Source organism: Chelonoidis abingdonii, chromosome 3 (genome assembly GCF_003597395.2).
Source record: "Chelonoidis abingdonii isolate Lonesome George chromosome 3, CheloAbing_2.0, whole genome shotgun sequence".
NCBI classification, from domain to species: domain Eukaryota; kingdom Metazoa; phylum Chordata; order Testudines; family Testudinidae; genus Chelonoidis; species Chelonoidis abingdonii.
In genome coordinates, this window is record NC_133771.1 from 146,752,700 (window position 1) to 146,824,788 (window position 72,089).

The 72,089-nt window shown below is 45.4% G+C and overlaps 1 protein-coding gene across 1 annotated transcript; it reads left to right on the forward strand.

Annotated features, from left to right (window-relative positions):
• Positions 1-8,129: 8,129 nt before the first annotated feature.
• On the forward strand, positions 8,130-32,331 carry DESI2 (desumoylating isopeptidase 2). Its single transcript, XM_032801074.2, has 5 exons — positions 8,130-8,381; positions 23,903-23,975; positions 25,216-25,309; positions 26,222-26,363; positions 28,445-32,331. Exons 1-5 carry the CDS (start codon positions 8,217-8,219, stop codon positions 28,673-28,675), a joined length of 705 nt encoding a protein of 234 aa, XP_032656965.2. The 5' UTR covers positions 8,130-8,216; the 3' UTR covers positions 28,676-32,331.
• The last annotated feature ends 39,758 nt before the right edge of the window (positions 32,332-72,089 follow it).

Here is a 72,089-nt window from a genome sequence, read left to right on the forward strand (position 1 = left end):
CAGAGAGAAAGGAGGGTCAGGGCAAAACTGGGAGGCAAGATCAAACGAGTATCTTAGATGCCTATATACAAATGCGAGAAGTATGGGTAATAAGCAGGAAGAACTGGAAGTGCTAATAAATAAATACAACTATGACATTGTTGGCATCACTGAAACTTGGTGGGATAATACACATGATTGGAATGTTGGTGTGGATGGGTATAGTTTGCTCAGGAAGGATAGACAGGGGAAAAAGGGAGGAGGTGTTGCCTTATATATTAAAAATGTACACACTTGGACTGAGGTGGAGATGGACATAGGAGACGGAAGTGTTGAGAGTCTCTGGGTTAGGATAAAAGGGGTAAAAAACAAGGGTGATGTCGTGCTAGGAGTCTACTACAGGCCACCTAACCAGGTGGAAGAGGTGGATGAGGCTTTTTAAACAACTAACAAAATCATCCAAAGCCCAAGATTTGGTGGTGATGGGGGACTTCAACTATCCAGATATATGTTGGGAAAATAACACCGCGGGCACAGACTATCCAATAAGTTCCTGGACTGCATTGCAGACAACTTTTTATTTCAGAAGTTGAAAAAGCTACTAGGGGGGAAGCTGTTCTAGACTTGATTTTAACAAATAGGGAGGAACTTGTTGAGAATTTGAAAGTAGAAGGAAGCTTGGGTGAAAGTGATCATGAAATCAGAGTTTGCAATTCTAAGGAAGGGTAGAAGGAGTACAGCAAAATAGAGACAATGGATTTCAGGAAGGCGGATTTTGGTAAGCTCAGAGAGCTGATAGGTAAGGTCCCATGGGAATCAAGACTGAGGGGAAAAACAACTGAGGAGAGTTGGCAGTTTTTCAAAGGGACACTATTAAGGGCCCAAAAGCAAGCTATTCCGATGGGTAGGAAAGATAGAAAATGTGTGCAAAAGACCACCTTGGCTTAACCACGAGATCTTGCATGACCTACAAAATAAAAAGGAGTCATATAAAAAATGGAAACTAGGTCAGATTACAAAGGATGAATATAGGCAAATAACACAGGAATGCAGGGGCAAGATTAGAAAGGCAAAGGCACAAAATGAGCTCAAACTAGCTATGGGAATAAAGGGAAACAAGAAGACTTTTTATCAATACATTAGAAGCAAGAGGAAGACCAAGGACAGGGTAGGCCCACTGCTCAGTGAGGAGGGAGAAACAGTAACAGGAAACTTGGAAATGGCAGAGATGCTTAATGACTTCTTTGTTTCGGTCTTCACTGAGAAGTCTGAAGGAATGTCTAACATAGTGAATGCTTATGGGAAGGGGGTAGGTTTAGAAGATAAAATAAAAAAAGAGCAAGTTAAAAATCACTTAGAAAAGTTAGATGCCTGCAAGTCACCAGGGCCTGATGAAATGCATCCTAGAATACTCAAGGAGTTAATAGAGGAGGTATCTGAGCCTCTAGCTATTATCTTGAAAGTCATGGGAGACGGGGAGATTCCAGAAGACTGGAAAAGGGCAAATATAGTGCCCATCTATAAAAAGGGAAATAAAAACAACCCAGGAAACTACAGACCAGTTAGTTTAACTTCTGTGCCAGGGAAGATAATGGAGCAAGTAATTAAAGAAATCATCTGCAAACACTTGGAAGGTGGTAAGGTGATAGGGAATAGCCAGCATGGATTTGTAAAGAACAAATCGTGTCAAACCAATCTGATAGCTTTTTGATAGGATAACGAGTCTTGTGGATAAGGGAGAAGCGGTGGATGTGGTATACCTAGACTTTAGTAAGGCATTTGATACGGTCTCGCATGATATCCTTATCGATAAACTAGGCAAATACAATTTAGATGGGGCTACTATAAGGTGGGTGCATAACTGGCTGGATAACTGTACTCAGAGAGTAGTTATTAATGGCTCCCAATCCTGCTGGAAAGGTATAACAAGTGGGGTTCCGCAGGGGTCTGTTTTGGGACCGCTCTGTTCAATATCTTCATCAACGACTTAGATGTGGCATAGAAAGTACGCTTATTAAGTTTGCAGACGATACCAAACTGGGAGGGATTGCAACTGCTTTGGAGGACAGGGTCAAAATTCAAAATGATCTGGACAAATTGGAGAAATGGTCTGAGGTAAACCGGATGAAGTTCAATAAAGACAAATGCAAAGTGCTCCACTTAGGAAGGAACAATCAGTTTCACACATACAGAATGGGAAGAGACTGTCTAGGAAGGAGTATGGCAGAAAGAGATCTAGGGGTCATAGTGGACCACAAGCTAAATATGAGTCAACAGTGTGATACTGTTGCAAAAAAAAGCAAACGTGATTCTGGGATGCATTAACAGGTGTGTTGTAAACAAGACACGAGAAGTCATTCTTCCGCTCTACTCTGCGCTGGTTAGGCCTCAACTGGAGTATGTGTCCAGTTCTGGGCACCGCATTTCAAGAAAGATGTGGAGAAATTGGAGAGGGTCCAGAGAAGAGCAACAAGAATGATTAAAGGTCTTGAGAACATGACCTATGAAGGAAGGCTGAAAGAATTGGGTTTATTTAGTTTGGAAAAGAGAAGACTGAGAGGGGACATGATAGCAGTTTTCAGGTATCTAAAAGGGTGTCATCAGGAGGAGGGAGAAAACTTGTTCACCTTAGCCTCTAATGATAGAACAAGAAGCAATGGGCTTAAACTGCAGCAAGGGAGATTTAGGTTGGACATTAGGAAAAAGTTCCTAACTGTCAGGGTGGTTGGACACTGGAATAAATTGCCTAGGGAGGTTGTGGAATCTCCATCTCTGGAGATATTTAAGAGTAGGTTAGATAAATGTCTATCAGGGATGGTCAAGACAGTATTCGGTCCTGCCATGAGGGCAGAGGACTGGACTCGATGACCTCTCAAGGTCCCTTCCAGTCCTAGAGTCTATGAATCTATGAAAACCCGCCCCCTTGGTTGACTCTCATTCCCTGCAAGCCAACCGCCCTCCCCTTCGATGACAGCTTGGAAATAAAGTCACTATCATTTAAAAACCATGTATTCTTTATTAATTTATTATAAAAATAGGGAGATAACTCACAAGGTAGCCCGAGTGGGGTGTGGGAGGAGGGAAGGAAAAGGCCACTTCAATACTTGTTGAATGACAGGCTTTTGTCCACTGAGGTGGAGTGGTTGGGTGCCTCCCCCCCGCCACATTCTTGGGCATCTGGGTGAGGAGGCGGCTATGGAACTTGGGGAGGAGGGAGGGCAGTTAAACAGGGGCTGCAGTGGCAGTCTCTCCAGCTGACATTTCTGTACCTCCACCAGACACCGGATCGTGTCCGTTTGTTCCCGCAGTAGTCCCAGCATTGCATCCTGCCTCCTCTGATCTTCCTGCCGCCACCTCTCCTCACGTTCACTGGCTGCTTTCCTGTCCTGTGCTATTGTGTCCTTCCACACTTTCTGCTGAGCTCTTTCAGTGCGGGACACCTGCATAAGCTCAGAGAACATTTCATTGCACATGCATTTTTTTCGCCACCTTATCTGAGATAGCCTTTGGGATGGAGGGGGAGGCCTGAAACATTTGCGGCTGTGGGAGGAAAAAATGAAGAGAAATATTTGAAAAGATACATTTTATAGAACAATGGGTATACTCTTTCACGGTGAACAACACTATTTACATTACATAGCACATGTGATTTCAGTACAAGGTCATTTTTTGCATCTTATATTGAGAGCTGCGGCTTTGGTTTTAGAAATCAAACACTCTGGGCAACAGAATTCGGCTTGCAGGTGGCCATGGTAAGCCATAGTCTTTCGGCTTCTGCAACCTTCATAATAACAGTGCTCTCCTTTCCCATACCAAGCAAAGCCCATTGAGTTGTCCATTTAGGGCTGCGATTTTCGTGTTAACATGCAGCAGCAGAAACCAAACTATCCCCCCATCCTTTTCTCTGCGATGATCGCTTTAACCCTTCCCCAACCTCATGGCTGGTATCAGGGAAGATTCCTCCTAGCCAAATGCAAACAGCTCAGCACCAATGGGCCCCTCCTCCCCCACCGCTTGGCTAACTGCAGAGAGGATTTCTTTTCAGCTACAGGCAAATAGCCCAGTAGGAACGGCCACCTATGAATGTCCCCTTAATTAAATTCTCATATTTCAACCAGGTTACCATGAATGATATCACTCTCCTGAGGAGATAAAGAATGGATGTTCCTTGAATGCCGGCAAACACCGGGACCGTACACTGCCAGGCTTTGTCATGCAGTGATACCAGATTACTTGCTACTAGCATGGCGTGGTCAAGTGTCCTACCATGGAGGACGGAATAAGGCTGCTCTCCCCAGAAACCTTCTACCTCCAGGAGAGCTTCATGGAGATGTCCCTGGAGGATTTCCGCTCTATCCCCAGACATGTTAACAGACTTTTCCAGTAGCTGCACTGGCCACGAATGCATACCAAGTCCTCAGGGCAAATTAATAATTAAAAAATCCTTGCTTTTAAACCATGTTTTATATTTACAAAGGTACACTCACCAGAGGTCCCTTCTACGGCTTCATGGTCCGGGATACTGCCTTGGAAGGGTTGAGAGGATATTTCAGTCAGGGTGAGAAAAAGATCCTGGCTGTTGGGGAGAACGGTGTGCTGTGTGCTCTCCTCAATCTCGTCCTTCTCCTCATCTTCCCCGTCTGCAAAATCCTCAGGCATGACGACTGAGAGTACCCCATCATCGGAGTCCACAGACAGGGGTGGGGTAGCGGTAGCGGCCCCCCTTCTAGAATTGCATGCAGCTCAGCGTAGAAGCGGCATGTCTGCAGCTCTGTCCCAGAGCATCCATTTGATTCTTTGGCTTTCCGGTACACTTGTCTCAGCTCCTTAAGTTTCACGCAGCACTGTGTTGAGTCCCTATAGTGGCCTCTGTCCATCATGGCCTTGGAGATTTTTTTTCAAATGTTTTGGCATTCCGTCTTCTGGTACTGAGTTCTGATAGCGCAGATTTGTCTCCCCATACAGTTTTCAGATCCAGTATCTCCCGTACGGTCCATGTTGGGGCTCTTTTTCGATTCTGGGACTGCATGGTTACCTGTGCTGATCAGCTCTCCACACTGGGCAAACAGGAAATGAAATTCAAAAAGTTTGTGGGGCTTTTCCTGTCTACCTGGCCAGTGCATCTGACTCCAGATTGCTGTCCAGAGCGGTCACAATGGTGCACTGTGGGATAGCTCCCGGACGCCAATACAATCAAATTGCGTCCACACAAACTCTATTTCAAACCAGCAATGTCGATTTCAGTGCTACTCCCCTCGTCAGGGAGGAGTACATAAATCGATTTTAAGAGCCCTTTATGTCAACAAAAATGGCTTCGTTGTGTGGATAGGTGCAGGGTTAATTCAATTTAACGCTGCTAAATTCAACCTAAACCCATAGTGTAGACCAGGCCTAAGAGGAAGCTCAGTATCATCTCACCAGAGTGCTGTTCCTGGACTCTGTTGAGGACTGCATCTCTCATAACATATGGGAAGAAGAAATAGATGTCCGATTACATTTGAATCGACACCACAGATTAGTGGCAGGAAGAGAAAAGGGTCTTTGTCTGTTCTCCACTGCAAAGCCTTGTGCCTATGTAACTTCATATATAATCTTCCCTTACCTCAGAGTTACCTCCGAAGGGAAGATCACTGCTATTCTAACTGTCCTGCAACCTATCTGCTGTTAGTGTTTGTGTAGGGAGAAGAAAAGGTTTTTGCTACTCTATTCTTGCCCCAGCCTCTATTTTATAGATCCTTCGCTCTTGTGAATAGTTCCAGTACCTGCCTCTGGTTTTTCTTCCTAGCTTCCCCAAGCAGCAATAACATTGTCAACAATCATATGAGTTTTACAGCTGCTCACTGGAATAACAACTGTGCAATTAACCATTTTTATTGATTGCATTCTGCTCCTGCTTGCCAAAGCTATGAGCTGCAACAGAGGCCCTGAAGCTGTTTGCACTCTTAGAAAAAGTGCTGCATCCATTTATACTCATTTCCCATGTAGGTCAATAGCAGAACGCTTAGGATTAAAACTTAAATTTTATTTTTATAATGAATGTTATGAAAATTATGCAGAAAGTGATGGGTTAATCTCTTCCCATTCATTCAATAGAGAAAGCAAGTGGATTCTTCCTGCCTCATGTATTGATGTGAAGTGCCCCCTGGGTATATTCCATAGGTGAGTTGAAGGCAAATCTCTCTACATTTGAATATTGAAAAGCTTGAAGGTTGTTGTTTTTTTGATGTGCCACATTTCACTTCTTCCAAAATTTGCTTAGTCGCAAAACACTAGACAATTTTTCCAGCAGTGGAGTTAAAGGAACAAATGTTAATCAAAATTTCAACATATTCGTGTGTTTTGTAGGTAATTGGGATGTGGGCAAGGCACTAATACTTCACATCCTTCCTCATGGGTGCAGGGATCTGCCTGTGCAAAGCAAATTTAAAGATAGGAGCTTCAGTGCTTAGTTTGCAGGCTATAGTAATGAATTTTTAACATAGTTTTAAAGTATTGAAAACAAGAACCAGTATTTGTAAAAGCAAGTTGTATAGTTTATTGTGCAGGGTAGTCAGGATAGTACCTAGGGATTATGATTCAAGAATGCACAGAAAACTTTATTTTGTAAATGTATTAGGGGAGGGATGACATGCGTATATAGCTGTATTTGGCACTGCCCTACCATAGGCAGCGGGTTATATACATTTGCGGTGTTCAGGCTCCAGCAATATTCAGGGCCGGGTGCCCTGCTCCAGCAATATTTGGAGCTGGGTCTCTCCCCCAGTCCTGCCTGGATCGGGCCCCGGCTCCCGCAGGTCTCCCCCTCCCCCGCCACGTCCCTGCCTGGAGCAGTCCCAGCCCACTTCACCCTCCCCCTGCTGTCCGTCCCCCATCCCCCCACCACCTCGCCACATCCCAGCCTGACAAAAAGCAGCTTGCGCTTCTCCCCTGCCTGCTTGTGCTCCCGGCAGAACTGCTGTCTGCCGCCCCAGGGTCTTAGTGCCTGCTCCCCACTAATGGCAAGGCAGGCTGCCCTTACCCTGCCCTAGCCCTGAGCCTCTCCAACACCCCAAACCCTCATCCCCAGCCAGAGCCCTCATCTGCCTGCACCCTAATCCTCAGCTCCAGCCCTGAGCCCCCCCACAGCATGAACCCCTCATCCTCAGCCCCAACCCTCATCCCTCTGCACCCTGATCCTCTGCTCCAGCCCTGAGCCCCCCCTCAGCATGAACCCCTCATCCTCAGCCCTCACCCCAACCCTCTGCCCTAGCCCTGAGCCCCCTCCTGCATCATGAACCCCTCATCCTCAGCCCTCACCCCACACCCAAACTCTCTGCCCTGAGCCCCCTCCTACATCATGAACTCAGCACCAGCCAGAGCCCTCATCCCCCCGCACCCTAATCCTCAGCCCTGAGCCCTCTCCTGCATCATGAATCCCTCATCCTTAGCCCCACAGCCCTCACCCCTGCACTCCCTCCTATCCCCAAACTCCCTCCCAGCAGGTGCACCCCCCCTTCTCACATACCCCTTCCCACCCCCAAACTGCCTCCCACAGCCTGCACCTCTCACCCCTTCCTATGCCCCCACCCCCAGCCCAGAGCCTGCACCCAAACTCCATCCCAAAGCCTGCACCCTAATCCCCAGCCCAGGATCTGCACCCCAGACCTCCCCCCCCCGCAAACCCCCTCCCAGAGCCTTAGGTAGGCGGGGGCGGAGTTTGGGGGGACGGAGTTGGGGGCAGGTTCTGGGCACCACCAAAATTCCTACAAACTTGCCACCTATGTGCCCTACAGAGCTTAAAATAAAACTTTGGCTAGCAGCCCCTGCTAACTGCAGCTCAGGTATATCTGCCTCTCCTGCTGTGACCACCCCCAGGGCGTCGCCTCTGGGCAGCGACCAGGGCTGGGTTCGAACCCGACTAGGGCCCCGCGCGCGCGCGCTGTGTGGCATGCTGGGACCTGTAGTTTCCCTGTCGCGCTGCATGCCGGGACGTGGCCTCTAGGCTCGGCTGAGGCTGAGGGCGGACTCGAGCGGCTCCATTTTGTCCCCGCTGGAGGCACGCCCAGGCCGCGCGGGGGCGGATCTCCGCGCCGCCCTGCCCCTGCCTAAGAAGCCGGGGTGGGGCCTGAGCGGGAGGTGGTGACGTAGCTGAGCCCCGCCCCGGTCGCAGCCCTGAGTCCCGGCTTCTCCCATCTGCCTGCCGAGGGGCGAGCGTCTCTCCCGGGGGCGAGGCCCCGTCCCCCCGCGGCAGCGGCTCCATGGTGCCTGCAGCAACAGGCAGGACGCGGAGGAGGCGCCCCCCGGGGGTCCCGCCCGCCGAAGCTCCGGGCGCCCCGTCGGCCGCCGGCCTGACAGGCCCCAGCGCGCGGCGCGGCGGCGGGAGGATGGCGAACCAGCTGGTGATCCTCAACGTGTACGACATGGTGAGTGCGGGCCGGCCGCGTCGTGCCCCGGGCGGCGTCCCCAGCCCCGGGATCCCGCTGCTCGTGTCCCCGGGACTCGGCTCCCAGCAAGCGCAGCGGGGCTGGAGCAGCGCCACTCAGCGGTCGGGTCCCCACGTTAGCCGGGCTGGGCGGAGGGTGCGTCCCTGCTAGCAGGGCGCTGGGGCCGCGCTGGTGTGTTGGGGGCTTAACTGTGCGGGGCAGGAGGGGCTCGCCGGGGCATCAACAGGTGAGAGAGAGTCGGGCGGAGGGCGATAGGCTTCGCTGTTGGCTGAATGCAGGAGCCTTAGGAGAGAGGACACCATCTGTTAGCAGTAACAAGGGCGGCTTGTGGTCATATCTGACGTAAAACTTTGCCCTCCTAGCGATGTAGTGAAGAACATAGTATTAATTTGGGATTTAGACTCCCCTTGATTTACCAAAAGAACAAACGAGGAGAAATGATTAAAATGAAAAGGATGGGGAAAAGAAACAAAATGATCAAAGACAGAAATTGAAAAGTGAGAACGACTTCAGAGCAAAGCAGACAAATCTGTACTTTATAATTATGTGGCTTTGAAACCTGATGAAATGATGAGACTCTAATGAGTCTAGTTCTGGATAAGGTGAGAGAGAACTTTTGACTAAACATCAGAGGAGCTCCACGTGATGAGGGACAGTGGAAGCTTTCTGAAGGCTTGACCATACTACCACATGGGGTTGGTCTAGGATATGCAGCTTCAGCTATGTGAATAGTGTAGCTTAAGTTGACATACTTAGGGCTTGGCTACATTGGCACTTTACAGCGCTGCAACTTTCACGCTCAGGGGTGTGAAAAAACACCCCCCTGAGCGCTGCAAGATGCAGCGCTGTAAAGCATCAGTGTATCAGGGCGGCAGCGCTGGGAGCACAGCTCCCAGCGCTGCACGCTACACCCGTAAAGGATGTGGTTTACGTGCAGCACTGGGAGAGTTCTCTCCCAGCACTGCCGCTCTGACCACACTCACACTTCAAAGCGCTGCCACAGCAGCGCTCCCGCAGCGCTGTCCCGGCAGCACTTTGAAATTTCTAGTGTAGCCAAGGCCTTAAATCTACTTACCATGGTGTCTTCACTGCAGTAAGTCGACCACTAAGCGCTCTCCCATCAACTCTGCTTGCTCTCCTTGTTCTGGTGGAGTACTAGAGTCAACGGGAGAGCGCTCAGCGGTCGATTTATCACATCTATACGAGATCCTTGCTGGATTGATTACTGCGTGTCAATCCAGCGGGTAGTGTAGATAACCCCTTAGAGTGAAAGCTGAGCTTTCAGTTAGTTGAAAGCTTGCATCAAGTTTAAATTTCTTTATATAGGGCTCTAACCAGGAGAAAACCACAGTTTTGTTGCTGCTGATCCACAGAAAGTAGTCTTGATATTTGGGAAAACAATGAACATCTGAACTAACAGCATCTGAAGAATTGTTTTTTTACCCACAAAAGCTTATGCCCAAATACATCTGTTAATCTTTAAGATGTGTCTCACTGTTTTTTGTGGATACAGACTAACGTGACTACTCCTCTGATATTTGATGTTTGTGGCCGCTCTTAGTACACTGGATGTTCTTGTTTTGTTTTACCCAGGAGAGTAAGCCTGTCTTTCCCAAATAAAGATTGGCCTGGTAAAGAGTCAGTTGCCACATTTTCTGAAGTATGCATTTGGGATCATTGGACTAGATAAGGCTTAATGTTCTAACTTTTAGGGTGACTTAAACCTCTGAAGCTGTCTGACTTTGATTCATTCTTTTGCCCTGCATCTCTTTTGATTTCTTTATTTAGAGCAGGGATAGGCAACCTATGGCACGTGTGCTGAAGGCGGCACGCAAGCTGATTTTCAGTGGCACTCACAGTGCCTGGGTCCTGGCCATTGGTCTGGGGGGCTCTGCATTTTATTTAATTTTAAATGAAGCTTCTTAAACATTTTAAAAACCTTATTTATTTTACACACAACAATAGTTTAGCTATATATTATAGACTTATAGAAAGAGACCTTCTAAGGACGTGAAAATATATTACTGGCACACGAAACCTTAAATCAGTGTAAATAAATGAAGACTTGGCACACCACTTCTGAAAGGTTGCCGACCCCTGATTTAGAGAGAGGATGATTATTCTGTGAGGTTTATTTTCTCTTAAAAGGGATGCTGAATTGGTGAGCAGTTGGTTCTGGTTCTTGTAGACTCACGTTTTGAATTTCCTGGATTATTTGTGCCAAAATTTAGTATTATTTTTAAATCCTTTTGTATATTTCCTTATTTTTCTTAGACTTCATGGTGATGGAGCTGCTGTACTTCACTAAGTAGCTATTCATTAAAAATTTAACAAAGTACTAAGAGAATAAATAAATTCACCTGTCAAGCTGTCTTTTCTAACTTAGGGGCAGTAAGTTGTTTCTTTACTCTGCTGTTTTTGAAAGCTAAATCGAGCATTCCTTTTCAATCTACCATAATATGCAAGACTTTTTTGCTATTTCTGGAGGATCAGAAGTGCGTAATACTCTTTCAGTATCATACCCATTTATTTCTTTAGACCAGGAGTTCCCAAACTGTTTCATGGTGTGACCATAACTTAAGAGAGCATGATTTATGAACCACTTCCATCCCCTTCGCAGCCCCATGGAGACAACTCTCCCCTTTCTTTTGGAATTCTGTCATTTCTATTTGACATCTACAGCAATTGCTAAATTTCTTAATGTTTTACTGGAAGGTACTCAGATGCTATGGAATCAAGTGGTATAAGAACCAGGAGACATGGATAAGTAATATGAGAAAATCAAAGTGTGTTTTATTTGGATTTAAGGCAGTTTCCAGCTAGAAATGAGAACGAGCACCAGCCAGCTTGCCACAGACCACAGCTTGAGAATCTCTGCATTATCCTATAATCTTTTATAGTGGAATAGCAGGCGTGGTTAAATAAAACTAGCTAGAAAATATATTTTGGATAGACTTTTCCCTAACAGTAAGTGCCGTATTGGTTTAAAGTGCACTTGTGGTTTGTTTGTTTTGCTCTACGGATGAAGGGTCCTGTGATGGGTTGGGGACTCATCACCTGGTGCCTCCTGCTGGTGACTCCGGGAATTAGCTCCGTCCAGTGGAGTGCCCCCTCCTGGTATCCCGTCCGTCCTCTTGCCCTCTGTTGGCGTCTCTGGACCCATGTTGTTCCCTGTTCGGCGATGTCCTCTTTGAGGCCACTGCCCTCCCATAGTGCCCCTCAGTCCATCTGCACCCCCTTGCGGGGGTTGGTGATCAGCAGTCCTACACCCAGTCACCATGTCCAACCACGCCCTTTGAGTCCAATCCCTCTTGTCAGGGATCTGGCTTAGTATAATGGCCACTCCCTACGGCCAGTGGCTGGGTGTGTTGCAAGGGGGAAAGGGGAGGACCCAGGCCCGCCCTCTACTCTGGGTCCTGGCACAGGGACCCTCTGGCACCAGCCTCGCTGTCCTCCTTCTCTCCCCTTGTCTATCTGTTTCCCTGGGCCGCTTACTGACACCACTTTGTCATAGCCCAGGGTGGTATAACTATTGTCCCAAGCATATACTTATTACAGCTGTCTCCATCAGCAGCACTTCAGTAACACAGCCAGAGGTTAGAAGTCTATTACAGAAGTGGCTAGGTGAGGTTCTGTGGCCTGCAATGTGCAGGAGGTCAGAGTAGATGATCATGATTGTCCCTTCTGATCTTAGAATCTGAGTTTTCCTTCATTCATGGGGTGAGTTCTTCAGACTGCTGCTGTTCATCCCTCACAGTTCATTTCTATAATTAGGCACTGTCAGTTATCTGGTCAGAGCTTGGTTTCTCCTGTGGTTCCTGGCATAAAGCCCCTCATTCTTTTGTCACAAGTTGGTATTCCCATAGCATCTTTTGGGGGTAGGGGAAGCTGAATCTATGCCTCCCTCCTCAATTTCTTCTCTAAGTGTGATGAGACACATGCACTTTATCAGTTATCCCATTTTCCTAATTCTCCTTTATACACTTGTTGCCCTCCTAGCTACCACAGAACCTTTTGGCCCAATATTCCTTTCCTTGATAAAGGGACATCACACGGAAAATTACTTTCCTGCTATTTTTAAGCTAGTCTGATGTAAGTTGGGAAATGTTGCACTCTTACAGGTGCATACACATTCACTAAAACATTCATGAAATATACAGAATATTCTCAAACCAGTGCTAGCCCAATATGCCTCAGCATATTTAAGTATTAAGTATTTCAGTGACCAGTGTTCTCCATTGTGCAATACAGAATAGCAAACAATAGTGTTGGTCCATTAATGGAATAAGTATCCAATCCTTAGGCCTAGTTGACTTTTACTGTAATCTTGTATTAGCATTTGCTGTGCAGGATGGACTATTTGACTGATAGTTGCTGATTTAATTCTTGGACTATTACCAAAAGACACTGATACACAGAGAGGCAAATATACCTTTTTAAAATTAGGTACTTCCTTTACTTAGCAGGTTGCAAGACACTATATCATAATATTTATCCATCCTTTGGATTAACTTGTTTGTTCTCTCCCCCCCGCAGTCCACTTCAATTCCAACGTGATCTTAGTAGTTAACTCAAATCACTAGAGCTAGGCTTTGGAACATATTTTCTGAAAGCTTGGAATTCCAGCTTTCAAATAGTATCAAGCATTAATCTCCAATTCTAGTGCTGCTAAATTCCATGTCAGTGAAGTGGAGGAAAAAGCAAGATAGTAATTGAAATGATGAGTAATTTTTAGGTCTGAATGTCAAACTTGCTAAGCCTAGGAACTTTTTTTATTGGACAAATACAAATGTTTTCCGTTTACTGGTCCTGACCCAGTGATCAAAGAGAATTTTATCCTTGCCTAGATAAAACCAAAGGCATTGTAGCTTTTGTATGTGAGTGGAAACTGGTTTTTGAAGTAATTTAGGTAGAGCACAATAAATAAGTGCTGAGCTCACATTTGTGCTTCTAAAAAAAAAAAAAAAAAAAAACCTCCCTCTTCTTCAAGTAGTGTCTCTGTAGGTGCTCCACCTTGTGCCTTTGATCGTATATTTTTGGTAGTGCCCGTTCAGCATGCTCATATGTCCTGTATATCCGTATTCCCCTTATCGAGGCTAAATAGGGCTGCGTGGACGAATCGCCCTCAGTTCCTACTTAGCAGCCTTCAGTCAGAGATGGTGTTTAATGTGTGCCGGTTTGCTCTTTTATATTAATAATTAGTTCTTTATTTGTAGTAGGTTTAGTGCCTTATAGTTATTGGAATGGTTGTCCCTGTTTCTTTTTAGGAAAAGAATTCTCTAGTTTTTTGGGCGTTGGGTTTTTTTTTCCCCCTGGGGGTGGGGGGGGTCTCCAAATTTAAGATGCTGGGCTCCCTGGAGTTTAAAGGATGCCTCTCCTGTTGAGACTCTATCCCTGTCAGTGACAGGCATTCCTAGTGCACATGTTTTTTGGGAAATCTTTCTATAATGTGGCAGACTCGCCACACCAGCGTGCCTTCACTAGAGATGTCTCAACCACTGTTACTCTCTTGGTCTCCACCATCCTCACAGTTGGACCCACGTCACTCCTGGACCGCAGCATCTGTTTCTTGGCACTGCCCTCCAACTGTGCCTGCTCTGCTGGCTCTTTCTCCCTCTCCAGTGGACTGGCAACTTCCGGTTCTATCCCTTGCCTCAGTGGCTCACTGCAGTCCTCAATCTAGTCCCTTCCTCCAAGGAAAAACTGCAGTCTGGCTTAGTCACTCTCATCACTGGCAGGTGTGTGGTGGCGGTGTATTTTTTTGGGGGGGGGTTGGGGGGGAAGAAGAGGAGTCCAGGCTTGCCCACTGTTCTGGGCCCCAACCCAGGGACCCTCTAGCAGCAGCCACTTACTGCCCTCCTCCAACTCTCCTCTACTGCCTACCTCCCTGGGCCACTTCCCTGTAGCTCCAGCAAGTTCTCTGCCCCTTTGTGTCAGGGCCCTAGTCTGGCAGTAGTCAACCTAGAGCTCTCCCAACCTCTGCTGACCCTTCCCAGCACTGCTCTGTCTTAGGTGCTTCTCTAAAAGCCAGTTTTATTTCCTTTGCCCTCCAGGGAGAGACTCAGCTCCTCTCTGCCCTGCAGCCTTCTTATAGGGCCCAGCCTGGCCCTGATTAGCAGCCTTCAAGCCTCCACTTGATTTGGCTTCCAATAAGCCCTTCCAGGATTGGCTGGGGCTCTGCGCAGCCTCTCTGGCTTGCTTTAAACCCCTTCCACGCCCGAGTGGGGCAGCTGCCCCACTGCACTCTCCTGTCCCCAGCAATTGCAAGATCTGCCCTTCTCAAGGGAAGACCCTGTAAGGATAGTGAAATAAAGAATAGGCTCTTAATGAGGGAGCAAGCCTTAAGACCAACTTCGGACCCGGGTATAGAGACCTTCCTCTTCTTTCAGTGCCCCATCAACATCATAGTTACCGAGACCCTCCCCGGTGAAGAAAGCATTGAGGTCCTGGTCTCCGATGCTCTCCATGAGAGAGGTACAGATAACCATGCCGGTGGTACCGATGTTCCCACTCAAAGATTAAGGAGTGCGATAAGAGGAACAGAACAGAAAGTTCTCCTCAAAGAAGATTCAGTCACCGGAGACCTCCAGCCACAAGCAGTGTGCTAGTGAGGCTCCACATAATTAAAGTCTTAGACTGCTTCATGGTACCCAAAGTAAGTCCTGGACCTCAGAAATAAAAAGCTTGGTACCAAAGACTACTGTTACCAAGGGAACAGCTTCAATGGAATCCACAGTCCCCCTAGCTACTGCTGCCAGTGCCTTGCACAATGGTATCAAGAACATCATCGGTGCCTGTACCAAATTCTGTTGTGTTCCTGGCACCACAGGTGTTTTGGTATCCGGAAGACCTGATGGTACTGAATGAGCCTGAGTCTCCCCTCCTTGTAACCTCTGGACGCCTCTCGGCATTGAGGTCTGCTGGGTCAGTGACTGCTCATGTTTTTGCGAGACTTACCTCTTCCCCGATTTCTACTATCCACGAGGAGGGGTTGTACAGTAGGTGAAGGAGCATTCAGACTCAGAACTTTCCATTCAAGGCTCTCCAGTTTATTCCAGGCGATCTTTCCTGATGCACAAAAAACAAAGGCAGGGGTCTGGTATTCTGCTTGTCAGCACTTGGGATAACCAACACTGGGTACTCCCCACCATGCCTCATGGTCCTCCTCATTGGCCTTACTATGACTGATGGGCAATGTACCACCAGTTATTTTGAGAGGTGCCTACTCAGTCCCAGAAGAGACACATTCTCTGGTACCATCCACCTCTTCCCCTCCATTCTGAGTCAACAGAGTTGACCTTTGAAGAGCAGGAGGCAAGAAGATTTACCCCCACCCTCACCCCTTACACATATACCTTTATCCTCACCTGACAAGGCAGTAATGCCACCATCACAATCAGTAGCTGATGACTTTCAGCAGTTACAGGACTTGATGAAGTAGGTTGCTGACACACTGCAGACTCCCCTAGAGGAAGTCTAGGAATCCTATCACAAGCTCCTGGACATATTGCACGTTTCTGTTTCAGAACAGATGGTGCTGTCAATTAACGAAGCCCTTCTTGAGCCATCCAACACCATCCGGCAAACTCCGGTGACAGCCCCACCCTACATGCAAGCGGGCCAATAAACAATACTACATCCCAGTCAGGCATTCTAAATTTTTGTTTTCTGATCCAGCACCAAATTCCCTTCATGTGGATGCAATCAATGAAAGGGGCAAGGAACATTCTCAATATATGGGGTGGCTTTTTGAGTACGAGAAATGTCTGGACCTTTCTGGTTGTAAAAGCTACTCTTCAGCAACATTACAGTTCAGGATAGCTGATTGCCAGGTGCTGATGTCAAAATAAGACTACCTGAATTATGAGAAGCTTTTAATGGTTTTATTGACCTTTTGCAACAGGAACACTAAGAACAGTTTAGCACCATAATAAACGAAGGTAAATTCCTAGTAATGAAGTGATCTTCCTGTCTTCAGTTGTCAGGTGTTCCATGGGGAGTACCCATGGAAGATTTACCTTTTGAGGGCCACAAGCTTTTTGCAGATTACTTTCTTCATACTGTAAGCTTGGGCAGACTCACCTGGCAGCACCTCCTTCTAGTTGTCCTTGGGAATTAGCATCCAGCCTCCGGAGTGCCCTCTTTCAGGCCAGTATCTCACCTCCACTGCTGGCCCCCCGTGTCTCTTCCAGGACCCCAGTGCCCCTTTAACTGGGTGCTGCCCCCTGGCAGTACCCCCACAGTTCTGGGTCTCCTCATCCCAGGGGAACCCCTACCCAGTATCCCCACTTTACCTCAGTCTTGGCTACTGCCCAGTCTCCATCTAGCCATTGTTCACTGGGGCAGACTGCAGTATAAGCCACTCATCACAGGCAAAGGCTGGAGTCCCCAATGCGGTGCCTGTGGGGGCATCTTAATGCGCCCGCGTCCTGGCCCCCAGGAAAGCACCCGCCGAAATGCCGCAGCGGCATTTCGGCAGGGACACCTCTCGATGACGTCGCTTGTCGTCAACAAGCATCGTCATCGAGGGGCGTCACTCCCTAATTTCGGTGGGGACGCCTGTCACTGTCGCCGCTTGTCGACAGCAAGCAATGTCATCGAGAGGCATCGCTGCCGAAATGCTGACGAATTTTGGTGGCATTGCGGCGGGTGTTCCGCCGCCGCAGTGGTCCTTTGGCTGGCAGGTGCCAGCCAAAAAGGTTGGGGACCACTGGGCAAAGGGGTTCGGACCTGCTGCCTCTGCCTACCCATGGGCTGCCCCGTTGCAACCCTGCACCTATTCCGCCTATAGTCAGGCCTACAACCTGGGGCTTTCCAGGCCGGAGCTCCCAGCACCCCTGGCTCTTCCCCAGCCCTGCTTCCAATCTAGTGTCTTGCTTAGGTCCCTGCAGCCAGGCCCTTCTCCCTCTCCAAGCAGAGGGAAACTTACTGAGCTTCTGGCTCACAGCCTCTTATAGGGAGCAGCTGGGCCTGCTTGGGGCATGGCCCCAGCTGAGCCTACTTTCCCCAATTAGCCCAGGCTTCTTGCCCCAGCCACAGCCCTCTCCTGGGCTGTTTCAAGCCCTGCAAGGCAGGACTGGGTAACCACCTCGCTACATACCCTAGAGTTTGTTAGGGTAACATGTAGATCTTTAGAGAAATAAGAGAAAATTTATCAGGCCTGAGTGTAAAGATCACATCCTGCTCAATTTCCTGCCTTCTGTAGACTAATGGAACCACTGGCTCAGACATGGAGATTTTCTTTTATATTTAAAAAAAAAAAGAAAAAAAACAAAACTATACAGCTACCTCAACCATGTCATTCCAGCCATCAGCATTATCCAAATGCCAATTCTGATGCTCAGTCAAAGAGTCCACCCAATAACCAGTTGCTCAGCTGCATGACGCTACCCCTTTGTCCACAATTTGAGCACCACCTCTTTCTCTATTCCATTGAGCATGGGAGACTATATAACATTGAACAAATGAGTATTGGAAGCTATGAGCATCAGGTTTATATTATCCAGTTTACCTCCATCCTGCCCCTCCCCCACTTCCCCATCCCTCTTCAGGGACCCCCTCACAATCATTTGCTGATGCAAGAGATCTCATTGCTCTTAAGTCTAGCAACCACAGAACCCTTTTGCTTCAACACAGGGGAAAAGGGCTCTATTCAGCACACTTTCTGATACCCAAGATAAACAAAACGTTGGAAGCCGATTGAACAAGCATGTCAGACATCTGAATTGCAGGAAGGTATCCCTAGCAGCTGAAATGATTATATACTTGATCACAATCAAGCAGGTCATATCTTTTAGCTTGTCTTCTGCACCAAGGGTGTTCTCAACTCATAACAGTTGTAGATGCGTACCTGTGTCATCTAGGAATGAGTCTGTCCTACCTTGATTGGCTCCTCAAAGGTTGTTCTCATCAGGAGGTGTGGTTAGCAGTTCAAATAACAACATCGTCATTTCTAAGTGTAGATCTACAAATCTCAAGAAATCAGTCTTGACCCCCTGCACTGCAAATACTCTTCATAGGAGTGTTTCTTGGTTCAATAACGGGCAGAGCTTAGCTCAGTCCTCAAGTTCCAGCAAGGACATGTCTGCAATTGCTGGGACACATTTTTGTGATACAACACCAGGATGCATCTTAAGCGGCTCAGGACTGTGTGTGTGTGTGTGTGTGTGTGAAAGAGGTACATTAAATCTGAACAAACAGGTGTTTATACCCAGCTGGGTCCTTCAGTCATTCATCTGGTGGAAAAATCCTTGCAAGGTTTGTGCAAGAGTTTCATTCAACCAGAATCCCACTACAGTCATATTAACATCAGATGCTTCCTTCTTGGGATTGAGAGCACATTTAGGTCCTCACACAGTCCAAGACAAACATGCAAGCATTGCTCCTGTTCCGACCATCAGTCTAATGGAGTTAAGACAGGTCAGAAATGCTTTCCTTCACTTTCTTCTCTTACTCAAAAACAAGTCCATCAAGATAATGACAGACAGCACAGTTTGCATGCATTCTATCAACCATCAGGGCAGAGTGTGTTTTTTGCCCTTGATCTGCACTGGAGCATTACAGCAGCGGTAGGCAATCTATGGCATTCGTGCCGAACGCGGCACACGAGCTGATTTTCAGTGGCACTCACACTGCCTATGTCCTGGCCGCTGGTCCAGGGGCTCTGCATTTTAATTTAATTTTAAATGAAGCTTCTTAAATATTTTGGAAACTTATTTACTTGACATACAACAATAGTTTAGTTATATATTAGACTTATAGAAAGAGGCCTTCTAAAAAGGTTAAAATGTATTACGGCGCGCGAAACCTTAAATTAGAGTGAATAAATTGAAGACTCGGCACACCACTTCTGAAAGGTTGCAGACTCCTGTATTACAGCTTTGAAACTGGTGCATAGCCAACCAGATAGTCATCTCAGCTTCTTACCTCCTGGGTATACAAAATATCATGGCAGATGATCTTAGCAGACATTTCTCTGTAAATTATGAATGGGAGTTGGACTCTCAAGTCCTCAACAAAATAATCCTACCTTGGGGATTTCCAGAAGTCAGCCTCTTTGCTATGGCAGCCAACATGAAGTGCAGGAAATTCTGTTCTAGAGGGGGATTCGATCCCCAATCTCTAAGAGATGCTTTCCTCATTACATGGACAAAGAGTCTCTTGTGCACATCCTCCAACTCCTTTTAAAGATCCTCATCAAAATCAAGCAGGACCAAGCCAATGTAATTTTGATTGTATCAGGTTGGCCAAGACAAGTTTAGGTTCCTTACATCAAACTCGCCTATCACCCTCTGTGGTGGCTCCTGACTAATCTTTGACTGTCTCAGAATGCAGGTCAGATGCTGGCTCCCAGTCTGAATGTTCTGCACCTACAAGCATGTTTCCTCAATAGCTCTCAAGAATAGAGGAGGCCTTGTTCATCAGGAGTACAGAATGTACATTTAAATAGCAGAAAAGAATCTACAAGATACACTTACGTTCTCCACTTATGAAGGTTTCTCTGGTATAACTGGTGACATCTTTGATCTGTTCAATCATCTCTTTCTACAGTCTTGGATTACCTGTTTGATATTGAAGATGTTAGGCCTTTCTGTGAGTTCCATCAAGGTTAATTTTAGTGGCAAAAACATCTCTGCTCGTGCTAGTAGAAAGTTTCTCAATACTTGCTTCATCTGATCAGTGAGATTCCTGAAAGACTTCTGAATCTTTCTGTAGATTAGAGCCCCTACCCCACATTAAGTAGAAGGTTGAGATCCCAATCTCATGAAACAGCCCTTTTAAGCCACTAGCTATGTACTCAGTGCTACATCTGTCTATGAGAAAGACCATCACTTCTGCCCAAGGGGTTGGGGAGATGAGGGCTCAAGGGCAGACTTTCCATTTACTGTGTTCTCCAAGGAGGCGATGTCATGGCCGCATCCAGAATTTTTACCGAAGCTTTCTTCTCCGTTTCTCATAAACCAGTTTTTCTTTTCTAAGACAAAACAGTCTAAACAGAAGTCTGCTTTCCATATAATGGATGTTAAGAGAGCATTAGCCTTTTACTTGGACAGAACAAAGCTATTCAGGAAGACCCCCTAGATTATGTATCTGTTGCAAGACTGCAGTATGGTGCTCAGTGCATATATTTTTTTCTACCTATTATGCTTTGGTTCATGCTGCAAGATGAGATACTGCAGTAAGCAACACACTTGTTGTTCTATGATGAACTTTTTATTTTTTTTTCCTCCCTGATGCTCCCACCTCCATAAGGGGTTGCTACTAGGAAGTCACCAACAAGGATGCTACTTGAAGGAGAGGTTACTCGCCTTGTGTGGTAGCTGGAGTTCTTCAAGGTCTGTGTCCATGTGAGTGCTCCACTATCCTCTCCTTTAGTTTTCTCTACATGGTTTTGTGGTAGAGAAAGAACCAAGGGCAGTCAGCCCTCTATAACCTCAGTATGGGGCACAAGGATATGTAGGGCACATGTGCAGGCTGAATGGGTACTGCTACCAAAAATCTCCAATCAAAGGCACAAGGTATATGCGCTCCTGAAGTGGAGCACCTGCAGGGGGACGCATCTTGAACTCCAGTTACTGCACCTGGAGAGTAACCTCCCTTTTTTAAAAAAAGGCTATCTAAAGGCCCATGTACATAAGACTAAATGTTATAGATATCTGTTACTCCTGGGGGAATTCTGCACATGTACAGAATTTGTGTTCCATGCAGATTTCTTCGCTTCCCTGCAGAAAAATGAGTTTCTGAGGGGAAGCAAAGGGAAGCCATGAGTGGTCATGTGACCTTCCCCAGCAGTATGTTTTGGGTGCCCAGGGCAGCCATCAGACGTAAATCACTGTGTGGGGCAGGGGGCGGGACTGGGGAAGACCCGGCTGGTGGCTCCTACCCTGTGTCAGGCTTAGCTGCTAGTCCTGACTGGGCTGGGAAGGATGGGACTTTCTCCTCCCTCACACAGCGTCTGCGGCTGGGTCAGACCACCCCCAGATTTCTCCCTCAACTGCAGGAAACTCTCTGCAAACTCTTCCCCCTGCTTCCTGCACTCATCACTCCTCAGCTGTAGAGGGAGAGATGCCTCTACAGGGAGCTGCTCCCCAATTCACACAAGCGCCATGCATCCAGACCCTTTCATACTCAGACACTTCCACCGAGCTCCCTTCCCCCGATGAGCTCTGCTCCCCATGCACCTGGACCACCCTGACAAGCCACCCGGATCCCCTCCCCACACCCAGCCCCTCCCCCCATACCTGGATCCCCCAGTGAGCTGCCCACACCTGGTGCACTGGGCAGGGTCCTGGGGTGTGTCTGGGGCAGTCACAGTCCTTGCTCTGTGTCAGGGTTGGGTGCAGCCTCACCGCCATGTCCTTGGGGGAGCTGCACAGCGATCTCCCACCTCTGTGCAGCCAGAGGCCTGTGTTCCCCAATGTCATGCTGGAGCCTCCACATTTATTTGACAAATAAAATTTGCAAAATTTTTAAATTCTGCACAGAGTATTCTAAATTTTTTGGCGCAGAATGCCCTCAGGAGTAGTCTTAACCTTTTCTGCAATTGTAATGAAAAAGCAAAAGACTCCTAAAACTTTGCATATTGTTTTGTGTCCAAAGTAACATTCTCTTTCTTTTTCTGCCAGTTAAGACTTAAATGAGTAAATTTACAGTTCTAGTATTGATGGAAACTTTTTAGAAAATAGCTACAGAAATGTAACTATAGTATTGTTTTGTGATGTAATGTCTATAATTTTTCCCTTATCCCAGTGGCAACTTCAACTAATGTGCATCTAGTAAAAGAATTCTTTAATAGAGCTGTTGGTACAAAAATATTGAATTTTAACCCCTGCTAAGTTTAATATAAATCAGCCTAGGTGTGTTAGAATACAATAATCCTTTTTTACAGCAATTATATTTTTACTGTGACCAAATACGCTTCACTGAATGTGAAAACGAACCAGGCTCATAATGGAGATGAGGAATTATTTATATTGGATTGTTTTGGGATTCTAGAACTTACAAGGACACTCTGACCAGTCTTTGTCCATTTTTCACCCCATATTTTCGGTACTTTGAAAGGATTGTATACAAATTATTTAACACAGGCTGCCAACAGCTTTACAGTATTTTGCAGTCCCCCACATCTCATTTACTCTTCTTTGTGGGAGTTAAAAGGAATCTTGTTCAGGCAGAAAATGTGACCAAGCTTTTAATGGCACGTACAGATAAGTAGTAATTATGCATAATTACTATTTCTGGGGAAAACTAATTCTATCTTACTGGAAGTATATATGGAAATATAAGAATTTCAGTACGACTGGAGGTAGAGTAATCGAATTACCAACTTGCTTTATGCAGTTTTTGTAAAACTGCTCACAATTCTGCAATTATGATTGCTCAATAATTGTTGTTCAAAACACTCAACGTATTTATAAATTTTAAGGTACTATAGGTGAAGTCTGCACAATTGAATAGGATGTCTGTCAGGCATCTAGGATGCGGCCATAATGAGGTCATACTGCCTACCTGTTTTGCAGAGGGTGATGTTGAAGCCTTGCAATCTGATCCTATTTTTGTCTGCCACTGTCTTGTACTAGAATATGGATGAAAGTCGTTCTGTGTGATGGTTTTCGTTATGTTTGCAATTTTAAACCACAGTTCACGGTTGCATCACAAAAAAATAACTGTAAAGTCACCCTCTTGAACATTAGAGCTGCTTGTTTGATCGTATGTTTTATTTTGCTATGGTTTTTTGTTAGTTTTTACTCCTGTTACCACAGCTATGAGAGAATGAGATGAATTCTGTTTTGGCCTGGACATTACCAGAAATGTTAATTGAACTGTTTGCAAAATCTTGTTTTGCTATTGATACTTGGACCTGCTTGACTCAGATGTCATAGCAAATTTTACAGGGTTGACCATTTTAAAAAAAAATTATTTGTACACAAATATGGTTGCTTACTGCTGTGGCTTTTGGTGAGTGCAACATTTCAGCTTACTTGTGGCCAGAAGTGCTGTTTTGTTAATTTTATCTTGCCCTGAGCCAAAAAAAAAAAAAAAAGTGCAGATATCACTATAAATAACAATTGAGACCAGTTTGTCTTGACTGTAGAAACCAGCACAATCCTACTTTTGCTTTTCCTTAACAAGAAATCAAAAATCATGACCATGCTAATACATGCCAACTTGTATAAAAACTTTACCTGCTTCTAGCACATTCCATCTGAGAGGTTTAATCTATGTGCAACACAGTGGCAAGAGAAACAATTTAGATCTTGAGATTTTGATTGCTCACAAATGTCATTTTTAGAGTAGAACTTAATGGAATTAGTCAAATTCATGGCTGTGAATTTTAATAGTGTGTTCTGTAGTTGACTTTCCAAAGAATGATTACATAGTTTCACTGAACATTCAGCTCTTGTGCTTTGGTATTCAGGGCAGATAATTCAGATCAATTTTGTGCCCAAGTATAAATTATTTGTACTGGAAAGTCCATTTGAACTTTTTTTCTTTTTTAGTATTGGATGAACGAATACACTTCCTCCCTTGGAATTGGAGTATTCCATTCAGGAATAGAGGTGTATGGCAGAGGTATGTACATTCAGGAAACTTTAAATTTTATCTATACCCCAAACCATCTTTCATGTATGCCACCAATGGGGCAGAAGTATTGTCTGGTTCCCATATCTTGTTTCATATTTTGTTCTCTCCCTGCAACAAACCTCGAACACCAGTTGTCTGGCTATCCACTCACATGCTTCCATGTAGCTGTGCAACTGTTCAAAATAAGTATATCTGAGCAAACTAATTATAGTGGTATTTAATTTGGGTTTAGAACTCTTAATTGTGATTAATGTTAATACAGTCCTATCATGTATTTCTTTCCTGAATAAGATAACAATTCTTCAGTGTAACAGGCCATGAATAGACTAGGCCAATAGATTGTATTTTTAAAAGGGTTAACTAATATGGTTTTTTTAAACAGGACTCTCATCTCTTGTAGACAAAGCACGTCTTTAAAAATGTCTTCTGATCATGGTTAACCATAAGATAAGGGTGTGTTGTGAGTTTGGGGGAGAGGAAGGGAGCATGAGGTTACCGTTTAGCGTCCCTGAGAGCGTAATGTAAAGTCTCTTGTGTTGTGTGTACTGTATAGCATTTTCTTTATTCTGCAGAGACAGAAAGAAGTTTCTTGTGAAAGATAATGGAGTTTCACTTAGTGTGCTATGTGATATATTCCTTTTAACTCTGTGTCTATGCCAGCAGATATGAAACACAGACTTCAGATCTTTGTACTTTATCTTGCTTTTCTTCTAGTTAAAGAAAAGGAAATTTAATATAGTAATATTAAAGTAAAGAATTTAAATCCATAAATCAAGAGATTCAAACACCAACCTTGGTACAGTAATGGTAACTGACAAATTACATTTGCTTTGTCTCTTGTATATATTAAGGCATAAGTAATTTCAGGTGCCAGTCCTCCAAATATTTATGCACATGCTTGAAGTTAAATATGTATGCAAGTGTTGGTGGGATTGGGATGTAAATATTACACTGGCAGTGTCATAGAATACACTGTGCAAATTTAATGTGAAAATATTTGAATTTTGATTCTTTTTCTTAGTTAAAATTGGTAACCTTAACTATTCATTAATAGATCTCTGCATTTATTTCTCTTGCAAGCACCTTATTTGATTTTTTTCAGTTTAAGATCTTTATGAAGAAATTGACCAGTAAATGAAGGTCATTCAGTAATCTGAGCTACACATCTGATTATTATTTTATTATTTCTTTGTGCAGGCTGTATTAAACTTGCTGAATTCTCTTTCAGAATTTGCTTATGGTGGTCATCCTTATCCTTTTTCTGGAATATTTGAAATCTCCCCGGGAAATGCTGCTGAACTAGGAGAAACATTTAAATTTAAGTAAGGAAGGTATTTTATTTTAGTCAAAAGTGTGAAAACTAAAACTTTGCTTTGTTGCATTAATTCCTGAGTTTTTGTAACAGTCTAATCTGATCACCCAGGGCGGATAGAATTTCTCTGCAAGCAGGTCATGAAAGGAAGTTGGGGGGAGTTACTTTGCAACAACAACATTTTCAATGCCTTGCATCTCCTACTTGTGCACCCCTATTGTTCAAAATTAAGTATTCTTTCATCCTCTCAAAATACCCATTGTATAAACTTATTGTTAAATATTGTACTTATGTAGTAAATATAAGATGTCATGAAATCCTTTTCCTTTGAATAAGGTGTTGCCAATTGTCGTTGTAGTTTCTTCATCACTCCATTTTTAAATCAAGTTTGAATGCTTTTCTAAAAGATATGCTCTATGACTTATTTTGGGGAAGTTGTATGGCCTGTGTTAACAGGAGGTCAGATGAGATGATCAGTGGTCCTTTCTGGCCTTGGAATCTGAAACATTGAGAGGCTTCCCACCTCTCATCTCTATTCCCACAGTACTGTTAATGTTTCCCTGACACTACCTCCAGCAGCTGGCTCTCATCTACTGCTCACCTGCTGTGTGCTAGCTGCCTTTTTAAAAGATCTGGGAAACAGAAATTGTATCCGTTCCAAAAAAAAAAAAAGAGCCAATTCTCAAAGATTATAATTCTGCTTAGCTTAATGAGAGGACTTCTGTTGGAGAAGGGGAGACCTTCTGTATGGAGGACGTTAAGAGTGGGGCATGGGAGGAAGAAAGTAAAAGGGAATAGAAGGGTAACCACACACAACTCGGATGTGCTACCACATCACCCACAGAGCAGTGGGAGAATAGTAGTTTGTCTTGTGTCTTAAGTTTGGAAGCATTGTCACCCTATTATCTCTCCTTGTTTTTAGAGAAGCTGTAGTTCTAGGCAGTACTGACTTCATGGAAGATGACATAGAAAAAATTGTAGAAGAGCTTGGAAAAGAATTTAAAGGAAATGCCTATCACTTAATGCACAAAAACTGTAATCATTTTTCTTCAGCTTTATCAGAGGTAAACAAATATGGGCTTTATACCTTTCTGCAACACTGCTTTCTGAATGGTTGGACAGCATCAGTATTTTCTTCCTGTCATGTAGATTGTGTATACCTTTTATTTGCCATTTTATTTTTCTAACACTTTTAGGTAAATATCTCCCTTATTTCAGGCATAATGATTATGCTTATGTCCAAAATCCAAGACTTTAGTGCCAACAGAGCTCAATAAATTAACCTTATTTGAATGCTAGCAATGTTTTTCTCTCATTATGAAAACAAGACCCAGTCACTACCCCAAAGAAACTACATTCCCAAGTCAGATACAACTTTAGATAATGTTTTCACCCCTCATGGGTGTTGGTGTAAGTTTGAAATGGCTTAGGAGTCTTGAGGTCATTGCTGAAAATAGGATGGATGACTCTTAAGTGAATTGCAACAGCAAATCCTCAAACATGCAACTGTTACGTTTGAAAATACATCAAGCTTATCAGAAATGTGATGGTGTGTGTTTCATATTAGAAATGAAATAACAAAATATTTGAAGTTCCACAAAATCACCTTAAATCTAATACTGTCTCCTCAGCCGCTTATAGGTCAAACTCCACTTTTATCCTCTATGAACCAGATCCTCCCCTCACCCTAAACAGGTGCTATGTGAGTATAAATCCACTTCAGTGGAGATACTCCTGATTTTCACTGAACAGAGATAAAGGATCAGAGTTAACACTGTTCATGGAATCTTACCTCGGAATTACTTGTTTCAATCACTTAGTTTTCTGTGCTACGTTCTGCTGAGGCTTGCATTTTAATGCTTAATTATTTTACTGCTGATCAAAGTACCCCAAAAAGAGGAATAGTTTCCTATATAAACCCTCATGGAATTTATTACTTTTTTTAAAAGGAAACTTAATAAAATCTACAGTAAAAAGTGTCCCAGTTACAAAATGCAAGTGGGAAGTGTCAAATGTCAGTTATGAGTGTACATGCAGTCTTAACTATGTCTGCTTGTGCATGTGTGGAGTACAGTCCTGGCCTCCGTGAAGCCAGTAGGTGTTTTGCAACTGACTTCAGTGGGACAAGGATTTCATTCATAGTCTTCAATTACATGATCACAAAACTTGTGCTGTACCCCCTACAGTGGGCAGTTAATAAAACAGGGGTATGTAATGAAAAGCAGGACTAATTAATTAAGACTAATGCTGTTCAGTTATAATGATGAAAATCAAGGTAGAACTCCTGATAGCAATTAACTTATTCCAAATTTGCACTGGAGTAAGTGAAACCAAAATTGGACAGTGTGGTGTCACTGAGACAGCGCTCCTCCCATTATATAGTGAGGATAAAAATTTAGTATAGTTAACTTTTTATATTAAAAATGCTTATTTTTACTGAACCTTCATAAGGAAAATAACATCGGACAGTATGCTGAGCAGCTGACGTCTTCTGTTTGATAAACTTAAACACTGCACATATGAATAATTTACTGGGCAGCATTTAGCTTATTCACTGAATGAGACATTGGTCCTGTATGATCATGTCACTGAAAACGATCATAATAAATATATGCAGCTGGGCAGAGTTAAAGTTAAGTATACAAATATAGCTTTGATGTTTTCTGTCTCTTGAGAGCTTTCTTTTGTGACTTTCATTGGTGGCTTTAATTTCTTTTAGTTTTATAGAAAAATCTATATGAACAGTGAGCTTTTTCTTAATCTTCTGCCTTACTTCTGAGGAATTCTCTACAGATATAAAACTTCCACTAAACTCTGATATCATTCCAGTGCTTTTTGTATGAGATTTCTGAAAAGATGATTGGGTATTTTTGCCAGATTAGACCGATTAATGCTTCTCATTTAAGAGCTGACTTTTGAAGTGACATGGGCATCAACAGCATCCACAGGAATGTTCTTCTTGATCTTCCTACCAAGACCACTTCCTTGGGAGGGTGTGTGTGTGTGACTGACTCATTGACGTTTTTGATATAAGCCTTTAGGATGCTGTAGTTGGGACTTGAAATTCATTTTTTTTTTATACAGCGATCCGTCTACTTTAGTGATCTAACTATAAGGCAAACACTAATCCCCTCTTTCTTTTTAGATTCTATGTGGGAAAGAGATTCCACGTTGGGTGAATCGCCTCGCCTATTTCAGCTCTTGTATACCATTTCTCCAGAGCTGCCTACCGAAGGAATGGCTTACTCCTGCAGCCCTTCAATCTAGTGTCAGCCAGGAACTACAGGATGAGCTGGAGGAAGCAGAGGATGGTGCAGCAGCTTCCCTGTCAAACTCTGCATCGGGATCTAGAACTGGGCGCCACACCAAACTATAAATCTCTCTCCAAAGTAATAAATAGTTCTAAACACTTCAGTTTAATATCTCCAGCAATTGGCTTCCTTACTCAAAACCTAGAGAGCTGAATTTTGAGCAATTCTTTTGTATGAAAAATGGCTCTCTCCACCCCCAAGACCAGTTATTTCAGCTCAGGATTATAAATATAGTGAAAAGAATCACTGGGAGAAAGGGGAAGATATTTGTGTGAAGCCACTCTTTTCACTTTCACCTGTTCTGTGAACTTGGATTTTTATAACAGATCTTGTATAGGACAGAACTGAAGTTATTTGTTTACAGTATTGTGTACTGCTGTTTACAAGTCCTGTAGGACTCCTGCCACCATGAAAGAAGAGAAACTCTGAGCTCAGTTTATTCCTTGTGTAACTCAAAAGGGCAGTGGAGTCATACCAGTGATAAATTTTGCCCAGTGTCTTCATGAATTAGGCAGGTAAACTTCCTTAACTTCTGACAGTTGCCAGAGATCTATAGAGCAGAAATGGCTAAGTACTGTATATGTGAACAGGGTACTGTACACTTAGAGTGGTTGATATAAGAGGGTAGATTCTAGGATGTGGGGAGATTGGTTTAGTGTGTAACAAACTGTTACTAGAAGTATGACCTCCACATTAACTAAAGTGTGGAGTTTTGCACATATAAGGGGAGAATTTATATGTAATTACAATCCGCATTGTGTTTATGCATCTGATCCGTAGCATCATATTTCAATCATACAGTAATTACATTTCTTATTTTTAAAAGTTGCCCAATATTCCTCCTCATTTTAAATTCTGCTGGAGTAGAGATGTAGAATCATTTTGAGTATCACCAGTTCAAACTGTCACACATCAGGTCACACTGTCTAGTTTATTTCATTTAAAATGTGAAACAATAGGATTAGAATTTGAATTGGTTTGTATGCTTCATGTAACATTGAGCAGTGTAATACATAGCACATGGATGGGATGGAAATGGCCATACTTCCCCTACTTATGATTGCTTCATTTGAGTTCTGTAACCATTCCTAACTCATGAAAACAAAATATGAATTATTACCTGCTAGATTCTCATATGTCCATACACAAGTGATAGGGAGAAGTTGATTTTATTCATTATCTCCATCTGTGGCATTAACTTTCTGGTCATATGCATAGAAGATAAGAAACTTGAAGATTACATACACCTACATATACACACAGCAGAGCTCCACTAATCTGCATGTGTTATTACTTACGTCTCAAATTGGCAGATGTAATACTTAATTATTTTAGAAAATGACACTCTTGCTAGTAGCTCATGGATTATAATTAAAGCTAACTTATAATTAGTGATCAGAATACATTATGAAATGCCTTATTCTTTTTATTGTTCACTTACTGCATTTTGAAAGTTAATTTGAAACTTGCAGTGGTTCCCCCAGTCATTAGTATAAATCAGTGAGGTTCTGCATTGTATATAGAAATACAGTAGCAAAAGATGGGAGTGAGACTGTTTGTTTTTTATTAGATTTTGCTGCCTTAAGGAACTTTCAGTGAACAGCAAAAAAACCCCAAAACTGAACACCATTTATAAACGGATTGGTTCACACAGAGATCTGCATTACTAAACAACTTTTATGGTTTTTCTCCCACCCCCAGGGCATTACTAGATTTGCTAAATCTAACTTATGTTAGAGTAAGGACTTGTTTCAATAAGCTAAACGAAAATGCTGACTTTGTTTTTGTTAATAGCTGAACCTGCAGGTGGGGGGACGGAACCATACTTTAGGTTACAAATATAAATTTTAGGCAAGTAGTTCCACTTAACCTTTCAAAAGTGCAGATTAGGCTACATCATTCTATTTATAACTTCCAGGAGGACTCAGTCCAGTTCCTGTTGATGGCAGTGGAATTGCTGCTACTGGCTTCAGCAGGAGTTAGATTGGGCCCTATGGAAAAAGTTTGCAAACTTTAATTTATATTGGGTTCCTGTTTGAGGTAATTGTGTGTTAATACCATCAAAAGAGAGGCCAGATAAAATAGCTTGTAAAAACATTGTGTTCAGTTCTGAAAAAATCAATCTGTAGAAATCACATAAGCTATTTCTAGAGAAAACATGATGTACCATAATCTCATTTAAAAGTAGTTTTTTGTTACATATTTTACACTGTCTCTCTCTGTCTCCCCCTCAGTAACAAGTCATTGTTCGAGGCGACTGACAAATCTACTGTGACAGCAATTTCCTTTGGTGACTAGTCAGAGTATGATTATTTAGACTTCAGAAGACATAAAAGTTGACTTTCCATGTTGATCTATTTTCATGTTTAATTCTGAATTGAGGTCAGTTTTCCTTTCTCTAGTGAAAGTGAATAGGGTGGTCTCTAGTCAAGTAAGGATAATTGAAGTAAATAAAGCACTACATACAGCTAAGACAGTAGGAAATTGGTGGTTTCTGCCTCAGATCTAGAGCTGAGGTGGTAATGTGCTATCTCTTGGCAAGACAGGTTCTTGTTTTCAGCTCAGGGTTGAGGCTATTGGTTGGTTTTTGTTTTGTGTTTTGTTTTGTTTTTTTCAGATCTAGCATGTATTATAGTTTTTTTTCTCTTTTTTGAAAGAAATATAACTGGTTTTCATTGCTACCTAAATTTTATGTACCAACATCAGATTTTTAGGCTTCTAATACACCCAGAGTGCTGCCACAAATCTCTATACTTTCATAAAGTGACAACTGCAGCATGTACAATGCAAGAAACAAAGTACAGATACACAGCACAGTTTTTATTGAAGTAAAACTTAATATTTTTTATAAAGCAGACTGGTTGGAAAGTTTGTTACAAAAATATGCTCATGTTATTGGTAATTGTACAGATAAAGATACCGTCATATGTTTGACTGTTTATTTCAAGCCATCCACTTGTTAAATCCTGTGGGGAAAAAATTGACATCTGAACCCTGATGTCTATTCCGTATTGCATCGTAAAGTGATGGTCATGTGCTCTAAACTCAGTCTCCACTTGATGCCTAAAAAACCACCCTGCCAATGGTTGCTCTTATTTGTTAGCAATAGTGCAAGTTACCTTTCACCAGCATTACTGTCAAGCAGGGAATTACACTTTTAGTCAACTAATGATCACACTGTGTACTAGGAATAGAGCACTCCAAAAGGCTGAGAGTGCTGGACACCTGGAGTCTTTCCATCATAAAACGGGTAGAAAAATAATTCATCACATCAGGGTTCTAAGCTGTTTACTTTCTGGTTTGGGGTTTTTTTTTAATTTTCTGTAAGATAGTACTTTTGATACATGCTGTATCTGTATCTTTAATTACAAAAAATCACTTTTATTTAAGATGCCATTTTTGTTCAGTGAGCCAAAAATATCCAATGTACTGTCAGTGCACAACAATAACTTCAAAATAATTTGATAAAAATGCGGTTGGTTTTCTTTAAAACTTGCAGTGCAACTCTAATCACAGTTGATGTGTGAAAAATTTCACTCTTGGAAGGTGGTTACCAGTTGTTGAATCTTCAGATTTTTGTAAACTTGAATTCAAGTTTACTGTAATTCATAGTATTTGTATAAAATATTCAGAGATTTGACTTTTGTTACCTTGACATGTCAAGAAGCTGTCTATCATGTTAAACTTAGTCTTCAATTTATTAAAAATACTTTTATAAAAATTACTGTTTATAGTATTCTTACCATTTTCCAAATATTTTTGGTTGATATTTTGTCTTATCAGTACTGCTGTATTAGCTCATCACTTTCTGACAACTTGCAGGAGAAGAGTATTTTACTCAATGGGTAAGAAACACATCTGATTTTTTTTTTTTTTTTTTTTTTTTAGTTATATGGGCCCTGATATTCTAGACTACTTATGATTTAGTACAGTGGGTGCATTTAAAGTTCATTCCAGTTGGAGCGATTACCAGTTCAGATAGTGGTCCTAACTGGATAGAAAATAACTTCTGAAGCTGTAATATATCAAACTGAAATGAACTTAAATGTTGCTTCTATGCAACCACAAGTAGGCAAGTTTATTTTTTTTAAAGCTGCTATAATATTACTGTGATATCTATAGGATTTCCTGCAAGAATAGAAAATACAGCAAATACCACAATAAAGCCACTAGTGACTGTGGGAATTTTCTGTAATATTTTTTTGAGTCGTATGTGTGCAGTCTTGCCCATTGAGGGGATAAGATTTGGCTGTCAGTGGGAGTCTGCTTCCGCCTGGAGTATGATCAAGGAGGTTAGACCAAGAGGAGACAGCTTGAACAGTGGGGTTCACTACAGCTTGACTAACTACAATGGTCTGTGCTTTAACCTTCAGTTGTCTATGCCAGTGGTCCCCAAACTTTTCACGGTAGTGCCCTCCCTTACCCTGTCTGTATGCCCCCTCCTGCCCAGGAGTGGAGGTGAGGCTACAGCTGGGGGGAGACTGTGGGCTGGAGCCGGTAAAGGAGCTGAGGGTCAGGGCCAGCGGCTGGGGGTCAGAGGCAGAACCAGAGTGGGACTAGGTTCCATGGACACACATTTTATTTCAAAAATGATCAAGCATGGCATAGGTTACGGGTTTGTTAACAGGAGTGGATGGGTGAGATTCTGTGCCTGCATTGTGCAGGTCAGACTAGATGATCATACTGGTCCCTTCTGACCTTAAAGTCTGAGTCTGAGGTGATGCTCCCTCCCTGCTTCCTGTGGGGGCTGGCCCAGGCTTTTCTGTGCCCCCTGATGTTTCTCTGTCCCTCTCTATGGGGACATGCACCACAATTTAGGGACCATGGGTCTGTGCTGACTGAAGGACTTCGTATACTGTGTTCCAGTTGACTAATAAACCCAACTGTTTTGATGACGCTGAGTGTCACTGCAATTGCTTTGTGAAGTGCATTAATCCCTGGAGAGTGTACAAGTCTATCTCAGCTGGACTCTCTGAACAGAGCTCACAATGAGAAGTAGGAATGCTGACAGCCCAGAGATCGAGTCTTAGGAGGCAGTGAAGCTGCATGGCTTGCAGGGGAGAAAGAGGTGAGACCCCCTATGGATTCTGGCACACTGAAGGGATTCCTCCTAGAGACTTCCAAAGCTGGGGCTGTAGTACTGATCCTATAGATCTGTGACAGGTTCCCAATGTAAATGTAGAGCAGTCATGATTCCTGCAGTACTAAAGTTATAAAAGCCAAATGAATATGTCCCACAAGTTATAACTGGTGGAACTTTAGAGGTCATGGTGTTAAATGTGAAATCTGTTCAGAGTCTTTCCTGGAGTATGTATTTCCCGAGAGGAGAATGCAGTTAAGTTTCTGAGAAACAGAAATTTGGTATGCGGCTCCACATACTAAAGGTCAGTTTATTAGTATTGGGATGTGGCACTGTCTCTTGATACATGGAGATTTGTGAATATCTACTTCAAAAAGGGATGTAATGTATATAAATGTAAGATCTTACTTGGTCAGACCAATGGTCCATCTGTCCCAGTTTCCTGAATTCCGGCAATAGCAAGTGCCAGATGCTTCAGCGGGAATGAACAGAACATGGCAGTTATTGGGTGATCCATCCTGTCATTCAGTTGCAACTTTTGGCAGTCAGAGATTTAGAGCCACCCAGAATGTGGGTTTGCATCCCTGACCATCTTGGCCAATAGGTTCGTGGAGGATAGATCTATCAATGGCTAATTTTTGTTTAACCCATTATTCATTTAGCCTTCAAAACAACTTTTGGTAATGAGTTTCATAGGTTGACTGTGCATTTTGTAAATGACTTCCGTATGTTTGGTTTTTAAACCTACTGCTTATTAATTTCATTGGGTGACCCCTGGTTCTTAGTGATATTTACCCCTTCGCATTTCTCTACATCATTCATGATTGTATCGACTGCTATCCTATCCCCTCCCTCACACCTTAGTTGCCTGTCTTCTAACCTGAAAAATCCCAGTCTTTTTCATCTCTCATATGGAAGCTATTCCATTTCCCCTAATCGGTTTTTGTTGGCCTTCTCTGTACCTTTTCCAATTCAAATATACCTTTTTTTGAGATGCTGCTAACAGGGTGGATTTGATTTAAATCAACTAGTCAGGAAGATTTAATCATGGATTTCTGCATAAAAAGTGGTTTCTAGAAAAGTGATTTCTACATTGTTATAACAATACATATTCACAACTCAGAGGGAGATATACATTAAGTGATTTTGGAAACTTTTCAGATTAGTTTTACAGCTATATCAGAAAATGAATGATTGGTTATTTCATTTACCAAAGCTATTGAAGCAGATAGTTCACCTCCCAATGATTTCATAAATATCTCCAATTCAACAGGTTAATCATTAATATTTGGAGGATTTTCTTGCTATGCTGTATTACGAGGAGAACGTCACCAGACAGATATTTAAATTGTTTTATTTAACTAAAACAACATTATCTATTCTGGATTTTTTTTCTTCAACAGCAAACATAATATTTTAACAAGCATATGAATTTTTGAATGTAGTGAAACATTCAAGTTTTTTTAAAATCAGGTTTGTTTTTGTTAAGTGTTTTTAACTAAAATAGTTTAAATGAAATATTTTAAAAATTAAATTGACTGACTGTCAGCCAGGTCAACATGAGAAACTTAAAATATTGTTTTCTGCAGCTAACTCAGTCATCTTCACCTTCATTTTCCTGTTTGTTCATAATCTGAAAATGAAAAACAAGCTTTCCTGCTTTTTCAGATCCCAATCGCTTTCTCAACTTGGAATGAATTCGTCAAAAGGAAGAAAATATTCTTTCTACACCAGCAGAAAAAGCTGCTGCTGTTAAAAGTGAGATGATCACTTCAACAGTCTCTGAATCCAAGTGCTTCAGTGACCTCCACCAGTTCACTGGTGTGACTTTCTTTAAATCATCATAAGCAAACATATTACTTGAATGATTCACCCTTAGCTCTGAAGTTTATTATAGTTGGCATTATAGAGGGATGATTGCTAGATGTCCCTGTCCTAGCCAACTCCCCTTCTTTGGCAGCTAACGTTTGACCCTGGTACCAAGTATTGAGAATATTTGCAAGAAAATGAGCTGTAGATAGTGCTTGTCCATTTTGGTGTTTTTAATGCTTGTAATTTAACTCTCATTGCATATTTCTCTTTTTTAAGATCTCACTCTGTTCCTTCCAAATTTCAACAGCATCAGCAATAAAACATATTTCCCTGTATTTTGTTTAAGGCCACAGAAATAGGCTTCAGGGTACTCAGCATGTGTCCAACATTTCTCTTAAGTCCAATGTTCAGAACTTTGGCTGTGACAGTGACATCTATTTTTTCATGATTTTGCTCACAAACTGTCATCAGATTAGGCCAGTTCTTGATATACACCTCTACCTCTTCTAAATAATTTCTTTTTAACTTGGATACATTTGCAGCATTGTCTGTGACCAAGCTGTACACTAGACATAAGAATTTTTTTTCAGTTTGTTATAACTGTTGTAAGTAATCTGCTGTGTGTGCATTTCCTGATGTATCAATTCTTTCTGTAAGGAAGATGTTCCCTTCATCTGTTGTCACACAAGCACATATAACAGGATCATTGTGGACATTGCTCCACCCATCAAGACTCAGGTTAACAATTTCACCCTCTAGACCTTTTTGCACACTGCTCAATTTCTTTCATACACTCTATCCAGTAATTTGCTTGTGACAGCTGCTCTGTTGGGTGGACTGTATCCTGGTCTTAATGACTGATTCATGTTAATGAAGTGTGGGTTCTCAATCATATGGACAGGAGAGTTTGTTGCATAAACAAACTGGGCAATTTTCTTCATCAATTACCTCTTTTTGTAGTCTGCTTGTTCTTATCACAAACTTATCTATGGGTGTTTCTGGATGATAGAGATTTTTCTTTTTGCTACAGGTGATCTATTGTGGCTATGTGACATACATGATGTGACTGAAACACTATCATTGGCAAAGAACTCTGAAACTATAGAAAATGATGGTGATCTTGAAGGTGGATAGTCTTCAGAATCTTGTATGTTGAGGACAGATTCTAAACAAAATAAGTCAATGTGGTTATTTAATTATTACCACACTACTCATTTAGTATTACTCATTACATTCACTGATCCTCAGTACTACTATAAAGGTGAAATTGTAAGAGGCCAATCTGCCTATTTCAGCTATTTATTTTTTATCACAACTGCATCTATAATGATAGTTCCATAGACTTAACAACTACGGTATATTTTTTGCTCAAACATGAGAATTCAAGAGTAGTCCAGAAGGAAGACAGGCAGTCTTTAAGAAAGAAATATGAAATAAAAGTTTAGCAACCTGAAGATCATGCATGTTCAGACATGTTCCTTTCATCATCTTCAGCGCAGCTTCCTCCTGAGAAGGAACACTTATGATGTTTCATTCAGGCAATCAGGCCTTGCATTTCATTGTAGCACTGTTTGCATTTTGCACACATGCCTGTCTTACCCACAGGTAGAGGAATTTCATTAAAATATTCCCAAACTGGGTCTCTTTCATAGCCTGTTGCCATTCTAGCTTTTCCCCAGTGAGAGAATGGTATGGTAGATCTCAAATCAGTCAAGGCTACACTCAGATCTCAAGACTTCTGGAATATGCTGCTCAAAACAGTTTCACTTTTGTTTCTAGTGCCTGTCCTTCCCTTCTCACATTCATCTCCAGACTTCTCCTTGTCCAGATCTGTTCCACCCCCCAACAATCTTCTATTCATCAAACTTTTTGAAACTGCACTTTTAGAGAGAGGTAAGGGATTGACTCTGTTAGGGTGACCAGATGTTCCAATTTTATAGGGACAGTCTTGATATTCAAGGCTTTGTTTTATATAGGCACCTATTACCCCCCCCCCCTCCCGATTTTTCACACTTGCTGTCTGGTCACCCTAGACTCTGTGTACACAAATTTGCAGAGGAACCATAGAGTTGAGGTCTGTTATTTCTTACCTCCATATATTTATTATTAATTTAAAAATATTTTTGCTGTTAATGAGCACCTTATCTCTGGAGACACAAATCCACAGTTTGAGAACTGCAAAACTAAGCATCTGATAGTATCTTCCAAACTGCGCACTGAGTCCCATTGGTAGATAGAAAGATTAACCTAAATAATCTATACAGAAGCCCTGGGAACCTCATAAAATTGGGTCCCTAATCCAAGAACCATTGGAATTAATTTACAAAAGTTTTCTTAAACATTACATGAATAGTATGAGACTATATATAGAATTAAAATGTATAATCCCTATTCCATGATGAGATATCTTTGAGCTATAATTTTCTCCCCTTACTGTCTTCTTAAAAGAAAACAAACTAAACCTTTTTATTTCCATTCTTTCCTCTCTGTTAACTCTTAGGTTAGTGTAGATCTTACGTTCTTCTCTATAGAGAAGTTCTCCGTGCTTGAGGTTATGCCCAGCTCTCCTGCGTTGAAGAGGTGCCTCTCTTGCCGTGAGGCCACCTCCATGAGTAAGGGACACTCATGGTCCATTTGTTGTCTGGACGAGGGGCACATACCACAGAAGGGCACCCACTGCCTCAAATCGCAAATGCAAGTCTGAAAGATCCATGAACTGAAACTAAAATTAATTAGGATGCAAAGCTGATTGCAGCCAGACTCAGACCCTGACCCCAACATCTGTCCTGTGCAGTGGTCTCCATCAGCACCATCATCTGCTCCCCCACACTCTCCATGTGCTGCAAAGAGAAAATCTACAGTCTCAGGATGACAAGAAAGACACCCTGAGCTTACCCACCAAGGAGCCACCTTACTCCCCACCCCATCCCCAAAAGGCATCCCCCCAGCATGCTCGGTGATCTCCACATCTTATGGAATGAGACCTAGCTTCTTTGACTGCCCGGGTACTTCCAGTATCTGTGTTATTGATAGGTCCAAAAGCCCTAGGAGGGCAGGACCACATAAAGAGTACCGTCACACGATACAAAGATAGAGCAAAAAATCTCAAAGTCGGTACCACTACCTCAACTAAACACACGAGTCCAAGTGCCTCAGCATCAGCCAAGTCTTTGGCACCTATTGGCTACTTGACAGACTGTACTCTGAGCTCAGCACCAACAACATCTGCACCGATGTGTAGACCTTCTACAGCACCAATGCACTCACACCATGTGTTACCAATGATGATGATCATGCTGGTGCCACAAGAGTTCAGATTCCCAAGAGATCTGGTCATTTCTGAAATCCCAGTGATACTGCTCCTCCATACTGAACTACCAGCAATTCACTTCTCTTCCCTGGAGATGGAAATAATACTACACTCTTCCTCACCACCTGAAACTGCCTTCCCCCTTCGTCAGTGAGGAGGAGTTACGCAGTTGTATCCCACACACCCCATTCTATCTAGGGATAGTGCAACATAACCCCTATATGCATCCTCAATACCAAGACACTAGAACTGAACCAAGTCCTTAGTAAAGGCGCCATGGATGTCACCCTATAAGCCTATTCCACCACACTGGCCATATTGGGACTTTTGGGTGGCATATAGGTGACACTTTCCTCAACTACCCACTTATCAGAAAGACTGAAAGACACTCCATCCTCATCAGTCTCTAGGCCTCCTGAACCAGAAATATGTGGAGATTAATGGAAGGAGGAGGCACACGTAAGAGCCCTAGGAGGTCTCGCATTAGGGCCCTAGTGGGACTCTGGGTGATCGCTACTTCCCACCACCCAACACAGATGTAATGAGGTTGAGTAGTGTCTGCAAAAGAGAAACTAGACAACTAATTATTCCTCAAGAAAGATTTTTAATGACTATAAAGGCAACACAGATGTAAAGTCATTAGGCACATTCTATGTACTGTAACCATCCCCAGCCAACACAAGTTCATATGCAATACTGATACATCAATCAACTATAGTTTACTAATGTTAACCTACCTATTAACTTATTTAACAACTTATAAACTTTTACTGACTTTTATGATAAATTTGATGGTAACTCATACTGAAGACAGGCACAGTGACTTGTGAAGCCACTATGATTTATAAACTACTAATTTTCACCAGTACTGTACCTGCTTTCAGCAAGGCACAAAACAAGGCACTACTATTTTTAAACAACTTAAACAATTTACTAATAAACTTAACCTACAGTATTAATACAGACTTAAGATTAACCAGTTCAAGCACAAACAGACCTTTTTAGTTCAAATCTCATCCTGCATTCGTCCAAAGATACTTTACCTTCATCGAGAGTTTGCCCATTTCCTGCGCTGGCCATGCACAGATAGTCCGTGAAGCACAAGCCCCTTTGGTTCAGGGGTGTATGTGAGCCTGACAAAGAGCGATTTCTTTAATGTCAACACACACACACACACACACACACACACTTGCACCGCTGCATCTTATTTATACGGTATTTGCTGGCCGTGCTTCAAAATAAGTCAACCAATCAAGGTGGCCAAATATTCTATGGTGGCATTTGTGGTTGTTTTGAACTAATGAACTGTGCACCTGTGCTCAGCTCAGCTCTTCTCTATGGTTAATTTTTTAGACTCAAAAATGCTCGCATCAGCTTAAAGAAGTGTTTGGTTGCAGAGCATAGTAACCACAAGTCTGTATCTACCTTGACAGTTTTCCTTTTTAGTCAATAAAGCTTCCTAGATAGATTATGCTTATGCTTGGATTCTACTGTACTTGCTTCTTACAACTTCTGGAAGTTTGAGGCCTAACAGTACTTAGCCTGACACTACTTGACAAGGCTTATGCACATTAATCACAAAATACTATGTCCATGCGAAGGGAATTCTTATTCTCCAACCATACTCAAAATTCCCTTGTAGTCTATGCAATGAATGAGAAGGGGAGATAACATGACCCCATATGACAAAGAATGGAAGAGGCTAGACCTCTTTGGCTGCAAGGCTTACTCATCCACCATGCTCCAATTCAGGACTGCTAACTCTGAGGCACTTGTTCTTGTTTGTCTTCTGGGATATGTTGAATAAAGTAAGTGAATTTGGAATAGTTTTTATGGTTATATTTTGATAGGAGCACAAGTCCAGGCACTAGTGCCTGAAGGTCAATTACGGGCACGTACTGTGCTGCAGGCCTCCCTGGATGCTGTTGACACAGTGGCCCAATCCATAGCGACATCCGTGGTCATGAGACAGACTTTGTGGCTACACCTATCAGGATTCCCCAGAGAAGTACTGACTATTGTGGAAGATCTCCTGTTTTAAGACCCCAAACGCCTTGCTGAGCGTAGTGATGAATCTCTTCATTCACTGAAGGATTGGAGAGCAACGCTATGCTCACTTGGCATTTATACAACTGCGCCAAAGAGATGACAAGGTAGATACCAACCTGTCCCAAGATCTCAACCTCCATCTTTCAGTCCCTAATGGCACTATGAGCCACAACACAGACATCAGAGGCCCCTTCCTAAACATAGGCAGACATGTAGCAGTCAGCTATACCTCATCCATCTACCTTGAAACAACAGTTTTGAAAATTTGGTCAAGGCCTGAGATGTCTTCCCCCTAGACCAGATGCTGCAACGATCAATAAAATCCGTCAGTTTGGCAACCATTTGAGCCCATTTTACCCTGCATGGTGAACAATCACCTCTGACAAGTGAGTATTGGAATTTTATAGACAAAAGGTACTCCATTCCATTCCTCTCCCTCCTGCCTCCTCACCTGCCCTCCCTATGCCTCTTCAGGGATCCTTTTCATGAGCATCTTCTAGGAGAAGAAATAAGCTACCTATTTCAATTGGGTGCCATAAAACCAGTCCCATTCCAACACAGAGGGAAAGGCTTTTACTCCAAATACGTCATAATCCAAAAGAAAAATTGTGGATGGAAGACCTGTCCTGGATTTGAGGAACCACACCAGTTTGTCAAACTGCAACAGTTCAACATGGTCATGTTACTAACAACAATCCTAGCACTAGAACAGGGGGACTGGGTCTCGGCCCATGGCTGCCAAGATACATATATCCACATCTCCATACACACTTCACACCAGAGATTTCTCAGATTTGTCCTGGGGATGGGCCATTATTAATACAGAGCAATACCCTTTTGACCTTTCCACAGACACCAGAATTTTTTCCACAATCCTAGCAGTGGTGGCAGCATATCTCCACAGGCAAGGGGTTATGATATTCCCATATCTACATGACAGCCTCATAAAGGCTCCATCCCGAGGTGACATGCTCGAAGCTATAAGAACAATGAATATTTTCTTGAGACTGGGCCTAGAACTAACCACACACAAATCAGTACTGAAACTGATACAACAACTGGAATTTATTGGAGCACAGTTGGACACAATAGAGGCCAAAGCTTTCTTACCAACCCACAGATTTGTCATGATAGCCTAATTTCCAATGTGAGAACCAGCCCACAGATCTCCTCCAGAACTTGCCTGCAATTGCTCGGTCATATGGCATCAACCACATTCGTTGTAAAACACACCAGGTGCCATATGCACTGCCTCCAGGGATGGCTTCAAACAGTGTACCTGCACAGACACAGCCTGAAGAAACCTTTGTCTGTACCACTCAAGATCAAGGACTCATTACACTAGCGGACAAAACCCCAGAATGTCTGCAGGTGAGTTCCCTTCCTTCACCCTCCACCATCCTTGAGACTTATGACTGACGCCTCCCTCCTCAGTTGGGGAGGGCATTTACAGAACCACGCATATAGGGCAAGCAGTCCCTGTCAGAGTCTATGTTGTACATCAACCTTTTAGAATTATGTGCAGTCCACAATGCATGTGTCCACTTTCTACCAATCAGGAACAAGTAATGAGTAATGACAGACTACGCTGCCTGTATGTTTTATATCAACAGACAAGGGGGAGCAAGGTCTCAATTCCTGTGCATCAAAGCCCTAAAACTGTGGAACTGGTGCACCCAATGTGGCATCAGTATCTCTGCTACATACCTACCTGGTCACTGGAATGCCACAGCAGACTCACTGAGCAGGAAGTTCTCACAAGGACACAAGTGGGAGATAGACAAGGCAATTCCCAGTCACTGAATAATGTCTGTAGGAGTCCCAACCATAGATCTATTCACCACACCAAGAACACCAAAAGTCCACAATTTTTCTCCAGAGTCAATCTGGGTCACCAATCCCCAGGCAACACTTTTCTTATCACATGGAATGCGCATCTCCTTTATGCCTTTCCACCTTTTCCCCTACTATTCAGGGTGCTTCACGAGATACAAGTAGAACGAGCCAGAGTCATTCTAATAGCCCTAACATGGCTAAGACAAATATGGTATCCTTACCTCTTGCGCATGGCAGTTTGTCCTCCAGTAACCCTATGGCCGAATCCACACCTCCTCTCTCAAGATACAGATTGTATTCGCCACCCAAATCTGGAGATTCTCCACCTGGAGCCATGGTTCCTTCAAGGTTCCAGGCTCCTGAGATGACCTGTTTGGATGAGGTAAAAGAAATCCTTTTAAATAGCAGACATTCAACCACATGCCATACTTACCTGCACAAATGGAAGTGATTTGGTGTAACATCAAACAGGTTTAATCACTGAGCGCTCCTTTATCATTCATTCTGGACTACATCCTTGAACTCAAGAAATCAGGACTCCTCGAGCTCCATTTGAGTACACCGGGCTGCCATTTCTGAATTCCATTCTAAGAAGACCATTAGATTTTTACCTACCTGATGACAAAAAAAATTCCCTCAAAACTTCTACCCTGAGGTATGATATCCCACCCTGCTTTGGGATCTCAGTTTAGTTTTACACTGCCTCCCCGTTTGAATTCATGGCAACCTGTTCCTACATGCACTTAACTATAAAGACTGTCTTTCTCGTAGCCATCACATTTGCCCAATGGGTAGGCAAAATAGATACCCTCATAGCATACCTCCCCATACAGAATCTTCTGCCACGATAAAGTCATGTTATGACTCCACCTGAAATTCTTATCCAAGGTACCACCATCCTTTCACCTAAACCAAACCATCCACCTTCCATCCTTCTTCCCCAGATCTGATATGGAAACCAACATGTGGCCACATGACACACCTTAGACGTGAGAAGGGCATTGACCTTCCACCCTCGACAGAACTAAATTGTTCAGTCACCATGTTCATTCCTCTCTGTGACTGAAAGAGGACTGCCATATCAAAACAAAGGCTTTCTAAATGGATATCCGAATGCATTCCCCTTTGCTACTGGCAACATAAACTACAACTACCACTAGGAACTCAGATCCATTCCACTCGATCGTTGTTCACTTTGATAGTATTTCTAAATAACGTGCCAATTTGTGGACATTTGTAAAGTGGCCACCTGGGCATCAATAGACACATTCATACAACATTATGCAATCATCCATGACTCAGCATCAGATACCATACTAGGAAGCACTGTCCTGTCCTCATTAATACAACTCTGAAGCCCCAGTCTTCCAACTAGGTAACTGTAGAGCACAGCCTCTAACGTGGTGTGCCCATAGGGACACTTTGAAGAAGAAGGGAGGGTTACTCACCCTGTGCAGTAACTGAGGTTCTTTGAGATGTGTCCCCCTTTGGGTGCTCCACTGTGCTACCCTTCTCCCCTCTGCTTCAGAATTCAAACATTGCCTTTATGGTAGAGAAGGAACTGAGGGTGCTTGGACCACACAGAACTATATAGACACCGCTCACAATGTGAGATGGGGAGAAACGTGTGCAGCCCAATGAGCATTGCTACTGAAGATCTCCAATCCCAGTTGCAAGGATGCTGGCACACCTAAACTGGAGCACCCACGGGGGGGCCCCCATCTTGAAGAACCTCAGTTACTGCACAGGTAATTGTCTATCCTTTTTCTAATAGCTCCTAATATTCTGCATACAGCTATGGAGTTCTAGCATAGAATCTGCTGTTTTCCTGCTGCATCTGTGATCCCCATTGCTCGCTTGGCCACAAAAACTAGGGGTCACCAAATGAAATTAATAAGCAGCAGGTTTAAAACAAAAGAAAGTATTTTTTCCACACAACGCACAGTCAGTCTGTGGAACTCTTTGCCAGGGGATACTGTGAAAGCCAAGACTATAACAGGATTCAAAAAAGAACTAGGTAAGTTCATGGAGGATAGTTCCACCAATGGCTATTAGGCAGGATGGGCAGGGATGGTGTCCTTAGCCTCTGTTTGCCAGAAGCTGGGAATCGGTACCAGGATGGATCACTTGATGATTACCTGTTCTGTTCATTCTCTCTGGCATACCTTGTATTGGCCACTGTCGGTAGACAGGATACTGGGCTAGATGGACCTTTGGTCTGACCCAGTATGGCCGTTCTTATGAATCCAGGGAGCCGGGGGCACTGGGTCCTGTTGTTCTGCCATTCCCAGTCAGTCCCTCCCCGATGGTGAGATGCAAACCAGGGGGCTGGAGGAGGTTCTCTTCAGTGGATAGGCTCTGATCTCTGGATCAGATACTTGTCACAAGTGGCCATTGGCTGTGTGCCTGGGCTGGTGTCACACTGCTCTCTGGGAAGGACTCTCCCAGGAATTGCCCATTTTCACTCTCTGGGTCTGGGCAACGGTCATAGCTGCCTCGAAACCACAGTGATGGGTTTGGCAGAAATGCCTAGATAGTTAGAAGGGTTTGTCTGGGGGTGGATAGAGAGTTAAGGGGGAGAGAGAGAGACCATTCAAAGTCCTAGCCTCAACTGTCTCAACAGGAAAAAAAAATGGAAATTCACCACCAGAAGGCAGCAAACTGACAAAAAATAAGATTGGACAAGCTGCCTCACTTCAATAAAGTAAAAGGAGCTGACGTTAAGGACTGAACATTAAATAGACTTCTGAATCACTCACTGAATATGCTCAGTGTTCTCAACTCTAAGCTTCTTAGTTAAAATTGGAGACCATTTCTCTGTTGTCGTCTTCTGTCCCCCCGAGTGCCTGTACCCTCTCCCTTGCCAGCTGGTGCCTCTGCAGGGCTGTGAAGCTTGAGGCCCAGCTGTCTCTTCTGCAGTGCATTTCCCTTTGGAAGCAGTGTAAGATCTACTTGTGTCCCAGCACAAGTTAAGGCCATGAGTCAGCAGTAACTAGCATGGCACTGAAAGCTGCTGTGCCCCCAAGGAGCACACCCTATGTATGACATAGGCCTATTGTGACCCGATGTTAGGGTGACCAGACAGCAAATGTGAAAAATTGAGATGGGGCCGGGATGGATAGGAGCCTATATAAGAAAAAGACCCAAAAACCGGGACTGTTGTTATAAAATTAGGGCATCTGGTCACTCTACCTCAGGTGGGGTGGGAAAGTAGGTTTTATTTGTGACTCATTTGTGTCTACAGGAGCCGATGAGCCAATTATATTTTTTAAACTACACAGACTCTTCATTGAATCAGAATTATCTCCCTCCCCCCACCCCAAAAAAAAGGTGGGGGAAAGAGTGAGGCGTGATTAAAGCCTAGTTAACACAGTGGATGGACTCTTACCAACTCCTTCCAGCCCTCCTTCATTCAGTTTCTAACCGAGGCAAGTTGCAACTGCTTCCAAACAGTCTTTGAACTTGGCCGGAAAGAAAGTGCCAGACTTTAAAAGTTTAAAAGCATAGTAACCAGTTGACACAATTCTTAAAAAAAAAAAAAAATCACACTCCTTCTGTGCAACTTTAAAATTATCAATTTTATTTGTATAGAAGGTATGATTTTTATTTTGGTTGGAAGTACTTAATAGGAAGAAAAGTTGTCACTTTCTTTACCAGTTCATTTACCCCTACAGATCAAGTTTCTATGGTAACACCAACATTCTTATCAAGCTAGTGAAAAGGCTTACACTGTATTTTTTTTTAAGTAACTATGTGGTCAGTGTCAATTCAATTGTTTCTATTTTCTGAATGCTTATATATAAATCTGGTGTCTCCACTATTTCTCTGCCACATGTTCCACTGCTCCCAATATATTCCTTAACACACCCTTTCCTTGCTTCCTCAGTGCCCTTTCTAACTTTGATCCAATAGCATTTGGTCTAGGCATAAATATCTGGGCGGTTTGTGGTATGGGTTTCATACTCTAATCTTTCATCTAGTTCTTTTGCCAAACCTATTCTAAGCAAATCTTATCTAATTCTTAAATGATTAAGAGACTGTTGCTGTTTTCTGTTTGGAGGCCTGGGAAGTAGAACAAGATGATAAAAACATTGCCAGCCAATACAGCAGAGTGCTATCTAGTTTTCTGGAAGGCCATTTTAAATGCCTATACAATGGTGTCCTAATCCAATTCTTGCTAAGAGGTGAGCAAGCAAAGTTTCTATTGAATTGCTCTTGGGGACAAACTGAAGTTCTCCAAGCAAAGGAGCACTATCAGTTGTGACAAAGTTCCTCCTCTACCTTAGTGGGTCCTGCGCTTCTTGGCAGATTTGCTCACCTCAGTGATCTTCCCCACAGTCTGGGTCAACTCCTCCTGTGTCTGATCAGGAGTTGGGAGGTTTGGGGGAAACCTGGGCCGCCTTCTACTCGCGGGTTCAGCCCAGGGCCCTTGGGTGCAGGCGTCTATAGTGCCTCCTGTCAGCAGCGCTGACAGCTACAACTCCCTGGCTACTTCCCCATGGCCTTCCTCCAAACACCTCTTTATCCTCACCACAGGATCTTCCTCCTCTGTCTGATAATGCTTGTCTCTCTAATCTCCAGTAGTCACTCTCTCCTCTGCAGCTCCTTGCCTGGCTTGCTCCCAGCTCCTTCACTCGCACTCCTTCTCCTCTGGCTCCTCCCTGCCTGACTGGGTGAGCTCTTTTTAACCCATGCCCGATTAGCTGCCCTATTGGCTGCAGGTGTTCTAATTAAAGAGCTATCCACTGCCTTCTAGAAAGTTTAATTGGCGTCAGGTGCCTTGATTAACCTGGAGCAACTACCATTTGGTTACCATGGTCCTAGGGATTTGTTTAGCCTGGGGCTAACACACCTGTTTCTCAGTACTTTACTGTAGCCATCTGGCCTTGCCCCATCACACAGTCTAGGCAAATACAATATGCTGTACCTCACATTCTTGGCAGAAGTTTGTCATAGGTACCACTTCTACAAGGTATATGCATCACCTACAACTGTTCATTGGCTGCTCATATTCTGTGAAGTCAAAAGGTTGTTTTTATTAAACCTTAACAGATACTTTCCATGGATGACATGGAGTAACTTGTGGCATGTTTCAGTGCCTGTTACTGAGTTCCCATTAACTGCAATGTGCAGGAGGTCAGACTAGATGATCATGATGGTCCCTTCTGACCCGAGTCTGAGATTTCACATTCAATATCTTGTTCCAAATCTGGTCATGAAAAAATAACTTCTAACTAAGCTTTGTTTTAACCACCTTGAGGTTGAGGTACTGACATCTTCCAATTTGAATTTCACATTTTAGTTACCTTCAGTAGTTCTGCTGAATTAACAAAGGAAGAAATCCCATCTGTTGTGATCTGGCTAGTGAGCATATTACATAATTTACACCAAAATATGATTGAACAGCAGTAAGATTAATGTAATCCTTCTGCCCATCAGAGTTGGCAGCAACAAGTACTGGGTTCAGTATCTGGGGGTTCCTTTACAATAACACAATGCAAAACTGGCTCAAGCTCTCACCCGGTGATCTGGGACAATTACATGCCACCCCCCGGGCGCCTCTAAAAGGCAATACTTCCCCTTTTGCAAGCACAAAGTCTGAGTGTAACAAAAGCCTTTTAATAAAGGAGGGAAACCATGTGGCATTATGTTGGAGAAACACCACAAACAGGATTCATAACACAAACCATGAGCAAAAGACCCACCCGCCAAGTAAGTTGGGCAGTGTCCTTTTCCCCTCAGGGTCTTAAGGCCAGCAACCCAAAAGTCACCCAACTCACAGTTGCTATCCTTGATCAGTGCAGCCCCCGAGTTCAGAAGTCCATCTGCAGAGTTCACCTCCCAGCCTCAGTGGAAATGGGGAGGTATGGAGGCACCTTATACTCTCCACTGCTCAAGCCCTCAACAGCCAATTGCCACACCTCTCTGTGGGGTTCTGCTCCAGTCCTCTCTGCCAGCCATTTCACTAGCCACAGCTCTCCACTAGTTGCTCACCAATATGTCTTCAGCCCACCCACCCCCCAACACAGCTCTCAGTGATTTCAGCTTTTAGTAGGGGAGCCTCACTGCTGGTGCACTTGGATCATCTTCTTGTATCAGAACTACTAGCTCAGAGTAGGTCTAGTGCTTAAACCTAGATCTTCATGATTTCAGCTCTAGTGCATGTAACAAGATTCTTTTTAAATCTAAATTAGCTCTGTTATTACACAGTGGGGAAAAAAAAGAGGAGGAAGAATCAAAGTAGCATTTAGTACCAGTACCGCCAAATACACAAATTCTTGTTCTTCTTCATCTCTCAATTCACTGGGCTTTGGAACCCATGTCGCTTGCCTAGGGAGCACTGTTTACCTGAGGGTAAGTCCCTCAGTCATAAAATACCAAGTACAGTTCTACTGTCCTTGATACACATAATAAGGATAACAACTCTTTATTACTCCTGTCCCAATAACAAAGAGACTGGGGATCCCACAGCAGCCAAAGTGACCATTTGGGCAAGCAGTCCATCATGCTAGGCAGGGTGGGTGTGCCCATGCAAACGAGATCAGCCCCTGAAGTCTTTTTCCACAGCTCACCACCATATGTCAGGGGAGAGCTCAGTCTGACTCTACTTACACTTAGAAATTGAATGAGGGCATATTCTGATTGCCTTTGAAAGTGGAAATAAAAGAGTGCAATACAAAGCAGTTTGCTGTTCAGCACTCAGGAAAGTATAGTGCTGTGAATGTCTCCAGTTGGCCACTTACGTAACAGCAGTCGTTCACAATAGTTTCACTCTGAGCATGTCCATTGAATGGAATGCTTAGAAACCAGTGATGGCCTCCTCCCTTTCAGTGATTGGCAACCACTTGCCATAGCTCCCCTTCAGTGCATGAGTTAGCACATCTAGGTAGGTATTTCTAATGTATGTATCTCAAAGTATGTGTAACCCAAACTACTACTCCTTCACTCCAGGGCCTGACTACAGCCTGCTACAGGCCCTGACTCCAGAGCTACCAATGGCTATTAGGCTACTCCTTCACTAGATAGACCATCAAAGGGGTTTCCAGAGCCCTTTGGTTCTGTTGCTCTTTCTCTGGTGGGTGCATAAGCCTGTAAGCCCACAAAATAAAAGCAGACTCTTACACTTTAAGACTTAGTATCTACATTTTTCAATCTGATATAGCGATAGCATGAGAGGAGATGATCAGTCTGTGTTGTTGCCTGTTAAACCAAACCCATGCAATTCTGAAATAGCGAAGTCTGGGATGTCTATCAACAGGAACCAGCTGCCACCGTGAAACTATTGTCATCTACATGTGAGTCTCAGAAATTGTTCTGCCATTTTAAGGCTACTGGGGGTGACGGGCTACAGCCCTAAGATCTTTCTTTTAGTTTGTCATGTTATGACCCAGCTATTCCATGTCAATTTCACATGAACTGATATTCAAAGACTGAAAAGGCTTAGATGCTAGAAATTGTCATGCAGGCATCAGAGTGAAGCTCTTTCTAGAATTCAGGGTGACCAACCAGTTTATAAAGCAGGTGTGTAGATGATTTTTGAAGGGTAGGGGGACTAGAGTTGAAGGTGAATCAATAGCCTTTTTTAAAAAAAAAAATTAGTAATTCTGTATCATGACTAAATTTGTCCCCTTTATTAAAATTAAATAAATGAGCTGCTGTTCCTGACCATTTCTTGTATTATTTGTAGCACTGTAGCACTTAGGAGCCCTAGTCATGCACCAGGACCCCATGGTGCTAGCATTGCACAAACACAAAAAAGATGGTCCCTGCCTGTGATGAGGTGTGCCTACCCCACCCTGGCCCCACAAGGCTTAACTGTGTATTGCAGCCTGAGGAAGCCACGCCCCTTTGCCTCAGCTGGGTATGCTCAGCCTGCAGGCAAGATATAAAAGGAAGCAGCCCAGCTCAGTTTGGGAAGACTGCTGATGGGAGAGGATGTAGACTACAGGTTCTCTCCAGGGCCTGACTCCAGAGCCAAAGCACGCAGAGCCCCAGATGGATTCCAGGCTGCCTGATGAACCCAGGGAGGAGGCTGCACCCTCAGGAGCTACATCGCTTGAGGACCCCAGAGACCAGTGGGAACCATAGACCGTCACTGGTGGAGACAGGGTAGGAATCATCCCAGGGGACTTAGACTTTGCTCCAGTGGGTGAACTGGGGAACCAGTCAGCATATTTATGGAGGAACCCTGCTGACTCAGTGGTAAGTAACCCCACCACTGCCAGAGCCCTGGGCTGGGGCTCAGAGGAGCAGGGAGGACCCAAGTCCCCCTACCCTGGGTGCCACACACCCCTAAGTAGTGTCCCACTTCCCCAATTGGTCAATAGGCCACACAATCCCACAGAGGGGTGTGACTTATTGACTCTGGCCATTAGGATATGCTACCTTGACTGTAAGGGTTGCTTTATTGACTCTGGCCATTGTGCCATGCTGTCCTGAGTGGAAGGGCCATTCTATTGACTCTGGCCATTACTACCATATTTTATAATAAAGGTCATCAGCATAGGACCTAACCCAGCTGCAGCACAGCCTCTTCCCTTTCTTCTGACCACACATGACCCAACACCCCGTGGTAGGGTGTACCTACTAGGGCTATCAAGTGATTAAAAAAATTAATCCTGTGATTAATCAATAATAGAATATCATTTATTTAAGTATTTTTTGATGTTTTCTACATTTTCAAATATATTGATTTCAATTACAACACAGAATAGGAAGTGTACAGTGCTCACTTTATATTTATTTTATTACAAATATTTGCACTGTAAAAAAATGAGTATTTTCAATTCACCTTATATAAGTATTGTAGTGCAATCTCTTTATCATGAAAGTTGAACTTACAAATGTCAAATTATGTACCAAAAAAACTGCATTCAAAAATAAAACAATGTAAAACTTTAGCGCCTAAAGGTCCACTTAGTCCTACTTCAGCCAATGGCTCAGACAAACAAGTTAAGTTACATTTACCAAAGATAGTGGTGCCTGCTTCTTGTTTACAGTGTCACCTGAAAATGAGAACAGGCATTTTCATGGCACTGTTGTAACTGACGTCGCAAGATATTTATGTGCCAGATGTGCTAAAGATTCAAATGTCCCTTCATGCTTCAACCACCATTCGAGAGGACATACATCTTTGCTGATGACGGGTTCTGCTCTATAAGGATCCAAAGCAGAGCAGACCAATGCATATTCATTTTCATCATCTGAGTCAGATGCCATCAACAGAAGGCTGATTTTCTTTTTTGGTGGTTTGGGTTCTGTAGTTTCCGCATCAGAGTGTTGCTCTTCTAAGACTTCTGAAAGCATGCTCTACACCTCATCCCACTCAGATTTTGGGAGGTACTTCAGATTCTTAAACCTTGAGTCGAGTGCTATTGTTATCTTTAGAAATCTCACATTGGTACCTTCTTTTTGTTTTGTCCAGTCTGCAGTGACAGTGTTCATAATCAAATAAAATGTGCTGGGTAATCATCCGAGACTGCTATAACATGAAATACATGGCAGAATGTTGGTAAAACAGAGCAGAGGACATACAATTCTCCCCCAAGGAGTTTAATGACAAATTTAATTAATGCACTATTTTTTTTATCATCATCAGCATGGAAGCATGTCCTCCGGAATGGTGGCTGAAGCATGAAAGGGCATACGAATGTTTAGCATATCTGTCACATAAATACCTTGCAACACTAGCTACAAAAGTGCCATGTAAATGCCTGCTCTCACTTTCAGGTGACATAAATAGGAAGCAGATACCAGTATCTCCCATAAATGTAAACAAACTTGTTTGTCTTAGCGAGTGGCTGAACAAGAAATAGGACTGAGTGGACTTGAGGCTCTAAAGTTTTACAGTGTTTTGTTCTTGAGTGCAGTTATGTACCAAAAAAAATCTACATTTGTATGTTACACTTTCACGATAGAGTACTTGTAGAGTACTTTCACTACAGTACTTGTATGAGATGAATTGAAAAATACTGTTATCATTTTTACAGTGCAAATATTTGTAATAGAAAATTTAAATAAAGTGAGCACTGTACACTCTTCTTTTACAACACAAAATACAATCAATATATTTGAAAATATAGGGAAAACATCCAAAAATATGTAATGCATTTCAATTGGTATTCTATTGTTTAACACTGTTATTAATGACAATTAATTTTTTTAATTACAATTACTTTTTTTAGTTAAGTGTGTGAGTTAACTGTGATTAATTGACAGCCCTAGTACCTACCCCATGACAGTACCACAAAGGGCTTATTAATACAACCCAGAAACAAATTTTGGGGAGTGGGGATGGCTAAAGCTCCCTTGTACAAGGTCGCACTTGTCTATGCCCATTGGAAATTGGTTGGGATGAAGCCCAAAATGTAGCAATGAATTATGAGATTGGTCTAGTCAAACTTCCCCCTCTCCTCCCACAACTATGCTAACTGCAGTTTATGGTGATGCTTTAACCACAGAGGCTTTGTGTTCAGTACAAGGATAACTATGCGCCTGTAGTGGTAGATTCAACCAGCAGGGTCTGTGGGAGTCAGGGTAGCCATACTCTGTTTATTCAGACTAGATGATCATGACGATCCTATCTCACCTTAAAGTCTATCTTAAAAGGTAGTATCTAGCTCAGTGTAGTTAAACCCTGTCAATCCCAATGCAGTGGGCACAGTAATGGGGTGTGGGGGGTACATAAGCTATCTGTATCCTATCTCCACAAGGATTTTGCAGTGATGATAATACACATTACCTCTCTTACTAAAACACCTTTTGGGGGGCAGTGAAGACATAGTCTCAATGTCAAAAGTCAAAAGAGACATATTGGAACAAAGATGATTGCCATATGGCCTGCAACGGCTGAAGCTGAGAAGATCTATAGATATAACTTCAACACTGCCACTACATGTCCTTTCCTAACACCAGCAACCAGTCACCCAGACTACCCAATTTTTTAATTCAGTAGTCAGAACCTATTGGTGGTGAAGGGAAGCTTCCATTTATTTTTCTTATAGGAAGCTCCTTACCAGATGGGTCCCCATACAAAAGACAGCTGCATTTGAACTTTTAGAGCAGTGATACTTCTCTGTCCACTCACCACTTCAACTCATTGATTGCCAGGCCCTGGCCGCTGCAAAAGTGATGACTGCCAAACACTACAAATTTTCCTCCCTGATTTCAAAGGCCTGCCTGCACAGTCAACTTTTTGTACGTCAACTTCACAGTACCCTGCCCCTGGAAAATGTAATTTGAGTGTAAAAAATGCCTTCAAGATTGGAGGATAATCTAGCTAGCTGCACTGGGACTGTAACTGCCAATTAAGTTTGTTGAAAGTTAGATATGTGACTTGAACAGCAGATGGTCAACAAGCCTTCAAAGTCTTCAGGACTGTTCTGAGCATTTTTCTATGAGGCAGGCATGCTGATTGTAGCCTTTGTGCTGTCCCTATTTGAATTAAAAATGTACCTGGTGCCTCTGCAGAATATGGTGAATCCATTCAGTTTCTACAGTAAAGCATAATCCAAACCTTGGCTGAAATGCAATCTGAACGCTTTTTTTCAGAAACCTTCAGTTACCTCTTGTTTCATGTTCCTGTATTTCCTGGTTTCAGCAGGAACTAGAACTGATGTGTATCCATGGCCCAAATAGGTCCAGCTCAGTGCATCTGATCTTCAGATAAGCAAGTCAACTCTAAAATTTTACCAGAGCCAAACCACTTGAGGTTCATCATGTAGTCGGGCTGCACAATAAAGGTCCAGAGCACCAACCATCAGATTTACCACTATTGCCTGTTATATACTGGGATGGAGATTCACTGGTACCAGCTAGAATACTGATGGGGGATTTTCCTTAATTGCTCAGTGTAGACAAAGACATACAAACTTGCAAAAAAAAAATGTCCTCACATGTGGAAGAGCACACATTCTTATTTAGGTTAGATTTTACCCTTAAAGGCTTTAACTCTTGGAATGTTAACCAACAAAAACTTGTTTGAGAGCAAACCTCAAAATGTTTTCTTTCTAAAACAAGTAAAATAATACTTTATGATACCAAAGTTTAAAAAGTAAATGTTACTCAGCACTAAATTGGTTTACATTTATTTTACTAAGAAATAAATAAATAGCCTTTACTCATGTAGCAGGAAAATTAGAGAAAATATATGTATGAATGTGCTCAGTATCAGATAATGCACATTTCCAGTTCTACTCTGTGCCACAACGTATGCCTAATAAATCCAAAGCAATCAGTTCCTTAGCTTCATCTTTTTCTCCCTCATACTGTTTTCTCCAAGGGCTCAACCTTCTAAGCAGTCCCAAAAAAGAGGCATTTTTTCCACTGTTTCTCTTTTCCTTGACCTGTTCGCTTGCCAGTCTGTATTTCACAGCCTTCCGCCACCTGGTCTGTTGGGTTTTCTTCCTGAAAAGTTTCTTGAAGTACCAGCAACTGTCAAAACTAGTGTCGCTCTTCATGTCCACCTTTGTTGTTCTTTGCATTTTAAGTCTATTTAGGAAAACCTTGAATCTGTCATTCAATTTCATGCAATTTTCTCTTAACTGTGGTAGTTTTTCTGACAGTTCTTTTCTACTTAGATGAAGACCACTATTAATATAGTCTACCATCCTTCAAGGGGGTCTTGATCATCAAAGACCTACCTGTTATTTTTCAAGTTGTCTGTGAGGAAAAAGGTAGGAAGATTAGTTAACATAAGTCAGCTTCATAAACCTTAACAATGTAACTTTATAGCAAAAGACTATAAATGTACTCTTATTGACTGTCACGCTATTTTTTGCTTCTAAACTTAAAGCAATTACATTGACGATGACATATTTGTCTGTAAAGATCAAACTGCTTGGCCAACAGCTGTTCTGTTTTGTTACTACGGAAGCATGTGCTGATTACATCATTATTCCACGATGATGTCACAATAATAAATAAAACCTTAGACCTCCCTTTCAACCAAGTGACTAGTGCCCTGAAAAAGGCCATCAGTGCTATTATCCTAACAGTAACTTAGTTCCTATGGCTATTATTGTGAAGATTAATTATTTGAAATCGTAAGTTCTTCTTCGAGTGATTGCTCATATCCATTCCAGTTAGGTGTGAGTGCGCGCCGCGTGCACAGCCGTCAGAGAAAACTTTTACCCTAGCAACACTCGGCAGGCCAGCTGGGCGCCCCCTGGAGTGGCGCCACCATGGCGCCACATAAATACCCCAGCCGACCCGGCCACCCTTCAGTTCCTTCTTACCGCCCGTGTCGGTCGTTGGAACAGTGGAGTGCGGCTTAGCTGACCTCCACATTTTCCCTAGCTACTCGCTCGTTCTTTGTTACTACTTTTAGTTATTTGGTTTGTATAGTTAATAGATTAGTTATAGTTTAGTGTTATAGTTGTTAGTTATAGTTTTGATGGGGTCTGGGGATTACCCCTACCCCGCGCCCAGTACCGTAGCCATGCCTGGCTCGCCTGGCTTTAAGCAATGTGCGGCCTGCCACAGGCCAATGCCGACAGGAGATCCCCATGACTCCTGTCTTAAGTGCCTCGGGGAATCGCACTTATTGTCTAAGTGCCCCATTTGCAAGGCTTTTAAGCCGCGCACAAAAAAGGAGCGGGACATTAGGCTGCGACAGCTCCTAATGGAAGCAGCGTTAGCATCCTCACCTTCAGCACCGAGTGCAAGCCAGCAGGTGAGCAAGGCCGCCCCTCCGGCACCGAGCGCGGTCGGCACGCCTAAAGCTTCCCGGCACCGGCCGCAGACGGCACCGAAGGCAACTCCGCGCCGCTCCATCTTCCTGAGGTCGAAGTTGGCTAAACATCAAACGAGCTCCACTACGCCCGCATCGCAGACAGAGACTGCGGCTAAGGCAGACCGCCCGGCACCGATTCCAGCTGCGGCACCGCCTAAACCGGCTCCGTTGACTTCAGCCCCGCCTGGGCCGTCGAGTCCGGCGCCTGGAAGCTTCCCGGCACCGGCCGTGGTAGAGCTGACCTCGCCGTCAACTCCGGAGACGTTCTCGGCGGCTAGAGACCTAATTGCCATGACAGACCCGGCACCGCCCGTACCCCCGGCACCGCCGGTGCACGTGACGCCCTCCATGGGCAAGCCGATCTTACCCAGGCCGTCGTCTCTCACCGTGCTGGACAGCCACCGCATGAGGTCTCGCTCTCATCTCCGTTCAAGATCGCAGCGTCGCTCCCGCTCCGGACACAGCTCGACTTCGCAGCACTGCTCACCCCAGTACCAGTTGCGCTCGCGGCACCGCTCTCAATCCCGGCACCGCTCTCAATCACGGCACTGCTTCCCACGGCACCGGTCGAGCTCCCGGCACTGGTCCACCTCAAGGCACCGGTCCATCTCTCATTCGCCATCCCGCTATTCGCAGCACCAGTCAAGCTCACGGCACCGTCACAGGCACCGTTCCTCCCAGAGCAGATCTCGCCATAAGGGCTCGAGATCCCGGTCGACCTCTCGGCACCAGGCCGGTCGCAGGTCCCGGTCTGGCTCACGGTATCGCTCTGTGTACCGACACCGGTCCCCACGGGCCCGAGGTGCAAGATCAATTGGCACTTCAGCGCCGACGTTTGCTGCTCCTCCATGGCCGTCCCGACAGGCGTCTGGCTCCTCACAGGCGGACAGCTACTATGACCGGGACCATGATATCGAGATGCCCACAGGACTTTTCCAGGACGTAACTCCTCAGGACGCAGGGCCTCAGCAATGGTCCTTTTGGACACCCGGGGCATACCATCAAACCCAGGGTGCTCCCCCGGTCCCGGCCCCCGCTGCTGCTTCAGAGCGCAGGGCGCCGGAAGCCACCATATCCCGCCCACCTCCGGACAAGTCAGCGGAACATATCGCCCATCCTCCGGACTCCCCTGAGCATCTGGAGCAGGAGCCACCACAGGAGCAGGGTGCCATCCAGGACCCTCTCATTCCCGGGGTATCTTCCTCCTCTTCCCCGGATGAGGCTGTGGCAGGGACCTCTTCTTCGGGACCTCCATCAATAGACTTAAAGGCCCACCAGGACCTTCTTCACAGGGTGGCCCTTAATATTAACCTCCCGGTGGAGGAAGTTCCGGAGGTGGAGGACCCAGTAGTGAGCATCCTAGCCGCAGATACCCTGACGCGCGTAGCACTGCCGTTCATCCGGACCATCCAGGCTACTGCTGACACTCTCTGGCAGTCCCCAGCCTCCATTCCGCCGACGGCTAAGGGGGTCGAGAGGAAGTACATGGTACCCTCCCGGGGGTACCAGTAATTGTATGTCCACCCTCCCTCCTCCTCTTTAGTTGTCCAATTGGTCAACGAGAGGGAGCACCATGGTCAGCAGGCGCCTGCCCCAAAGTCCAAGGAGTCGAGGCGGATGGACCTTCTGGGGCGCAAGGTATATTCGGCAGGTGCTCTGCAGCTCCGAGTGGCCAACCAGCAGGCTCTCTTGAGCCGGTACAATTACAATACCTGGGCGGAGGTTGGCGGCTTTACTGAACTGCTGCCCCCTGACTCTCACCAGGAGTTTGCGGCTTTCATCCAACTACCACCGGAGCTACAGTACACCATCCAGGACTTACCCTTGAGGGCAAGGGTTTGTTCTCTGACAAAACTGCTCCTCGGCTACAAAGCCTAAAGGACAACAGGGTATCATGAGGTCACTCGGGATGCATACCCCCGTGACCCAGCGTGGCCCTTTAGACCCCAACCCCGCCGCCCGTACTTCCACCCCGAAACAGGCAGGACCTCAACAGGAGGTGAGGCAGGGTGGGCGAAGCGCAGTCCAGCCCCCACACGGGCAGCTTTTGAAGGTGGCCCGGGGACGCTTACCAGCCTCGCAACAGGACCTTTCCCCCTTTCTCCAACCGCCTCTCCTACTTCCTCCCGGCGTGGTCCACAACTTACTTCCGACAACTTACTTCACTTGCTACGCACGGTGAAGCAAGGATACCACCTCCAATTTGCTTCATCCCCGCCTTTCCACCCCCTTTCCAGGCCCCTCTTCAGGGACCCCTCTCACGAGCAAATCCTCTTGCACGAGGTGCAGTCTCTCCTCGCCGCAGGAGCCATAGAGGAGGTTCCGGTACCCGAGAGGGGGAAGGGGTTTTACTCCTGCTATTTTTTAATTCCCAAGTCCAAGGGAGGCCTCCGGCCGATTCTGGACCTGCGGGCACTCAACAAGTGGCTACTCAAGTTGAAATTCCGCATGGTCTCCCTAGGAACTATTATCCCGTCTTTGGATCCTGGAGACTGGTACACCGCCCTCGACATGAAGGACGCATACTTCCATATTGCAATCTTTCCCCCACACAGGAAGTACCTTCGGTTCACAATCAACCAGCAGCACTTTCAATTCGCTGTCCTCCCCTTTGGCCTGTCTACGGCCCCGAGGGTATTTACAAAGTGCATGGCAGTCGTCGCCGCACACCTCCGCAGGCAGCAGATACATGTGTTCCCGTATCTGGATGACTGGCTCATCAAAGGCGCCTCTCCTGCCCAGGTCCGTCAGCACGTTTCTGTGATCACGGACCTCTTCACCCGCTTGGGCCTCCTACTCAACGTAGAGAAGTCCACGATGGTTCCAACTCAGAGGCTGGACTTCATAGGGGCGACCCTGGACTCATCCCTCGCCAGGGCCTACTTGACCCAGGCCCGCTTCCAAGCAATCACCTCGATTGTCCGGCGCCTGCAGGCATCTCCTCTCACCTTGGCTCGCACCTGCCTCGGTCTGCTGGGGCATATGGCCGCATGCACTCACGTCACCAAGTATGCCAGGCTCCGCATGCGGCCCTTTCAAACGTGGCTCCACTTGGTCTTCCGCCCGAGCAGGGACCCAATGGACGTGTTGGTCACAATTCCTCCGGGTCCCCTACGCTCCCTCGACTGGTGGCTGGACCCGTCCCTGGTTTGTGCGGGGATGCCCTTTCATCCACAGCAGCCGTCACTGAACTTGACGACGGATGCGTCATCCCTCGGCTGGGGGGCCCATCTAGGTCACTTGCGGACCCAGGGCCGCTGGTCAGCCCAAGAGATCAGCCTCCATATAAATGTCCGGGAGTTGAGAGCCGTCCGTCTAGCCTGTCAGACATTCCAACAGCATCTTCGTGGCCGCTGTGTTTCGGTGTTCACAGACAACACAACGGCCATGTACTACATCAACAGGCAAGGAGGGACCCGCTCGTCCCCCCTGTGTCAGGAGGCCATTCAACTGTGGAACTTCTGTGTGGCTCTCCAGGTGGACCTAGTAGCATCCTTCCTTCCGGGGGTCCGGAACACCCTGGCGGATCGGCTGAGCAGGTCCTTCCTCTGCCACGAGTGGTCAATAAGGCCGGACGTCATTTATTCCATCTTCCAGAGGTGGGGGTTTCCCCTCGTAGACCTGTTTGCCTCCCACTTGAACAGGAAGTGCCAGGAGTTCTGCTCATTCCAGGGCCTGTCCCCCGGATCGATAATGGACGCGTTCCTTCTGCCCTGGAACCATCGTCTGCTTTATGCCTTCCCTCCGTTTCCCCTGGTGCACATGGTCCTGCTGAAGCTCTGCAGGGACAAAGCGCATCTGATCTTGATCGCGCCTGCGTGGCCCAGGCAGCCCTGGTACACCACCCTCCTGGATCTGTCAGTGGCCGCTCCGGTTCCCCTCCCCTGCGTCCCGGACCTGATCACACAGGACCACGGGAGGCTTCGTCATCCGGACCTGCGGGCCCTCCACCTCACGGCGTGGCTCCTGCGTGGCTGAACACTGAGGAGTTGGGCTGTTCCGCTCCGGTACAGCACATTCTCGTTAGTAGCAGGAAGCCTTCCATTCGTCAGACGTATGTCGCCAAATGGACTCGCTTTGCAGCCTGGTGCGCGTCTCGGGATGTTTCTCCATTAGAAGCATCGATCCCGACGACCTTAAACTACCTCTGGCACCTGAAGCAGCAGGGCCTGGCGACTTCCTCTCTGAAGGTGCATCTGGCAGCTATATCCACCTTCCATCCGGGAGAGGGTGGTCATTCCGTATTCTCTCACCCAGTAGTCTCTCGGTTCATTAAGGGCCTGGAGCGTACCTATCCCCCCGCTCATCACTCTGCCCCCTCCTGGGACCTCAACTTGGTCCTAAACAGGCTTATGTTACCGCCCTTTGAGCCACTCGCGACTTGTTCGCTCCTCTACCTATCGTGGAAGACGGTCTTCCTAGTGGCTATTACCTCAGCCAGGCGGGTCTCCGAGATCAGAGCCCTCACTGTGAACCCTCCGTATACTGTCTTCCATAAAGACAAAGTCCAACTGCGACCTCATCCGGCGTTCCTCCCTAAGGTGGTGTCTGCCTTCCATACTAGCCAGGACATCTTTCTCCCGGTTTTCTTCCCGAAGCCTCATGCTTCTTGGCGAGAACAGCAGCTACACACCTTAGATGTGCGCAGAGCGCTGGCTTTCTATATTGAAAGAACCAAGCCCTTCCGGAAGTCTCCGCAGCTGTTTGTGGCAGTTGCAGAGCGGATGAAAGGTCTGCCAGTCTCCTCCCAGAGGATTTCCTCCTGGGTAACTTCCTGTATTCGCACATGCTACAAGCTAGCTCATGTTCCCTTGGGACGCCTTACGGCGCACTCTACCAGAGCTCAAGCTTCCTCAGCGGCCTTCCTGGCACAGGTGCCCATCCAAGAGATTTGCTGTGCTGCGACCTGGTCATCGGTCCACACTTTCGCCTCGCACTACGCGTTGGTACAACATTCTCGGGATGACGCAGCCTTTGGGGCGGGAGTACTCCAGGCTGCCACGTCTCACTCCGACCCCTCCGCCTAGGTAAGGCTTGGGAATCACCTAACTGGAATGGATATGAGCAATCACTCGAAGAAGAAAAGACGGTTACTCACCTTTGTAACTGTTGTTCTTCGAGATGTGTTGCTCATATCCATTCCACACCCACCCTCCTTCCCCACTGTCGGAGTAGCCGGCAAGAAGGAACTGAAGGGTGGCCGCGTTGGCTGGGGTATTTATGCGGCGCCATGGTGGCGCCACTCCAGGGGGCGCCCAGCCGGCCCACCGAGTGTTGCTAGGGTAAAAGTTTTCTCCGACGGCTGTGCACGCGGCGCGCACACACACCTAACTGGAATGGATATGAGCAACACATCTCAAAGAACAACAGTTACAAAGGTGAGTAACCGTCTTTTATTGACATTTGTGTAAAGCTTCATAGGTGTGCTGTAGAGAGAGAATGTACACTCACCTACAAATAAACAAATGCAAAAGCCTGACTAGCAGGACAGATCTTCTGGGACCCAAAGGGGGCCCTCAATAGCCCTGATACAACCCACCTGTGCCAGTTTTCTTAACAAAGGAAGAGGACATCAGCTAAATACTATCTATAAGGTGTCATAGGATTCTGAGATGTAGGTGCAGTTAATCAGTGTAGAGAACCCATGTTCAGACAACTAAGTTAATACTTGGTCAGGAGCCCCTCCACATTGTGCTCCTGTTTTCAGACATAGACGCTGCCTCACATCTCCTGATAGCAGGGATATCCACCTGTGGGTAGCAATTAGGCTATAAGCAATTGACATAACTAGAAAGGGAAACCCTCCTGTATACAATACTATAAAATCCCTCCTGTCCAGAGACACCAAAATCCTTTTACCTATAATGGGTTAAGAAGCTCAGGTAACCTGGCTGACACCTGACCCAAAGGCCCAATAAGGGGACAAGAAACTTTCAAATGTTGGGGGTGGGGGGGGTAAGGCTTTTGTTTGTGTGCTTTGTTTTTGGGGGTGTTCGCTTTTGAGACTAGGACGGACCGGACATCAATCCATGTTCTCCAAATTCTGTGCAAGTCTTTTATATTTCAAATCTGTAAGTAACAGCCAGGCAAGGCGTGTTAGTTTTATCTCTGTTTTCTCAACTTGTAAATGTTCCTTTTGCTAGAGGGTTTACCTCTGTTTGCTGTAACTTTGAACCTAAGGCTAGAGGGGGTTCCTCTGGGCTCTTTGAATCTGGTTACCCTGTAAAGTTATTTTCCATCCTGATTTTACAGAGATGAATTTTACCTTTTCTTTAAATAAAATTCTTCTTTTAAGAACCTGATTGATTTTTCATTGTTTTAAGATCCAAGGGTTTGGATCTGTGTTGACCAGGATTAATTGGTGAGGGGATTACCAAGCCTTCCCAGGGAAAGGGGTGTAGGGGCTTGGGTGGGGGGGGGATATTTCTCAAGCCTACCCAGGAAAAGGGGTGTAAGGGTTTGAGGGGATATTTTGAGGGAAGAGGAACGCCAAGTGGTCCTTTCCCTGTTTCTTGTTAAAGCATTTGGTGGTGGCAGAGTATTAAAATTTAACCTAAGCTGGTAGAAATAAGCTTAGGGTGTCTTTCATGCAGGTCCCCACATCTGTACCCTAAAGTTCAGAGCGGGGAGGGAACCTTGACAGCAATACTCTGTGGTCCACCAACATGCATCATATACCTACTCCATTACTTACAAAATGACACCTTCCCATTGGACCGATACACAGTCAGACCACATTGATCTCTTTCCCAGCCCAAGACCATCTAGGGCAACTTGGCTGTAAAAGCTTTTATGCAGAATGGTGAATATTGTACAGTTCTGCAGAATTTGTAATAGAATTTGCTCAATGCTGCAAAAATGTGCTCTGGAATGCTAGCTTTCATTTTAATAAAATATTCTCTTTGAGTGCTTGTTCATGTCTATTCCAATCAGGTGTGCGTACGCCACATGCACAGTCGTTGGAAACTTTTTCCCTTAGCAGCTCCCATCGGGTCAGCTGGGGAGCTGTCTAGAGTGTCTCCTTCCTGGCACTCAATATATGACCCTGCCAACCCAACTCCCCTTCAGTTCCTTCTTACCTTCCATGGTGGCTGTTGGAACTGTTACTCGCCTGCTTTTCAGGTGCTCCCTGAGCATAGTTACCTAGTAATTGTTAGTTGTTAGTTAGTATAGTTATGGTTATCATTAGTATAGGTGTTTGTGAGTGGGATCTTTCCCTATCCCCTCACCCCTTCTTGGGCTCTGGGCCATGCTGTGAGCGTAAGACTTTAAGTCCTGCAGTGCATGCAATAAACCCATGCCAAATAGTGACCCCCATGTCTCTTGCTTGAGGTGTCTGGGGCAGGTGCATCAGACCGAGTGCTGCAAAATCTGCAGAGCTTATAAACCTAGGACAAAAAAGGAGCAGGATTTCCATTTGAAGCAGCTGCTCATGGAATCCGCACTTTGTCCAGCAGCTTCAAACCGCCAAGGCTCAGGCCCAGCACCGCAACAAGGAGCAGCGGCCCAGCACTGCTGTACTTCCCCGGTGCCCCATAAGTTACATAAGAAGACTGAGAGAGGGTGCTCTTCTCAGAGAGCTGTGGGACTGCCAAGGCATGCTTCGCTGCACCCGAAGAAGGACCCAGCTCCCAAGAGTCAGTGCTGTCAACTCCGGTGCCCCAGAAGGCACTGTTGAGTCTGGCACATAGCAACTCTCCAACATGGCAGTGCCAGGTGGAGGTGTTGGAGCCACCCTCTACCCCAGACACTTTGAAACCACAAGAGATCTCATAGAGATGACTGTGGTTCAGCCCCTGGTAATTAGGGACAAGCCTTCAGTACCATTGAGAGCAGTACCGTCCAGAGGCAAGCCTGCCATGATGCAGCGCTCCCAGTCGCTGGACCAGCACCACACCCAGCACCGTTCCCAATCCCAGTCGCCATGACATCATTCCCTGGCACTGAGTCCAGCAGGAACATGCCCGGCACTGGGGACATGGTGATCACTCTCCGCAGCACCATGGACAGATCAGCACCTGTCCACAACACCTTCACAGGACCAGCATGGACAAGTGGCACCGGAGCCCAGCAGTCAATCGCCGGCACCAGACCCATGACTCCGGTTCCCATCACCAGATTGCCAGCACTGAGCCTTGAAAAGATTGTCACATCACCAGTCCCCTGCCTCTTCCATTTGACACTGGTGACCTGCACATGTGGCTTCAGCTCCACCGTGGTCATCGCCCTCAGCTCTTCAGAGTCTGATGCAGACTCGTATTATTCAAGGCACAGCTGACACAGGTTGGGCAGACACCAAAGGGATGTGCATGCGGCCTGGCAACCACAGTGGCAACCCCCCATGCAATGACCCTTTTGGACCCCCTGGGCTTACCATCAGGTCCAGGGGCTCTAGGTCTGTGATCTCAGGATGCCACCCTTTCCAGTCATCTAGAGATAGGCCCGCCTCTCGGGGAGCTGAAGCTGCCTTCTACAAGCCACCCCCTCAGACTGCAGAGGTGAGGCCGGAAACAGCTCAGGACCTGCCACTAGGCCACAAGGCAGCCACCCCTGCTGAGCCGGTGGCAAAGCCTGGTACAGTTTAGGAGCAATCCAGGCAGCTCAAGGGCCAGGAGGACCCAGGAGGACCCTGTATCCTCAGCAGATACAACTTTAATTCTTGGACTTCTATGCCTAAGAATAGGGAGTTGCTTCTGACGGAGTCAAGGGCGGAATTTTCTGCCATAGTTGAGGGGAAGGCAGTAGCAAGGACCACCCTCAGGGCTGGCGCTTCCATTAGGCGATCCTAGGTGGTTGCCTAGGGCACCAGGATTCAGGGGGCAGCATTTTATGCGCTCCCCATTGGGCACATGGGAACTTCCGGTTCCGCTCCCGTTGAGCCACCGAAGAAGGACCTTCTGCCAACGTGCCTCAGAAAACAGTGGTAGGCAATTGAGCAGCTCAGTGACTGCTGCTGTCACCTGCAGCATTTCGGTGGAGGGTCCTTCTTCGGTGGCACGATGGGAGTGGAACCGGACGCTCCTGCGCGCCTCATGGGGAGCACACAAAATGCTGCCACCCGAATTCTGCCTAAGGCGCCAGAAACTCTGGCACCTCTCCTGACCTCCCTACAGGCCTTCCTTGACTCGGCTGATTCAGCTGTCCATACCCTCTCATTGGGAGTAGTAATGAGAACTTCCTGGCTCCATGTGTCTGGGTTACCTCCGGAAGTTCAACAGACCCTGCAGGACCTTCCCTTCGAGGGCGCAGGGCTGTTCTCTGACCAGACTGACTCAAAGCTGCACAGCCTGAAAGACTCTAGGGCAACAAGGAAGTCACCGGGAATGCACACACCGGCTACCCAGTGCAAGCATTTAAAGCCCAGCCCCAGCAGCAGAGGCAATACTAGCCCTGCCCAAGGCAAGACTTCTACCACCGTAGGGGCAGAAATAACAGGTGCAAGCCTTCAAACCCACCTTCAGGGCAGGGACAGGGCCTGACCAAGCCATCTTTGGGCTCCAAACAAGGCTTTTGAAGGGACACCCAAGGATGGCGTACCCACCGTGATGCCAGATCTTTCCCCGTGCTTCATGATTCACTTGTCCCACTTCTACCATGCTTGGTCGCAAATAACGTTGGACTGTTGGGTGCTCCGCATGGTAGAAATGGGATATTCTCTCCAGTGCTGCTTCTGCCCTCCCTCCCACCCTTGCCCCATCCCTCTTCAGGGACCCTTCTCACGAGCAACTCCTTATCCAGGAGGTGCATTGCTCCTCATTATAGGGGGAGTGGAGGAGGTTTCTCAGGAGCTAAGGGGCAATGGATATTCTACTCCTATTGCTTCCTGATCCCTAAGGTAAAGGGGGGGTCTCAGGTCTATTCTAGACCTGCGAGGACTCAACAAGTTCATGGTGAAGTTGAAGTTCTGCATGGTCTCCCTGAGCACGATGATACTTTCCCTGGATCCGGGAGACTGGTATGGCGCCCTCAACATGAAAGATGTATACTTTCACATACCCATTTATCTAGCTCACAGATGTTTCCTGAGGTTTGTGGTCGACCACAAACACTATCAGTTCACAGTGTTCCCATTCAGTCTATTGATGGCCCCCTGAGTGTTCACCAAGTGCATGTTGGTGGTCACAGCCTTTCTCTGCAAGAGGCAGGTGCAGGTGTATCCCCACCTCAATGACTGGCTGCTGTGGGGATGCTCCAGGGAGCAGGTGGAGTCTCAAGTCCAGTTAGTCAGATCTACTTTCAAGAGACTAGGACTTCTCCTCAATGTGAACAAATTGATGCTCTCACCATCCAAATAACAGAATTCATAGTGGCAGTGCTGGGCTCGGTAGAAGTGAGAGCAATCCTGCTGAAGTCCTGATTCCAAGCAATGGCAGACATCATCCAGACTCTCAGGTGATACCCCACCACAACCGCAAGGGGATGCCTGAGTCTCCTCAGCCACATGACAGCCTGCATCTATGTGGTCAGGCATGCCAGACTGAGGCTCAGACCACTCCAGGCGTGGCTCGCGTCAACCTATCCCCCAGGACGAGACAGCTTGGACTTGGTAGTGACAGTGCCAGAGCAAGTTCTAGAATCCCTCCATTAGTGGCTAGACCCTCGCACAGTCCATGAAGGAGTCCTCTCCAACACCCCTCAACCCTCCATGAGCCTAGTAATGCATGCATCAGCTCTGGCTTCGGGGCCCACCTAGGAGATCTACAGACACAGGGTCTGTGGTCGCAGATCAAGCTCTCACTCCACATCAATATCAAGGAGCTTGTGCGACTAGCCTGCCAGACCTTCCAGTACAGAATGCAGGGCCAGTGTGTAGCAGCGGTGACAAACATCACCACCATGTTTTACATAAACAAGCAGAGCGGAGCCCGCTCCTCCTCATTCTTTTGAGAATCTCTCCAGCTTTCAGATTTTTGTATAGCCCGCTGTATTCACCTGGAGGCGTCCTATCTCCCAGGAATACAGAATGAGCAGGTCATTTTGCAACCACAAGTCGTCCATCCATCTGGAGTCACACATTCCATCTTCCAAAGGTGGGGGTTTCCCCATGTAGATTTATTTGCCGCCAGGAGCAACACTAAGTGTCCAATGTTTCTACTCTTTCCAAAAACACAGGCAGGGCTCCATCTTGGATACGTTCATGCTACCCTAGGGAGACCGCCTCCTTTATGTCTTCCCGCCGGTCCCACTCATCCACAAGGTGCTGCTCAAGATCCGCAGACACAAGTCAAAGGCAATTCTGCTGGCCTCAGTGTGGCTACACCAATATTGGTACACCATGCTTCTGGATTGTCAGTGGACACCCCGATCACACTGCTGCTCTACCCTGAGCTGATCATATAGGATCACGGTCGCCTCCTTCATCCAGACCTCCAGTTCCTCCATCTCATGGCTTGGAAGCTTCATGGTTAAACCCAGTGGAGCGCCAATGCTCGGAATCAGTGAGGGGGGTGCTGCTTGGTAGCAGGAAACCTTCCACCAGGGCCACTTACCTAGCTAAGTGGAAAAAGTTCTCGTGCTGATGGGAGCAGCATCATGCATCTCCAATTCAGCCATCTATACCACTCATCCTGGAGTCTAAAGCAGCAGGGATAGTCAGGATCGTCCATTAGGGTACACCTCGCTGCCATCTCGGCATTTCTCCTGGGAGAGCTGGGGTGCGCTGCATTCACCGAACCCATGGTAGGCCATTTCCTGAAGGGCATGGAAAGGCTATATCCACATTCGCAACCACCCATACCTGCTTGGGAGCTCAATCTGGTCCTCTCCAGACTAAAGGAGGCCCTCATTTGAACCATGGGTGACATGTTCCCTTCTGTATCTCTCGTGGAAGGTGGCATTCCTGGTTGCCATCACATCAGCCAGGAGGGTATCCGAGTTAAAAGCACTAAGTTCCAACCCCCACCTACATGGTCTTCCATAAGGACAAATTACAACTCGGGGCTCACTCACCCTTCCTTCTCAAGGTAGTGTCTCAATTCCACATTGGCAGGAAGATGTCTTGGCCAGTCTTCTATCCCAAGCCTCATGCTAGTGTGCAGGAACAGAAGTTTCACTCACTGGATGTTCAGAGCGTGCTAGCATTCTATATTGACCGCACAAAGCCTTTCAAGAAATCGAATCAACTGTTTGTGGCAGTGGCAGACTGGATGAAAGGGCTTCCAATCTCTTCACAATGCATTTCTTCCTGGATCATGGACTGGATCCATACCTGCTACGAGCTGACCAAGGTCCCAGCCCCAGCTAGTACAGCCCACTAAAGAAGAGCACAAGCCTCGTCAGCCATCTTCCTGGCCCAGGTGCCTATCCAGGAGATCTGGAGAGCGGCAACCTAGTCTTCCATGCACACATTCACCACTCACTATGCCATCACCCACCATGCCAGAGAGGATGCAGATTTCGGCAAAGCGATTCTCCAATCAGTGATTCCTTAATTCCAATCCCACCTCTAGAAGAGAGCTTGGGAGTCACCTGATTGGAATCAACGTGAATGAACACTCAAAGAAGAAAAAGGGCTAGAAAAAAATGGTTAATCACCTTCTCGTAACTGTCGTTCTTCGAGATGTGTTCAGTGATGAGCTGCCAAAATATTAACAGGTTTCTTCCTCCTCCTCACCTCACGAGGGGGTCATGCCCATCCTGGGGGTCATGCCCCATCCAAACCCCCATGTTCCTTGACACACACACCCTGGGGACTCCTGACCCATTCCCCCCCTTTCCTGTCCTCTGACTGCCCCCTGCCACCCACCCAACCCCTCCTCTCATTCTTGATGGCCCCCTGGAACGCCTGCCCCATCCAACCACCCCTTCTTTCTGTCCCTGACTGCCCACCACCACCTCATCCAACCCCTGCTCCTTCCTGACTGCCCCCCAGGACCCTTGCCCCCATACAATCCCCCTGTTCCCTGCCCTCTGACCACCCCGACCCCATCCACCCCCCCACAACCCACCGAACACCCCCTCCCTGCTCCCTTACCACACTGCCTGGGGCCTGGACCGGGTCCGCTCCACCGGGACCGCGACTGGCACTGCGGGGCCTGACTTCCCGAGCCAGGCCAGCTGGGCTGGAGCCACTCGGCCAGCGCCGCAGGGCCCGACTCCCTGAGCCAGGCCGGAGCCGCTCGACCAGGACCAGCCTGAGCCGGGGCCAGGAGGAGCCAAACTGGGCCGCATGCGCCGTGCCTCCCTGGAGCCCTCCGCGCATCCCCCTGCCTGGCTTACCTGCCTGCTCCTTGTTTCAGGCTTCCCGCAAACATTTGATTCGCGGGAAGCAGTGGAGGAGGAGGAGGAGAAGGAGGGCGGAGTGTTATGGGGAGAGGGGGAGGTGACCTGGGGCCGGGCGGACAGCTGCCCGAGCCTTTGTTAAATTTAAAAGCTTCTTTAGAACCGGTTGTCCTGGAACAACCGGTTTTAAAAAGGCTTCTAAATTTAACAACCGGTTCCTGCAAACCGGTGCGAACCGGCTGGAGCTCACCACTGGATGTGTTGTTCATGTCCATTCCAATACCCACCTGCCTTCCCTTATGTTGGAATAGCCGGCAAGAAGGAACTGAAGGGGATTCGGGTTGGCAGGGTCATGTATTGAGCGCCAGGAAGGAGCCACTCCAGGGGGCTCCCCAGCTGACCTGACGGGAGCTGCTAAGGGAACAAGTTTCTGATGACCAGGCATGCAGCACGCACACACCTGATTGGAATGAATGTGAATGACACATCTTGAAGAACAACAGTTATGAGAAGGGGAGAAACCATTTTTTTTCTAGCCCTCATGGTTGTGGAAATAGCCTTGAAAAATATGAACGGAGTATAACTGATGAAACTGTAATTTCCTGGGTCTGCAGAAAACCTGAAAAATAGCTCTGAGATGTGTGAACTGCACAATGCATTTCTCAGGCAGGGCAGAACTCTGTGATTCTGCAGACATGGAACAGATACCTTGGAACTCAGCATTTTTTCCATGGAATATGATTTTGCTGAAGCCGGGCACCTGATATTTTATGTTTTGTCTCTCTGCCCTATCAGAACCTGCCAGCAGCTTTCTCTTGTTCTCCAGATTTGCCTACAAAGGGAAGTTAATTTGTTTAGTGTATGTTCTCTACACTGTTCCATGAAGCCAAGCAGCAGGGGTTCAGGTAGTCAGAGCTGGAGTCCAGCTTGCAGCCAGGGAGTTGGGAAGGGCACCAGAAAAACATCACAGCCCCTAGAGCCCATGGAGATAAGCCACTGAAGGCAACTGCAAGCCCTCCAGGCTTCCCTGGAACAAAAAAGGGTGAGAGAGATGGTCTGAATAACATTGTGAAAAAATTCATATTTGAAAATAATCACTGTTTTGTTTTGTTTTTACCATATGGGTGTTTTCAAGTATGAACTATAGTTCTGTGAGTTTTTGTAGGGGTGGTGGAATGGGAATGAAGAATATTTAATGGAGATAGACTAAATTAATTCTGCCACAGAATTTAAGGATCCTTGTGATGGCATTTTGCCACACAATTTGGTCGCACTGTGCAGGAGTACTCAGGATCCTTACTATATCCAGTTACTGCCCCTTTTAGACCTTTGAAGGGCTGCTGGCTCTTTGCTCCTGAAAGCTCCTTTTGACCCTCTGTATTCAGAGCTCTGGAGGAATATTCCAGTGCTTCAGTTTCTGCTCCTTCCCCACAAACTCTGTTCAGACCTGTATTCTGCTACTGCAATTTATGTCAGCAGTGGCCCACTCCACTGCTGGATTCTTTCTTCATACCCAGACTCTCAGTTATCAGGCTATATCCTGCTTCCTGACCTTTTTCACTACAGCCTGCTGTAAAGCAGCTACCTCCCACCCCGCTGCTCAAGCGCACACAGTCTCCCTCAGTAGGGCTGCCAACCCTCCAGGATTGGCCTGGAGTCTTCCAGAATCAGCATCGATCTCCTGGTGACTACTGAAAGCAATCTGGAAGATTTTAATAGGATATTTTAAGAAAATGACATTATGGCATGTTGGGGAGAAAAAATCTCCTGGAAAAGCTTCAGTCAGAACTGGCAAACCTGTCCCTCAGCCTGAACCCTTCTGCAGTCTGAATGTCACTTCCTTTTCCTGTTCATTAGCCAGAGTAGGGCATACTGAATGCTATGTGCTGGAATGATGGCCGAGGCCTTTCTGACCACCTCACTCTGCGGCTGGAAGTAACCAGCAATTAAGCAGCTGACTCAGGACAATGTCATCAATTTTGCTTAACTGAAACATCAGAGGAGCTTTCCAGGCTCCTGTGGAAACTGGTTGCTATAGAAATGATGATGTGCCAACGGTGAGACGCTAGCTGGTGAGTGGCAATAGTTTGGTGCTGGTTGGGATGAGTTTTAGACAGATCTGTCTAAAATTCTCCCTACATTTAGCACTGTGCTACTCTGCTAGCTTTAAATGGTCTCAAGGCAGGCACATGTCCGATCCTTCTGAATTCCTCCTGGCCCAGGGCCAGCACAGAGCCAGCAACACATGTATACAAGCCCTCCTTATCGCTGGCACATGAGGCAGTGTGGGGATGGACCAGAGGGGGGAGGGAAAGACAGGCAGAAGCATGACCAGAGCAGTCCTGGGCCCCAATTCCCTGCTGTACAATTCCCATAGGAGCCATGGCAGTACAGTGGGAAGTGCATCTTAGGATGCTTTAATTTGCCTTGAGGACTGAA

Coding starts and splice junctions, on each gene's coding strand:
- DESI2 (XM_032801074.2), top strand. CDS start 8,217: ATGGTGCCTGCAGCAACAGGCAGGACGCGGAGGAGGCGCCCCCCGGGG. Junction 8,382..23,902: donor TCCTCAACGTGTACGACATG/GTGAGTGCGGGC, acceptor TTTCTTTTTTAG/TATTGGATGAACGAATACAC. Junction 23,976..25,215: donor AATAGAGGTGTATGGCAGAG/GTATGTACATTC, acceptor ATTCTCTTTCAG/AATTTGCTTATGGTGGTCAT.